The 62,500-nt window shown below is 44.3% G+C and overlaps 1 protein-coding gene across 2 annotated transcripts; it reads right to left on the bottom strand.

Moving 5' to 3' along the window:
• Positions 1-10,376: 10,376 nt before the first annotated feature.
• LOC147612290 (sodium/hydrogen exchanger 1-like) lies at positions 10,377-57,810 on the bottom strand. 2 transcript variants are annotated; one of them, XM_086782901.1, is made up of 15 exons: positions 57,639-57,810; positions 57,341-57,514; positions 57,070-57,188; positions 29,349-29,446; positions 29,107-29,166; positions 28,924-28,970; positions 28,638-28,832; positions 28,480-28,526; positions 19,938-20,004; positions 19,729-19,829; positions 19,502-19,603; positions 11,849-11,987; positions 11,602-11,664; positions 11,418-11,489; positions 10,377-11,262 (listed from the first exon to the last, which is right to left on the bottom strand). In XM_086782901.1, exons 2-15 carry the CDS (start codon positions 57,512-57,514, stop codon positions 10,909-10,911), a joined length of 1,638 nt encoding a protein of 545 aa, XP_086639027.1. In that variant the 5' UTR covers positions 57,639-57,810; the 3' UTR covers positions 10,377-10,908. The 2 variants fall into 2 exon arrangements, with proteins under 2 accessions (XP_086639027.1, XP_086639026.1); XM_086782900.1 differs by having other exon boundaries at positions 57,341-57,810.
• Between the last annotated feature and the right edge of the window lie 4,690 nt (positions 57,811-62,500).

The raw sequence follows: 62,500 nt of genomic DNA on the forward strand, positions 1-62,500 counted from the left end.
AAAAGTAGCAAACAATCAAATGAAGAGAAAAGAAGCATCTGAAAAGATAGAGGGCTCAAAAACTGAGAAAAACCTTGCAGGAAAAAGCCTCGAAAGAAATCAAATGGACCCAGAATCTGGAGCAAGAAGAAGAGATCTAAGAAATCTGAGACTGGGTGCAAGAGCAAAAGAAGAACCAAGAAAACAATGCTGCTAAAGTAAGACCAGACAAACTACATGAGGTAAATCTTGGGGATGGAAAAGAAGAAAAGCATGTGAAGATCAGCCTTGAGCTAAAACAAGACTTCAAACAGAAGTTGGTGTCCCTGCTAAAGGAATACCAAGATGTCTTTGCGTGGTCATATGAAGACATGGAGAGCATTGACCCTAAATTTTTCCAGCATAGCATCAACTTAAAAGAGCGAGTCATACTACCTGTCAAACAATATAGGTACAGAATGAACCCAAATTATGCAAAGCAAATCAAGGAAGAAATTGACAGGCTACTGAGAGTGGTTACTGAGAAATTGACAGGCTACTGAGAGTGGTTTCATCGTGCCAGTAGAAAAATCTGCCTAGATATCCCTGATCATAGTAGTCCCCAAAAAGAATATGAAAATCAAAATCTGTGTGGACTACCACAAGCTGAATGCCGCAAACCAACTCAAATCCCTTTCCACTCCCATTCACGAACTCCTTACTGGGATGAGATAGCCGGAAAGGAGATTAGTCTTTTTTAGATGGTTTCAGTGGGTACAACCAGGTGAAGATGGCTCTGGAAGATAGGGGGAGAAGACCGCATTCATCATTGAATGGGGTATCTTTGTGGCAACCGTTATGATGTTCGGCTTTAAAAATGCACCTGCTACCTTCCAGAGAATGGTGCAAGAAATTTTCTATGACGACTTGACAGGCTTCATGATAGCTTTTGTGGATGATTTCAGCATGTCCGGAGATAAGGCAAAGCACATTTTATCATTTGAGGCTATGTTTGCAGAGACGCAGAGAATACTGAAGTTAAATCCGGCCAAATGTGCTTTTGCAGGAAAATCCAAAACATTGTTAGGACACATTGTGTCAGCCCAAGGATTGGCTATAGATCCGGCTAAGGCGGAGGAAAATCCAAAACATTGTTAGGACACATTGTGTCAGCCCAAGGATTGGCTATAGATCCGGCTAAGGCGGAGGCCATATCCAAAATGTTTTCTCCCCAGAACATTAAGCAACTTGAAAGATTCCTTGGCAAGGTGAAGTAGCAGGTGAGATTTTTGAAATATCTAGCACATGTAGCTTTCCCATTATATACACTCACTAAGAAGGATGCAAAGTATGAATGTAGTCCGGAGTGTCAAAAGGCATTCCATTGGCTGAAGTGCATGGTGTCATCATCTGCACCAATGATGATCAACGCGAAATGGAATTTAATGTTCCATGTTTATATAGATGCTTATGACAAAGCAGTGAGCAGTGCAGTGACGCTAGAAAAGCAAAAAGGTTATATGCAGCCCATCCATTATGCCAGCAAAGCCCTCGCAAGGGCAAAAAGGAACTATAGCACAACAGAATGTGAAGCCCTTTCAATGATCTACGCTATGAACAAGTTCCAACATTATCTCTTGGGAAACAAATTTGTTTTCCATGTGGATCATTAAGCCCTCATTTACCTAGTGAACAAGGCTTTTCTGGTGGGAAAAATGGCAAGATGCTTCTACTTCAAGAATTTGAATTCAGATTCAACACACACCTAGAAAAGAAAATGCAATAGTGGGCTTTTTGTCCCGACTAGATTTCGAAGAACCTGCCTTGGAGGGTTTAGAAGATCAACTCTCAGATACCAACTTATTCACAGTAGCACAGCAACCGAAGAGAAAAAAACTAGTATTATGACATGATGCAGTTTTTGGAAGATGGGACTTTACACCGCTGAGACAGGGAAAAGAGAATTGCCCTAAGAAGCAAAAATTTCACCATGATTATTGGGCAGCTCTACAAAAGAGGCATAGACCAGATCCTACGCAGATGTGTCTTGGATATAATAATGAGCAGCAAGCGGTGTTAAGAGAAGCACACTATGGTATCATCGGAGGACACATGGGTGGAGAAATAACAGCTCAAAAAATTTTGCAAGCAGGCCTATGGTGGCCAACTGTCTCATGAGGGATACCAATAGTGAAGCAAAGAACTGCGATGTCTGTCAACGAATCGGTCAACCCCAAGATTCCGATAGATTTCCCATCTCACCCATACTGCAGCTATCTCCATTCATAAAGTGGGGATTAGATTTTGTGGGACCAATCAAGCCACCCACAAAGGCAGCAATGTGAGTACATTGTCGCGAGACTGACTATTTTACCAAGTGACCAAAGGCTAAAGCTGTAAAGAGCAACCCCACAGAAGAGGTGGTGAAGTTCCTCTTCAAGGACATCTTTGCTAGGCATGGGTTGCCACGAAATAGTCAGTGACCAGTGCACACGTTTCATAAACAAAGTAATGAAAGGATTGATGTAGAGATACCTGATTAATCACAAGAAGTCCTCACCCTACTACCCATAGTGTAACGGCCAGGCGAAATTGACCAACAAGGTTGCGACCCAAATTTTAAAGAAAATTGTAAATGCCAGCAAAAATGATTATGACCAGAAGTGAGATGCTGCCCTATGGGCATTTCGCACATCCTACAAAGTCTCAACTGGGAAAACACCATTTAAGCTGATTTATGGGTTGGAAGTAGTTATGCCTATGGAATTTGTGGTACCCAGTCTGAGAGTGACCATTCAAGAGAAGCTGCCAATGGAAGAATCCCGAGAGCATAGAATACAAGAACTCCTAGCCTTAGAGGAAGGAAGGCAAATCAAGTCTCTACTAAAGGTGGAAATAGTGCAGCAGAGAAGAAAGGCCTAGACTGATAGGCATCTCAAGCATATAATTTTAAAGAAAGGAGATCTCGCAGTGGTCTACAATTCCAAGCTGGGACCTCACCCCAGTGGATAGGACCATTCATAGTAAAAGACCTGGTCAGCCAGAATGCTTTTACCTTAGAAAACTTGGATGGTACACCTTTTCCAAAGACACTAAATGGCTTTAGAATGAGAAAATACAAGGGCCAACTAGTGGCTGGAAGAAGCAAAAGCAGAAGACCAGGAGCCAGTCTAGAGCATATAATGTGGTATGATCTCACCAGTGGAGGTACATGCGAAAAATTTTAAAAATCACAAAGCCACGGAAGGGTGGCCAATCCACGAGGGTAGCAAGACCGCAAAAGTTAAAATCTCAACAACCAATCAAAGCCAAGACAGTAAAAAAATAAGTGACCAAGTGTGTGCCAGCCCGATCCACGTCAACAACTCAAAAGGCCACGATGTCGACATGAGCACTGCAAGGAGGATAGATGCCACAACATCATTAAAACCCCACTCAAACACTAAGATAAGAAGACATCAAGAATGCTTTAATACCATTAAGCTGAGGCGGGGGCAAGATATGAATCAAGGGTCACATCACCTCAAAAATCGAAAAGCTGAAAACGATAACACCCCAAAAAAAGGAAGAGAAAAGGAGAAAACATCAAAAAAAAGAACACAAGGAGACTAAAAACGCACATTCGCAATTTGCCCTCTTACAACTCTCTCTCTCACCCATCTGCAACACTTTGTTTGAAGACAGTGCCATGCCAAAGATCAATAAGTCTTAGAGGCCTTAGAAAAGCCTCTGCATGCCTATGGTCATCCCCGATATAAGGAAGAAGGAACATCAGGAGTGGGCAAAGAAGTGTGGGTTTGAAAAACTGTTGGAACACCAGTGGGAGGAGCTATAGGACCTTGAGGATGGGGGAAAACTGATAAATCAATTTCTGGAGACCAACATAGTGTACGTAAAGGGAAAGAAGCCTATAAAAGTTTTAGAGCTCGTTGTGCATCATACACTAGGATTACCAATGGATGGTGCAATGGACACAAATTTGAAGCCAAGGATAGAAGAAGAAATTCCTAAGACTGGAAACATGCATCAGGTGTGAAGGACATGGCGGATGAAACCGGGCAGGAACGATTCACATTTTCTTGCAGAATGTCATGTTTATGGACAAGATGGAGGATTTGTCCAATAAAAACTATGGACTGCTCAAAGTAGCAGAAGCAGGAGAAAAAATAAACTAGGCCGCCATTTACAAAGAAAATCTAGCAAAGAGGGCAACCACATGGGGTAAGGAGAAACGACCCATAGTAGTACATGTGCACCTACAAGCAATTGCTTAGGCTGCCAGGTCGGCGGATCGCTAGGGACAGGAGATGTCCATTTCAAACACCAACATAAGGAAGCCGGAGGATCTTCGAAAGCTACAAAGGTAACTTTCAGTTCATTTGAGGATGACATAGATGATGAGGAGGAATGGCAGAAGATTTTCCAGAAAGCTATCAAGAAGAGAAAGCAAAGAATAGATGAAGAGATGCTGCCTAACCCAAAAGAGGTCAAGAAATAGAAGGCAGAAGAAGAAAGAAAAAGGGAGCTAGAGGAGAAACAGAAGCAGGAAGGTGCTGTGGAAGCTAAAAGGGAAGAAGAAACTTGAAGAAGAAGAAAAGAGAAGGAAGGAGGAAGAAGAGAAGAAGAGGAAAGAAGGAGAACAACAGAAAAAGAGAGAACAAGCTCAAAAGGGGAAATTACCCCAAGAGAAAAAGTGGTCATACCAACAGAATTGTGGCCTTGGGTGGCGGCCCTGGCACAGAAAGTGCAGGAAGGGCCAAGCCACAGCTTCAAGCTACCCGGAGAGTTGGAGGTGGAACTTATCATCCAACAACTGCATACAAACAGAGAGCTGATGTCTGTGGCCCAAAAAATCCTCTCACAAGCTCTCACTTCTATGGAGGAGAAGTATGAGAAGAAGGCCCGGAGTACAATTAATAACATGTGCACCTTGAATCATAAACATCATGGAATGCTAGTAAACGCCATGGGTAAAGCCAAAGACTTAGAAAGCAAAACACAGATGATGGCACAGCAAAACGAGGAGATGCAAAAGAAGATAGCAATGGTTGAAAGGGCCCTAGTACAACAAAAGGAGCTGAGCGAGAGAAAGATCAGAGCCCTTGTCAGTGAGAGGCACGTGCTTGAAGCTCAAGTGGAAGGGCTGTGTGCAAAATTAGCTGAAACAAGGAAGTGAGCAAAGGTCTGGGCCGACACCATCCAAAGACTGAAGGATGAAGTGATGGACAGCACAATACCGTTGGCAGTCACCCAATCAAAAGCCCAAGCCCTAGAAAACAAAGAAGAAGAAGAAGTTATGTGCCTACCATTAGATGCTAAAGCAACAGTGATAAAAACAAGGCTAGACTTAGCAAGGTGTGGGATCAGGGCTTGAAGGTGCTGCAAGCCCTAATAGAGATTTATGAGAACAAATGTCTTGCAAGCCAACAGGTCATCCATGACCTAGATAAAGATGAAGATGCAGATAGGGAGCCACAACAACAACCACATCAGCAACAACAACAGCAGCCAGTAGGCTAGGAGTCCCCCAAAATAAGTACTTCCGAAAAGGGAAATCGAGTGGAAAGTGAAGACCATAATCTGGCACAAGCATTGAAGGCCATTACTTGGAAAGAAGAACACTTGGAAAAGGAGGCAAAGAAGTTAGCTAAAAGAAATACGGTGTTGCAGGACGCCACACGCTCCAGTGAATATGCAGAAGGAGTTGCAGGATGCCACACCCTCCAGTGAATATGCATATATATTGAGAGAAGCTCTCCAAGATAGAGACAAGGGCACAGAGCAGGCAGAGGACTACAAACAAAGGCTGGAAAGGAGCACCAAATTTGAAATAGACACCATCAAACAATTGAACGCACTGGAGCTGGAAACGCAGCACTGCATGGAAAATGAGAATTAGCTCCGAAATGAAGGGCTCGAAGATTGGGAAAGTTACAAAACTATCCTCTAGATGCAAATAGAGGAAGCAAAGCAAGTGGCAAAAAGGGTACATCAGACCCTGAAGGCAAGGCTACAATGAAAGTTAGAGCTAAGGGAAGCAAAGGAAGAAGTGGCTAGACTCCAAGCATAGCTTGCAAAAGTTAAGGCTGATGTAGAGCTAGCCACAGAAAGCACGACAATGCTGTCACTCGGAGTACCTAGAAAGGAGCGCGAAGAGCTATTGGTTGAGGTCCGGAAGTAACATGACGCCAACCAAGCCCTGCACAAAGAAAATGAGCACCTAAAACATCAATTGGTCACAACAACTCACCAGCTCTGTGGGCCAGCCTAGACAATGCATTCTTTAACACTTCACATGTGTGTTCTCTGAGCTTGAGAGCTAACAAAGAGCTACCACCATATTTTCAAAATGCAGACAAAGTAAGGTCCATTCTTACGAGGAAACCTCTTCCTCCAGAACACCCATGCTCACCTAGAATGCAACCACCTACAAGTATCAATGTCTGGAAGTGGGGCACCGGAGACCTGAAAACGAAAAAGGTACAAGGCTCACCTTTATATGATCCAACAAAATATGAAGAAGTTATACAGGTTGAATAGAGGCCCATACCAATGGCAGAAAAGAAAATTCTAAGGTAGACTCCACTACGACCGATGGTAAAAGTTTTTTATCAGAAGACACCACAGACTGACAATAAGGGTCTGGGGTGCTCAGAAGAACAGGTAGAAAAATGAAAGAGGATGCAGAAGCATGCCACTTATGCAGATGATGTGTACATCTCGGACCATACTCCCCCAGAAATGTTTATAAGATTCAAAGAGAAATTTGTCAGGGAAACTGGTTCAGGAGCAGCAGCTCAAGCACCAGGCATGCCAAGTGTTGCGCCCAGCAGCTCAATGGTGGCAAAAAGCGTAGGCAACCCACTCCCCCCCACGTTGTGAGCACCACCTCGGTATTGCACGTGTGGAGGTGGCGAACTGTAACTACCAGAGAGCCATTGTCAAGAACAAGAAGTCTCAATGTAAAAGGGCAACTGGTCACTGTAGATAGTGAGACGAAGGGATGATATGGTGTTAGACAGGAATAGAGATAGATACTCAGATAGAAGGAATACATGAAGGGTGCAGTCATTGTATGCTCTCAAGTGATAGTTGACAGTTGTGTCGTGAAGCTTGTTATAGTAATAGTAATCAAGAAATGATAGTCTATGTTGGGCAATTGCTCTGTATTAGTCTGCAATACTACTGGAATATAACTAAGAGCAATCTTGCCATTTCATTATTGTTCTGTATTGCTCTCTACACTATGTGGTTTAAGTCTGTAGTGTCTCTGTTTTACTGAACATGCTTTCTATGTGTGAGAAAGTGAGTAAGATAGTTAGTGGAGAAATGCGGAGTGTGAACTGAGAGAGTGAGAGTGAAGGTTTGCTCAGTAGAGAGTGGTGTCCTGTGTGTCCCCGTGGCCATTTGAGAGTTGGTGTTTGTACCCGGAAACTCTGGTGGGTGATTGCATTTCTCCCACGGCATTGCCTGACTGGTTTGTCACCACAGACTACTGTCTTGGCATTCCGCTAAAAGAAAAATCAACGAGAAACAATTAGCTAATAAGTAATGTTGAAATTTCTTCACAGCATAAATCATTGCTAACCCTTCACGCTTAGTGGTGGTGGTATAATTTATTTGAGCCTCATCCAATTCTTCTAGCATGTTGTCATCTAAACGTATTGCTTCTTTACAACATTGATCGAATGTCTCCGGATTGGATACAATGATCAAGTTGTGTAAGTTGTTATTCTTTAAGCCCATCATGAAACATCTCTTCAATTGAACATCGTTTAATTTTTTCCATGACTCACAACGTGACTCCAAGAGTTTTATCCTAAGGATAAAATCTCTAATGGATTCATTTAGTTGACATTCAATTGAATAGAGTTCTGTTGTTGCACTCCACCGATCACCTTGTCTAGAAAAGCCATGTATAAAGGCTGATTTCAAGGCTTTTTCGAATTCGAATTTTTTTTTTTGTGTGAAAGTGCAAAAAATGACGTGAACCGAACTTCATGGAATATCAAGTTTGACTTGTTTTTAAATGCGTGAAACCTTAGGCTTTCACGCCATGAAACACTGAGTGTTTCACATAGCAAAACTCTATAAACGTAAACTCCAAGTTTTGTAACAAAAGTAGTTTTAGCTTGATTCTCCAGAGCAATGAAAAATTAGTTATCCCCGTTAATAACCATCTAAGAAGTTGTATACTTCCTTGCTAGCTACTCATTCGAGTACATGTTCTGAATATGGCAAGAGATAATGTTCTCGTCTTGTTACTGCATTGACCTTCTTGAGATCGACACATACTTACAACTTCCCATTATTTTTAACCACAACCACAATGGGTGACACCCAATCCAAATGTTCAATCGCATAGATGAATCCACATTTGATGAGCTTGTTTATCTCTTCTTTAACAATCTGAGCATACTTTGGGTTCATTGGATAAGATCGCTAATGGACAGGTTTAGTATTTGGTACCATGGGAATTGTGTGCTACATAACCTCAACAGGTACTCCCTTTATATCATGGTAAGTCCATGCAAAGCAATCCTGATATTCCTTGAGGAGGTCAATGAGTTCAGCTTCTCGACTCGAAGTGAGGTCTTTTAATATAAAGATTGGCTTAGGGTCTTCCCCAATTTTAGCCAAATCTACTTCCTTTACTTCATTTGGACCATCATAGACTCCTTTTGCCTCACTTGTAAGTTTTTGTGTAGCATTATCAAGCACTAACTTACGGTTCCTAATTGTAAAAGACTTATAGTGCTCTGGGAGAACAAGACATAAGCTAGGTGTTGGCTCCTGATATGTACCAAATGATGGTCATTAAGCAAGAGGGTTTCAATCCAAATGCAAAAGAAGAAGCGAAAAAGATGCAAGTATTGCTTCTTCAACAATGTAAGAGTAATATCAAGAGATTACAAGAAAGGATGAAGCACTATGTAGATAAGCATAGAAGGCCATTGGAGTTCAAAAAAGAGAATTATGTGTTCTTAGGACTCCCTAAATCAAGATATAGTTCTCTCAAGGGCAACACTAACACCAAGTTAGCTCATTGCTATTATGGTCCATACAAAGTTTTGAGGCATTGGAGAGGTTATATACCAACTATTGCTTCCACCAACTACCAAGATACATGATATATTCCATGTGTCACATTTGAAGGCTTATGTTGGAGCAAAGGTACAATTTTTTTATGGCTTACCACCAATGGATAAAGAAAGGGTTGAATATGTGTCGAAGAGAATAGTGGACAAGCAAGAAAGAGTGCTTCGCAATCGTACTATGGTTTAATATTTGATCAAATAGCATGGATTACCTTTTGAACAAGCTTCTTAGCAGCCCAATTCTATGTTAGAATGATTTGAAGAGCTTTTGAGTGAATATCATGAGTGATATTGATGCCAAACGGAAGCTATTTGTTTGCTTGAAATTACTGTTATGACAACTTTGGAGGCCCCATAAGTGGAAGATTTCAATTCTCATGCAAGAAATCTTTCACAAGACTCACATATGGATATGGAAAATCATTTGAAACTTGATTTGAGAGCCCATCATGCAATTTTTAATAAGTGGAAGACATTCTACTCTCATGAACAAATTTGGAGCCATGCACATTGAAGCCCCTACATGTTATATATGGTTTATTTGGCTATTGGAGTTGCATTCCATCTCGTGGACTGGATATTAATGGTTTCGAGAACAAAACCAATGGAAGGGGATGGTTTGTAACGTGGTTACTTTCGATTTGTATATACTTATATGGGCGAAAGACCATGGTACATGAATGATGGGTGTGGATATAGGGCCAAGGATCAAGGCAACAAGGATGGGCTTCAACATAGTGTGCAAGTATAAAAGACAACTATAAGCCATCATCAAGATTACTCATTTCTTGCTTCATGCAAGCTTCACTCGTGTCCTACAAGATTGCACATGTGTGTACTCCATGCTAATGATTGCAGTTTTCTTTTATTTGAAGATTCCCTTCTTGCACATTAACAATGCTAGGTGAACAACATGAATAAGATACAATGATCATGCTCTGGTCAGTCTAGAGTGCGTTTGTACAATGACTCACCTAAACTTTGAGTACTGCTGCTATCTATGGAGCGGTGTATAATGCTATGCCATAAGTGGTAGGTGACCATGGCTTTATGACCAAATGCACATGTGGCCAACCGCACCCGCTATCAAGTACATGCCCTTTTGGCCAAACGCACACACAAGCAACCGAGATGGCTACAAAGTCATGCCAGAACTTAGAAATAGCTAAAGCTTACATCCAAGGTTATTCAGATGGTTTGGCTCATAACTCTCCTTGGCAAAAAGGACCTTTGGAGAACTTTGGTTTAAGATGTAAACTCGAGAATCAGACTCAGTATGCTCCTCAAAAAAAAACATATTTGGGATCTGGAAATTACTCATAAACAAGATTGTGCCAAACTGTATGACAAATTTCCGGTTTAAAGATTCTATGCTTTTAGGCATCTTTACAGGATCCCTTTCCCCAGATCCTAATGGTGTGTACCAAACTAGCACTTCTAAAGGACTCCATCGTCATGGTATCAGAATGCTACAAAGTCTGCAAGGTGGTCACAAGTAGTGCATACATGATACAAGAGATTGATAATTTTAGTGGTGGGTCTCCTCCCCTTTCTCAAAGCAAAAACCAGAGTCAATCGGCACAGACCATAAACTGGGGAGAAAAGAATCAAAGAATAAGGAACCAGATATGATGATTACAAAAACCTGTTCATTTTACCAACCATTCAGGATGGTGTTGTGTACTGTGGCTGTTCAGAGGGCCTCTTTCAATGAGCATATGCATATTGTAGCTTCTTTCATCGCTGCTTTGCATCGTAAGATTTCAAACATCCCCCATTTTGAAAGGGGAACAATAGCCGGAGCTGTTGTGCACAAAAGGATGGTTTGCTTTGACAGTCGTGCGTTCACCTTTCATGGTCGTATCAACACATGAGATTCTTGTAAAACCTCTCCACTTGACACCCGTGGAAGGTGTGGCACAAAGCCCCTGCCCCCGAACACAGGGCGCATGTATGAATCATCGAATCTCCGCCAAACATGGTGCACTGTAGAAGAAGATGGAGTTCTCAACAGCATTTGAAGACTGCTCCTAGTCCCCACATTATTAGGCTGATCTAATTCACCATCCTCAAGAAGAGGGACTTGGAACTCTGAGCTAAAACTGGCATCTTTGGGAGTAGTTGGTTCGGAATTGTCACCACTTGACCTGAGATGCGGCGGGGAACGCAACCACTGCAACAGTGGCTTTGTCAGCAGTCCAAAAACCTGCACAGCCATAACAATACAGCAAGAACAAAAAGGGTTGTGAACAGTTTCTCTAATATACTTTTTTTCTTTCAATCGATGGGAAGAGGAATATGATATAAGATGGGAAGAGGAAAACCTTAGTATATGCTAGAAGAAGCACCTATTTAACTTACCACTGTACTAAAGAGGACAACGATTATGGTACTGGTGATCATTGTTGCATTGATTGAGCTTATGGCTGAGAACTGCAAGAAAGAAAAGACAAACGCATTCTTACTAAACAATATACTGATTTAACTAATTGTAGAGTGTCTACTCTGAGAGCTGTTCAATATTGAAAATTTTGAAGGGGCTTACTTTATTGTAGGCCAAGGCCATGGAAACAGCCCCCCTCATAAGGCCAGCCCACCAGATAATCACCTGTGCAAATGGGTATATTTTTATCTTATTTGGAGTTGACTTTCCCCAAAAACTGCTATACACTAACACAAGCTCCAACAGGACTCTTAAGTGCCCCAAATTTTAGCACCATTAGTAAAAGTTCAGAGCGATTTGGTTCAGTGATTATCAGTGAGGCTGAAATACCTACACAAGATGAAGTTACCTGCTTGCGAGCACTAATCTTGGTACCAGGAGCTCGCCGAACCAAGTTTGACAAGGCAGATAATGGGAATACAAACGCTGCTCTGCCAATAAGAACTACCAAAATCAAAGTTGCAGAGAGTCCAGCTGAAGTTGCAGCACTGTATGGACCACATTAATTGAAGTTAGTATAATAGTCAGAAATTGTGTCACTCGTGTTTTTCTCACATGTTGCTCTTATAAGGTAGACCGAGTTCACTTTTTTTTCCCAAAAAAGAGATCCTATTAGTAGTGTAACCCCCCCCCCCGCCCCCACCCCCAAGGCAACACTGACGGCCTCAAATACCGGAATATGCCACTGTCGCCACAAGCAAGAATGGGACCCAGACTTCAAATTCCTAGGAAGGCTGCGCACCACTGCTCTCTCTGAGTCATCCTGCAGGTGTTTCCCAACCTCCCTGTAGGATGTGAATGATGTCTATCTCTGCCGGAGGGGTGGCCATCCCTCCATGGTCTGACTGCAGCACACCTGCCAACAAATGTACCACAGTGCTATGCTGCTGGCAATCCCACCTCAGGCCCGTGGTGTCCAAGGGACTATTAGACCTCAGCAGAGGCAATGGCGTATGCACTCTTATGAGTGTGTGTAAGTGACCTTATCATGTCACTTCACTTGTACTTCACTAATTCTCATCAATCTACATTGAGTGTTGTGCTTCCATCTATTTCTCCTTGCTGCTGCATCAATGACAAATGTGTGTGTTGCTACTTTGATCTCCACTCCAACAACGTCCTCCCCCCGAGGTCTGGCTATGGTTGTTGGATCCCAAAAGGTGAAGATGTTTTCCAAGATGTTGCGGTCTCAGATGAAGCCACTGTGAGTAGCATGGATCAAATTAGGGAGGGAGGGCTGAAGATGCAAGCTGATCGCCTTGGCCAGGATCTTGTATGCCGTCCCTAAGAGGGTGATGGGTCTCCAATGTCGGACGATCCCCACCCTCCTTTGGGATTAGGCATATCAAACCCTCGGTCGGGTGCTTGGAAAGTAAGCATGTGTGCATAACCTCATTGAAAGCAGCCCGAAAGCCTCCTCCCATGGAGTCCCAAAGGTGAAGGAAGAGGGAAATCCGCCTCTTTGAGGGGAATCCAAGTCAGCAGGGAGCAAAGCATTGCAAAAGGTCTAGGCTACCGCCCGAACCTCATGAGGCTCTAATGCAATAGATTTGTCTGGCCGGCAAAGAGCTCGTATCCCCTCTGGCCTAAAGTGGGGTCCCAAGGAGGCAAAAAACTCACGGGAGACCCTGTCCCCTGCCTGGGTCCAGAAGGATGTCCATGTGTGGTATCAGTACTCAATCCATTGTTCCTCCAGGCTCTCTAGCAAAGTATATGCTGCCTACATTTGGGCGTGAACCCAGGGGATCTATGGGTTCTAATCCTGAAGACGTTGAAGAGAGGCTAAGCTGCATAAAAGGCTTCTCTCCTGCTCTCTGAATGCCCTGAGTCTCTCTTGGGCGGAGGTCTGAAGGAAGGAGCTAATCTCTAGTAGTGCAGTATCCAGATCGATCGCTGCCTGTCCAAGAGCGAAGGTCTGAGAGGTCCAAATCTCCTCAATCCGGGTGGAGCCTGGAGCAAACGGTCCAAAATCCTCACTGAGTGTTGGTTGTCATGCCATCATCTCATTGGCTCTGCGGAGTTTCTTGGATTCCACATTCACTAGGGAAGAGATTGAGCAGACACTCCACACCCTTCTGTTGTCCAGGGCTATGGCAAATGCAGGTGGAGGACAGCCATAGTGATAATGAGAAAGAAAGAAAGAAAGATATATTAACGTCTGCAAAAGGCCAAAATTGGCCTATGAGACAAACAAGTAGTACAATGATGTTCCTCCAGTCATCAAGAGGAAAATGTGGAGTGAGAATAAAATGTACAAGTATGACAACACGACCATAGGGGACTCAATGGTGGTGTACAAACGAGAGGGTGTGGATGGAGTACTAGGGCTACTAATGCATCTCTATATGCTGAAGGGGTGATACAAATATGATATGTTATCTACTCCTAACTCCATCCAGTCCCATAGTCTGGGTACAATATGTCATACATCCGATCTGAGGATGCCGTAAATGTCTGGAACATGCGTCTTGGATCAGAGCGAAAATGTGCCAGCTGCTCCTAGACCTCCTGCTGGTGTCGAGACCGGATGGCCGTGATCTCTCTGTGGTGTAGCCGTGGTGTCTAGTAGCCGGCTAGTCTGGGTCGTCGCCTAGCTCGAATCTCCTCCGCTCGCTGAGATGTCACTCCCAATGTGTGTGGCTAGGCTACTGGTGCCAATCTCTGGAAGAAGTCAATCAACTGGGACTGTCTTCCTCCGCTATGATGTGCGGGTGTCTGAAGTAAGATCTCCCTGTGTCTCTGTAGTGCTAGTAGTAGTCTGCCTAGCTGTCTCTGGTCCGATCTCTCCCAGATCTGTCTAAGTGATGTGGTCCCTCTAAAAACCTTAAGATAGCATGCCCTGATTTCCTGCAAAGCACCACACTGGCAAACAAAATGCTCCTCTGTCTCTACCCCCGTCTGGCATAATCTGCAAATGCGCTTTGCTCGAGGGATGCGTGCTTCTCTCCCAGTCTCGATCTCTAGTTGGTGTGATGAGACCCTCAGTCGCCCAATGGCTACTCTGGCTCCATGTGATAAGTGGACCTCAAAGTATCATGGTCGTTGGATGAAGCCGTCTGTGGAGGTGCTCAAGAAGTGGTCTTTGTAGAGCATCTTCGTCGGGAGTGGCTGACTGGGAGATAGCCAAAGTATCAAAGTATCATGGTCGTTGGATGAAGCCGTCTGTGGAGGTGCTCAAGAAGTGGTCTTTGTAGTAGAGCATCTTCGTCGGGAGTGGCTGACTGGGAGATAGCCAAGTCTCCTGTATGTGGCCCTGCCAAATGTCATGTCTCATGACTCTGTTCCTCTCTGTTTGAGAGAGGCGTCTGTGTGGTGCAGCTAGGTCATACTGTAAGGGTGGTAATCTGTCAATATCAATCCTGTGTGATGATATCCACTGTACCACCTGGGAGTACCATGACCAGGTATGTCCCTCCTCAGCAAGCTGTCTCGATGCCTCAAAAGCAGCCCGAGATACCCGATTTAGTGGGAGCTCCCGCATCCTGTGTATAAAAGATATAGTCTGGAACATGGCCTCTACTAACATAGGTGGTACAGCAAACTTCGCTCGAAGGATATCATGTGGTACTGAAGGTTTGCTGCGGATCATCCATGAGAGCATCAAAATCTGAGGGTGCTCTATCTGTGTCCATGAGGATGTAGCCAAACCTGGTGCCCATACTGCTGCTGCATACGTCAATGCTGGAGTAACTAGTGTATCAAATAGCCACCCCTTAGTACGGGGCTTCTGAAGTGTGCCTGGTGACACTGGCGTTCCAAAATTGCTAGTGCTGCGTACCCTCGTGTCACTCTGTCTCTGGCTGCCTGTGCCATAGAGAATCTCCCTGATGAGCTGGTAAATGTGACCCCAAGGTATACATATGAGCCCACCACCTCTACCTGTCCCCGGGCTAGTGTAAGGATAGTCTGGCATCTGACTGCTGCTGATGTATGAAAGACCATAACCTTGGTTTTCCCAAGGTTCACTGTGAGTCCTCGCTCCGCACAGAAAGTATCCAGGGCCTGTAGATGCCTTTGTAGCCCTGTCCGAGTATCCGACACAAGAATGATATCATCAGCATATAATAGAATGTGTACAGTCGTACCTGAGATGTCAATTCCAAAGCCTCCTCCGTGTATGATGTAGTCTGCTACCTCGTCGATGTATAAGCCAAAGAGTGTCGGGGAGAGAGGGCAGCCCTGCTTCACACCAATGGTGCTGGCAATCATATCTGATAGTCCCCCTTGAAGGGAGAGAGAGAGGGTTTCATGTGGGAGACACACACAGAGAAGAAGGGAGAGAGTGAGAGAGACATGTGGGGATAAGTCAACTCAAAGTATGAGTGTGTGACTCCCCTATCACACATGTATATTTGCTCTAGTACACATAGTGCACTTAGTACATTAAAAGTACTAAGTGTACTATGTACTATAAAACTTATGGGCTTGTACACACTATAAGGGTGGGCATAATGCCTTTACCCCAACAACCTCCCACTTAAAGGTAAAGTGCCCTTAAATGAAGGAAAAGAAAAAACAGCATTTACATGATAATGTACAAGGCCATATCAAGGCTGAAACTGGCCTCATCCAATGCCCATCAAGTGTCTGCAATGAGCAAACCGCTCTGGAGGCAAACTCTTTGTCAACAGATCAGCCGGGTTGTCATCCGTATGAATCTTGACAAGCTGAATCAGCTTGTTCTCTATCACCTCTCTGATGAAGTGATACTTCACATCCACATGCTTCGTCTTTGCATGAAAGACAGGGTTCTTTGCAAACTGGATGGCACTCTGACTGTCACAATGCAACAATGGAATATCCCCTGTATAACCCAAATCAACCACTAACCGAGATAGCCATAATGCCTCCTTGCAAGCCTCTGTGGCTGCAATATACTCGGCCTCTGTAGTAGATAAGGCAGTGCACTTCTGCATCCTGGATATCCATGACACAGCACCTCCTGTGAATGTAAACACATAACCGGTAGTAGACTTCCAGTTATCTGGATGACCGGCATAATCCGAATCCGTGTAACCATGCACTAATGCATCCTGTTTGCCAAAGCAGATGCACATATCCTGTGTGCCCTTCAGGTATCTCATGACACCTTTCACTGCTTCCCAATGCTTCTTGCCAGGTTTGGCCATGTATCTAGTAACCACTCCCACTGCAAATGCAATGTCCGGCCTGGTAGCAACCATGGCATACATGAGACTACCACAAGCTGAAGCATACGGAATCTTGGCCATATCAGCCGTGTCACTATCCGACTGTGGGCTGTCCATAGCACTGAGTTTCACATATGGAGGCAAAGGAGTACTAGTCTTCTTCCCCCCTTCCATATTGAATCTCTGTAAAACTTTGCCAATGTATTCCTTCTGAGACAAATACAACACATGCTGATTTCTGTCCCGAAGTATCCGCATACCCAAAATGTGATTTGCATCACCCAAATCCTTCATATCAAAGGTCTGATGCAGCCTCTTCTTCAAGGCATCCATCTCTTTACGAGATTTCCCGGCAATCAACATATCATCAACATACAAGATGAGGATCAATAGACTGCCATCCAAAGCTTTCTTGGTGTATAAGCAGTGATCTATGTCACTCCTCCTGAAATCTTGGGATTTCATGAATGTATCAAATTTATGATACCATTCCCTTGGTGCCTGTTTGAGCCCATAAAGACTCTTTTTCAGCTTGCATACAAGCTTCTCCTTTCCATTCACTGCATAACCCTCTGGCTGTTGCATATATATCTCCTCATGGAGATCACCGTGAAGAAAAGCAGTCTTCACATCCATCTGAATCAAATCCAGATCATCATGAGCAACCAAAGCTAATACAGCTCTAAGTGTGGTCATTTTGACCACTGGAGAGAAGATCTCATCAAAGTCCACACCATATTCCTGAAGCCCTTAGCCACTAACCTGGCTTTGCATCAGGTGCAACTTTGTATCTTGGCTTTGCATCAGGTGCAACCCACTTGCATGGCAAAACCTTCTTGCCTATAGGCAAATGCACCAACTTCCATGTTCCATTTTTGTGCAGAGAATCCATCTCTGACTTCATAGCACGCTCCCAAAGAGCCTTGTCTGCCCTCTGTAAAGCCTCCTTATAACAAGAGGGCTCCCCACAATCAGTGAGCATCAAGTAGTCAACCCTTGGAACAAACCTGTCAAGGGGTCTGGAGGGTCTTGTGGACCTCCGTACCCAATGATCATCATTTGCAGGTTGCTGTCCAGCTTGCATATCACCTTTTGGTGGCTCCTGTTCCATGCCAAAAGGTTGAAAGATCATGCCCGGTATCTCCTCTAACTGTGGGATATCCATAGGGATATCTTCTGCCATCTCTGGCTGTCCATTTGGACCATTTTCAGCACCATTTAAGGGCTGGTTTTGTTGCTGTAATGGCTGATTTACAGCCCTTGGTTGTTGTTCATGATGTCCATCATCATCAAAGATGATTCTGCCAGGCTCCTGTTGCCTTGCAGGCTCCTTATACATGCATGTTTCATCAAAAATGACATCATTGCTGCGTATAATCTTTCTATTCACTGGATCCCAAAGTCTATACCCCATTTCACCTCTGTCACCATATCCTGGGAATATGCATTTGTGAGACTTAGGATCAAGTTTGGTGCGTATTTCCCTGCATATGTGCACGTACGCAACGCAACCAAACACTCTCAAGTGCTTGTAGGACGGAGGCTTCCCTGTCCATACTTCCTCTGGCACTTTCCCACCAAGCCTCGTGTTAGGTGACCTGTTTATAAGATGAACGGCTGTCATAACAGCTTCAGCCCAAAAACCATGAGGTAATGCAACATGTGACAACATAGAACGGACCTTCTCCTAAATGGTCCTGTTCATCCTCTCTGTTGTCCCGTTTTGTGGAGGATCATAAGGAGTAGAGAGCTCCCTCTTGATGCCTTTAGCATCACAAAAGTCCTGAAACTGTTTGGACATATACTCTCCACCATTGTCGGAACGCAAAGTCTTCAGAGTTTTGCCAGTTTGATTCTCAACATGAGCAACAAACTTCTCAAACACTGAGAATGTATCACTCTTCAAACGAAGAGGATAAACCCACACCTTGCGTGTGGCATCATCAATAAAAGACACAAAATATTTTGCCCCTCCCAAAGAAAGCTGAGGCATCTCACATACATCTGTATGCACAAGCTCTAACTGAGCATCTTTCTGTCCAAGAGCTTTCTTGTGGGGACACTGGAAAAGGGATCGGCTTACACGGGATGAAGGGACAGTGGATTCCTACATGGGCAAACTTTGGTTATACTACTTCAGCTTACTCCTTTGCAAATCTGGGAGAAGGCAGATGGGGGTGCTCTCATGTGAGGCCTCCACTCTAGGCGGTCTCTCTAGTGCAAAGTCGTCTAGCCATGCCTACTACGACCTCCCACCACTAGAGCTGTTTTTGGGGGCATGACCACATGAAGTGCCCCATCTCTAGCAGCACACAAAGCCCTGGCAGGTAGCCCAGAGAACACCAACCATTGGAGAAAATGGAACCCATCCAAACAAGGAATCGAGAAGTCTAGAGAGAGGTTCTCCCGTGAGTGGATGACCAGTTAGAGGGACGAGAGTCCTACCACACGTGCCATGGCAACTACCGTCATCTAGGGGGTCTTTATCACCTATCCAAGAGGTCGCCCCAATCACTGGAGAAAGCCTTTGAAGGGCCAGGGAAGCAATATTGGGGGCCTCCCGCAAATGTCAAATGAAGAAAGTGCTGCTAGCAATCGTCAAGCACCAAGAATAACAAGGGAGAAAGAAAGGGCAGAGAGGGAGGCCAGGCATAAGAAGAGGACTGAGGGCTTGGGAGGAGGTGCCCACCCACTGCAAAAGCAGAGAAAACAGGGCTAACAGGTGGGCAAAAAACAGGCGGACACCTCTTTAGTGTTGCTACTAAAGGAAAACGATCTCATACGGTAGCCTTGGACCTCGAGAAAAACTTCAAGGATTTGCCACAGATTTTTCAATCAACCACAACGCTTACCTTACATCTGTCCTCCTCCATTTGTCTTTGTCCAGAGCATCCATACCAACATAGAGAAATATAAAGGTCTCAGCAATGAAAGACAGTGTTGCAAATGTATGCCTGCAATCAGACAAAGCACTCGGCTTGAAAATACTCTAAACAAAGTTGGCTACTCAACAACCACACATACTTTGCTGAACAAATACTCTAATCATGAATCATTGCCAATTTTGTGTCTCCCTCACCTGGTAGTTATTTTTGAGTTCTCAGTCACATTGTGCCAAGTATAGTGAGACATGACAATGCCACAGAAAAAGACAGTAAGGATCCCACTTAGGTAAAGCAGCTGCATACAAAAAACCAATATAAGGTTAGCAACGAACACTTTGCAGACAAAACAATCACTTCCACATAGATGGAATTTCAAGTATCAGCGCCATGCTCGACAGTTCACCTCTGCAAGCATGTAAGAAAAGTAAGCCAATAGGATCATAATGGCAATTTCTCGATCAGTTGAATGCCTGCAACCACATGGATGGAAAATGCCTAGTCAAAAATAAGCCAATAAAAAAACAGTACCACATGGCATACGAATACTTTATTTTTCCAAGAAAAGACGCTTCATCAAACAAAAGAAATCATCCATGTAGTGCAGACTACAACCCTCTAGAGAGTCTAAACAAGTACAAGAACCCTCATGTGACATCTAAAAACCATAAGATGAGAGGGAGCTCCCTCGGTTGGCCCCTCCTGGAGAGAGGCTACAACTGTGTAGGGAGCCAACCCCCCACCACCCTACCCCCCCCACCCCCCCTTCCCCTGGGGCCCCGTGCCAGAGTGAAGAAGGGGATTGGTCTCCACATGCGCAAGAAGGCTACACAATGCTGCTGCATCAGATCCAAGTTGCATGTGAAGCGCTCCCATCGCCAAATGTGCTAAGCATCAATGCTGTTGAGCTCCCACCTTTGACTAACGCCGACCTTTGGAATCCACAGGAAACCGGTACCAAGGAAGCAGAGACGGATGAGATCCGGAGGTGTGTGAGCTGAAGGGACATATGCCATCCTCCTCATAAAGTAGAGTTGTTCCACCTTCATGGCCCATGCAGTAGCTCCCCATGTGACAAAGCAAAGAGTACTGGGTTCAGATGTGAACAGCCAGAGAATCCGTCACCAAACCTGTTGTGCCTTTGAGCAGTCCCAAAGGTGATGTCATTGTGTCTCTATTGGGGCAACGTGGTGATGGCATAAAGCTGGCTGGCCCACAACGTCCAGCCACACTCCCACAGCAAGATTGTTGTGTGCAAGCAGCCAAAGAAAGAGGGTAATCTTCCAAGGCCAAAAGCTGTCCAGAGCTAGTGCCAATAGTCCATCAGTAAATCGAGGGACCGCCGACCCTAGGTCAGCTAGCTGGCAGCGTGCTCTGGGATACCATCCCTCTCCTATAATAGAATGTGGCGTTCCAATTTGGCCGAATACTAGATGAAGAGGATGGTAGGAGCCACCAGATGCATGGTAGAGTCACGCCAGCACCACCCATTGGATGTCATATGCATCAAATCTAAGAGTGCCACATAGACATGGATCTCAGTATCAGCCAAATAGAGTGAAATTTGGGTAGTTTTGACAGCCCAATAGGACCCACAGCTGCCCAGGACATGGCCCAATGGTTGGGACACAAGTTGGGCACAATACAAACATGTTTTATGAAGTTTTTAATAGTGTTTTTGGACCTGTTAAGTGCTAGCCGACCTGAAAAACGACCAGCATTTAGCCAACTAAGAACCCTATATAAAGGGGTTTCAACCCTCATTTGGGCATCCCTGAAGTGTTGGCAAGAACCCCCCGCATAAAGGCAGCTCTAGGCAAGAACGCAAGCATCTGGACAGCACAACTTAGACTTCTACCGTCTGTCTCGATAGACTGCCCCAACCCAGAATAGAGTCGTTACGCTGCAAAGGACAAGTAACAAGCTCAAGACCAAGCAAGATATCTTTTGTATGCACAGTACGTTGACATGCATGAATTGGACCTAAGTCTAGATCATAGTAACATGAAACGTTTCGTCCGTTTCGTTGTTTCATCGTTTCGAAGGTTTCGTTTCGTCTGTTTTGGACAAAACGCAAAGGTTTCGAAATGACACTTCTTATATACACATATCAAATTTATAACATAGCCAACAGAAAGATGAAGATGCATGTTTTGGAACTGGTGGGTATGAAATTCATGATTTTGGGAGTAGGGTTTTGGTATTTTCAAAATTTGGGCAAGAAAAGGAGAGAAAGAGAGGAGGAAAGAAACAAGTTGGAAGGGAAGAGGAAGGTGAGAAGAAAAGGAGAGAAAGTTGGAAGACATGAAAAGGAGAGAAAGAGGAGGGGTGGACCGTGGAGGAGAAGAAAGAAAGAGGAAAAGGGAAGAGGAAGAGGAGGCATGGAGGAGAAGGAGTGAAGGAGCGAAAAGGAGGAGTGGACAAGGAGAAGAGGCAGAGCAACAAGTTGCGGCCGAGAAGAAGTGTTGGATGCGTCAAGTGGCAAATGGGCAACAAACAAGGACAGAAATGACGATACAAATCGCATTTGCAAAAAAAACCTCCCGCCTGTTTTTTTGACCTCACTTTACATTTGGGCAAAACACCGTTTCGATGGGCAGGTTTCGTTTTGTTTCGAAACATTTTGTGCCGTTTCGAGAGGGCAAAACGGGTTTTTATGTTACTATGGTCTAGATCCAAGAACCATTGTAATATGAGCATGTTTTGGCAGTAAACAGTAGATTAGGGTTTAATCTCTTGTCTTATGTGTGTTTGCTAGAACTGTAAGATTAGCATTAATCAAGAATACACTTCCGAAACACATGTAACAGTGCTGTCAGAGCATAGGTCAGCCTAGGGAAATCCTTGAATTTTTGCATGCTGAATTAGGGTTTGCATGTCAAAAATTAGGGTTTCCTTGTTTTGCATTAGTTCAGCCCTTGCAACGGTGTCTTCAGTCCCAATTTCAATGTGCAAAGTTCAAAACCGACTTAGGGTTCACATTTTTGCACTTTCAACCCATTTATGCATGTACCATAGGTTGCATGTAGTCTAGGACTTGCAAAATTCTTAGCCCAAGTCTAACCTTTTTTTTTTTCTAGGAAAAAGATCCTTCTAGCAATTACTGAGAAAACAACAAAAATGGCTAAGTACAAATCCGTCCCCGAAGGGAAATGTGAGTCAAGTTGAACAAAGGGGAGGGTGCACTTCTCCTCCGGCTGGCCGCTCTAGGAGGAAAAAGCTATCTCATACAAGGGGGGAGGGGGAAATAACCACACAAGGAGTATGTAATGCCAAGTGGGCTCACCACCTCCCGACACTTCCTCATGCGGTCTAAGCCGCCCTGGAGCTGCCCCCACTGACCTCAAAGGGTATGAATGATATCGACCCAGATGCTCCGGATAGACTCCGCTGGTGGGGTGAGAATGCCTTCAATGGCTTCATTGCATCGAGCTCTCCATATATGCCACTCCGGAGGGATGGAAGACTTGATGTCGAGGCTAAGTCGGTCTCTGGCCTGGATCCCCATAAGGCCTCTCTCTTGAGCCTCTAGGGTGTTGAAATTTGAGCATAATGATGAGCTATGGTGGATCAAACACTAGAATCAACATCATTAACAAAGTGATTAGCAAATAATTAAGACGTAATTAGTGGGTAATTAATAAATAGATTAATGTAGACATGGATACTCAAAAACCCGCAAATTCTCATTAGGGCAATACCTCAATTTATAGAGTTTACATCAAGCATCAAATCCCATTGATTTCTCCATGATTCACTCCCAGAATATCTCCACCTCTTGCTTGATTCTCTCCACCTCTTCTCTTTTCCCTGAATATCTCCCAGAATAACTCCACACTTCCCAGAATATCTCCACACTTCCTAAATTCTCTCATGCTACCCTTTATTCTCTCCCAGTAGATTCTTCTCACCTTTTCGCAGGTTCTTTCACATTTACTCATCTTCTTTTACAGCCTCTAACCAAGGACTTGTTCCCGCACACACCCTATTCACTTGTATTTTCAACACCTCCCCTCAAGTGAATACTCCTAGTACACCTAGACCCTATACCAAGTTTGCCTCCCCTTACTTGATAGTCCGCGACCAGTGTCTACTCCTCCCCTCAAGTTATCTCAGCACACCTAGACCCTGTATCAAGTTTCCCTCTTACTTGACAGTCCGCGACCAGTGCCTCAAGTCCCTAAACTCCATAGTCCTTGACACTCTCTCTCTCTCTGTGTCCAAGGCTACTAGAGGTGGTTTTACTTTGTTGGGGCAGGTTACATTGGATTGTGGGATCCCTCTCTCTCTCTCTCAGAAAAGATGATCCGACTCCACTTCCTTTGGAGCCTCCATGAAGTTTGCCGATGTCGTTCCTTCTCCACTGGGTTTGCTGTAGCAGTCTCTCGCCATGTGTCCTGGCTTTCCACATTTGTGGCAAGTGAAGGTCCTTCCTCCTTCTCTGCCTCTTCCTCGTCCTCGTCCTCGTCCTCGAGAGAATCCTCCTCGGGTGAAGAATGCTTTTTCCTCTCTTGCTGTTGAGTCGAGCCCTTTCTTCTCTTTGCCCCTGCTCTCTTGCTCTAGTAGAGCTGCTTCTATCTCTTGTAGCTTCAATTCAGGTACATTCTTTAGTGTTGCTACAATGTTTTCATAATCACCTTTGTCCACACTCTTCAGAAGTACAGCTAATGCTTCATCATCTTCTACCTTTTTGCCAATAGCTGCCAGCTGTTGCTTAATGCTTTTATATTTGTTCAAGTGTGTGATTAAAGGTTCACTTTCCTTCATGTCCAATTTGTAGAATTGCATTAACAGATTTATCTTTGAATTTTTTGCTTGTGTGCCAAACAATTTATTGAGTTCATCCCATGCATCTTTTGCCCATTGTATCCCTGTGATGTGATGAATGATTTCATCATTTAAACTGAGTGCAATAAGTCCCAATGCTTTTTCATTCCTGCTCTTCCACTCATTTTCCCCTCTCTCTGGGCATTCATCTCTCCCTTCAACTAATCCCCACAGATTTTTCCTCATCAGCAAATACATGGTTTTTGTCTGCCATGTATAAAACTGTTCCCCATTAAATTTGGCTATTTCCTGTGCTGAACTCATGGTGATGTGAAGGGGGTCTTACCTCTTGATCCAATTTCAAGATTCAAGGGCAGTGTCTACCCTTTTACAACTCAATCTGGTGTTTAATAGATGATTACAACAATTTTATCAATATAAAATCACCAGAAATTACACTAAATCAAGGGTAACCAATTTGTACGGGATGGTTGGAGTATCAAACCAACTCCGATTTGCAATCTGAAGTTATAGGGATCTGTATCAGATACCTAATGGTTAATTTGAACCCTCAATTGCACCAAAATACAGTGATTAGCACTAATTAATCACTAATTAGCAAATTAATGCTCTGTTTTGTGTGCAAAAAACAGAGTATGCGGGGAGTCCAGATCTGGTGCCTTACACTTCAAATGAGCTCAAATGCTTTCAAAGGCATCAATAGCAATGAGTCTAGTAGAGGATTAAGCCAAGAAACACAAGATTTGACCAAATATTGAAAGCTTAATCTCTGTTTTACCAAAGTCACCTGCAGATTTTATGAAGAGCTTGGATCTCACTGTAGACTTGATGAAATTGAATTCTGTCTTCACCAGCTTGTAGAGCATGCTTGAATACACCTTGGGCTAGGAGGAATTAGAAGCATTTGATTCGATGAAGGAGAAATCTGCAAATTACTCAGGAAAAAACGCGCCGGCCAAATCGTCGATTTCTCCTTCCTTCGCTGGCGGTTTGCTGCGCCGTTTTGATGGGCTTGAAGCCAAGGGAGTTGGCTAGCTTGTGTTAGAAGGGCTTGCCCTAATTGTGAGTGTGCAAGGTGAATGGAGTCCTCCCCTGGCTGGGGGTGAAGGGGTGAAGTGAAAAATAACTAAAATTTGGATTATTTTCTAATTATCTACTAATCTTGATTAATTAACTAATGGGCTCATAAACCTGATGGATTCTAGGCATGGCTCTGATACCATGTTGAAATTTGAGCATAATGATGAGCTATGGTGGATCAAACACTAGAATCAACATCATTAACAAAGTGATTAGTAAATAATTAAGACATAATTAGTGGGTAATTAATAAATAGATTAATGTAGGCATGGATACTCAAAAACCAGCAAATTCTCATTAGGGCAATGCCTCAATTTATAGAGTTTACATCAAGCATCAAATCCCATTGATTTCTCCATGATTCACTCCCAGAATATCTCCACCTCTTGCTTGATTCTCTCCACCTCTTCTCTTTTCCCTGAATATCTCCCATAATAACTCCACACTTCCCAGAATATCTCCACACTTCCTAAATTCTCTCATGCTACCCTTTATTCTCTCCCAGTAGATTCTTCTCACCTTTTCACAGGTTCTTTCACATTTACTCATCTTCTTTTATAGCCTCTAACCAAGGGCTTGTTCCTGTGGTGGGGAAAATGAGTGGAAGAGCAAGAATGAAAAAGCATTGGGACTTATTGCACTCAGTTTAAATGATGAAATCATTCATCACATCACAGGGATACAATGGGCAAAAGATGCATGGGATGAACTCAATAAATTGTTCGGCACACAAGCAAAAAATTCAAAGATAAATCTCTTAATGCAATTCTACAAATTGGACATGAAGGAAAGTGATCCTTTAATCACACACTTGAACAAATAGAAAAGCATTAAGCAACAGCTGGCAGCTATTGGCAAAAAGGTACAAGATGATGAAGCATTAGCTGTACTTCTGAAGAGTGTGGACAAAGGTGATTATGAAAACATTGTAGCAACACTAAAGAATGTACCTGAATTGAAGCTACAAGAGATAGAAGCAGCTCTACTAGAGCAAGAGAGCAGGGGCAAAGAGAAGAAAGGGCTCGACTCAACAGCAGGAGAGGAAAAAGCATTCTTCACCCGAGGAGGATTCTTCTCACCTTTTCACAGGTTCTTTCACATTTACTCATCTTCTTTTACAGCCTCTAACCAAGGGCTTGTTCCCGCACACACTCTATTCACTTGTATTTTCAACATAGGGGTAGCTATCTGAATGCAAGCCAATTGACCTTGCGGGGTCCGTACTCATGGCTCCCCATGATACATGCAGGCGAGCCCTCAGCATCTGACCACTAGGCAAAATGACCATAGAATTCCAGATCAGAGGCTGCCGGAGCCGCTCCTCGGAGGCTACTGGAGCTAACTGTTGTGTAGGGCTGGCTTGAGATTATCCAAAGCACGCAAGAGACTGGCTGCAAATCTGTCCTCAAATGTTGGGCTAAAGCCACATGCCCGCATCTCTCTGAAGATCCATCTCATGCTCTGAGGCCAAGGGCCCCCCAAGATCGACGTGCGTGCGGAGATCCTAGCCAAGAGGAAGTCATTCCAAGGCTCACCACGTGAAAGAAGACCTCGAACAATCAACTTGCCCAATAGGGCATGGCTCTGAATGGAGGGGTCAATGATGCCCCCGCCCCCTCTACGTTGTGGCTGAACCCCTGGCCGGTCTCCCATCACTGGTATTCCACAAAAAGTTTCGGATCAAATGCTGAACCTAACCACTACATGACCGGGAGAAAGACCAACAGGTAATGTACCACATGGTGGCAAGAAGAACCTGGTTCGCCACCACTACCCAGCCAACTAGGGAAAGCCTGGCCGAACTCCAGTATACCAACTTCTTCCGAATGCTCAAAAGAAGGGGGGGCGAGCTGCTGCTAAGGGGAGATATCAATGCCAACCTAGCATCCAAGATAACGAACTGGAGTTCCCCTTGGGACCCACTGAAAAGCCTCAACTGGATGCCAAGTTGGGGCAAGCAATGAGCCAACCCAAAATCCACACAACTTGTGCCAGTTGATCTGTGCTCTCGATGCACGACTCCTCGGTGAATCTCTATAGGTTCCCCTCGGCCCTGGACAGGTATGTTGCTATGTCATCAACGAGCTCAAAATCAAGAAGCTCCTCCTGCACTCGGATGGGGAGACACAGTCCTTGAAGTCCGGTCTCCTAGGCAGAGAGAAAATTGCTCATGGCCTTAGGCCCTTAGCGAACGAACAGGAAGAGATAAGGTGCTAGAGGGCACCCTCACTGGACTGAGCGTGAAAGCGAAAATCTGTCACCTCTAGCACCCTGAATAAGAACCTGGCTATGAAAAGCCAAGTAGAGTACCACCATACACCTCGGACCCACTCCTCCGGGAAACCCATCCTGCACATCTCCCCCCCCCCAGAAAGCCCCAATCTACTCTGTCATAGGAGTTCTCGAAATTGAGGAGGAGCACCATCAGATCCTGCCACCGCATCCTAGCCGACGTGGTTGCCTCCCAAAAGGTGAAGATGTTGTCCAGAGATTACTTTGATCCTAAACGATACCTGTCTGTGTACCATGAATCAAGTCGGGGAGAAAGGGCTGCAATCTCCGGCTGATGGCCTTGGCCAGAATTTTGTAGGCAGCCCCTAGGAGGGTGATGGGTCTCCACTGCCGGATCTCCAATCTGTCACCACCCTCCTTGGGAATCAAGTGGATCAAACCCTCCAACAACCTCTCCGGCATGGCTCCTATAACCATTATCTCGTTGAAGGCAGCCTTGAGGCCACCTTCCATGAGATCCCAATGCCACAGAAATAAAAAGGCTAGACGATTGTCCTCTCCCGGGCATTTTCCACTAGGTAATGCCGTCATAGTCTCTGCCAACTCCTCAGATGTGAAGGGGGTCAGGAGAAGAGTCCTGAGAGTGTTCTCGTGTGCCACCACACCCGCTCACGCGCATGAAGATAGAGCTTTCTATGCCCATTGCAGACCCTGATTCTAAAAAAGGCACAACTCTTGACATTAGAAAAGCATTTGAATTTTTACCTGACTTACATCAATGACAAACAAAAAGTTCACATGCCAAAACCCTTTCTCAGTTTTCAAAGATAAATACTGAAAGCCAATACCTTCCAAAATACAGCTTCTTGATTACATAGGCACTTGCAAGGCCAACCTGCAAAAAGAAGTAGCCTGACTTGAAAAACATCCCTCATCATTATACGATTTTGGCTACACCATGATAGCAGCAGAAATTTAAAATCTAAAAAACAAAATGTGCACTTACCGCAATACCCAGAAGTGTACTGGAAAGGTAGAGATAAAGGAACTCTCCCAACATCTCTAGGATGGTAAATACATCAACCTTACTCAAGTCAATGTTTTGGACAGCTCTAAAGAGTACAACAGATGTAGCATCATTCACCACACCTTCACCAAACACTAGACTGTAAAGCAGAGGTGTATCATCTTGACTAAGAACCTGAACATGCAAAGAAACGTTAGAGCAAAAACTGACTTAAATGAGCTTGTTGAGGATTTTGATAACTGTCTGACTTCACAATACAACTTGCCTGTAAAGTACAGACTGAATCTGTAGCAGAGAATATAACCCCAAGAGCTGTCATGGAGAAGACCATTTACAAAAAAGGGAGAGGAAAAAGTCAGCAATAGTAATGCCAGATAGTATAATTAAATCAGCAGCTAAACAGCCAGAGTAGTGCAAAAACAAGAAATGTTGCTAGTTTTGCTCATACCCATATAGTCTCGGATTTCTAAGCCTTCCACCTTGAGAAGCGGAAATATCAGCCTGCACCCTGTGACAAGTTTTCAAGAAGCTTCCTCTCAAGGTGTGGTTTTTTTAAAAACTCCGATATGTAAAGATAGATCAACTAAACTGCTGCAAATTATCCAAACTGCACAGTTGAAAGGCTGTACACTACCCTGTTTCAAGTGTATCAAAAAACTGCCAAAGAAACTTCCAATCACAAACCCATACCTCCAGCAATGATTGCAAAAGAAATGAAGACACCAATCACTCCAAAAAGCACTATTGCCACAAAATTGCGAAAAAATTGTTTTTTCTTCACTTGGAACCTGTAGTAAAAAACAACATATGTATTAAATTGCAAATATTGTTACAAAAAGGTACAAGCAAATGCAAAAATCATCATGTCTTGGTTCCATGAATTAGTTCAATCAATCGTAAAGTTTAGTTAAACATTAGAAAAGAAGAATTGTATCCATGCCCGCCAGTGGCACATCGACCCTTCCCCTATGAAGGTAGCAGATGACCCAACCTGCTCTAGTGGGATCCAGGAGAGTGGCATTGGCAGGACAACCCGACCTACCTTCTGGAGGCCCAAGGCATTCCCTTCTTCCAGTACTCAATAGGCCAGTGCATCCTCTTAGAGACATTAGATGACACCCCGGCAACTCCAGCACACCCTCACAGGCTCAGGGCATACTTCATGACTTCCTTGCATACTACGAACAGAGGCTCTGGGACAGCTTTCGCCTTCGGCAGAAGATTACTCTCTTCCTTTGGCTTTTGGCACACCATAGCCTCATGGTTGGTACTTGGCTTGCCATCGTAGGCCGACATTCCTAGTGCAGCCACTTGAGCACCCCCGTGGAGACTCAGCAACATTTCCTTTGGGATTGCTGAGAGGCCCATCAAGTTTGGATCCTCACGCTTTTCATATCTGAGCCGAGCACCCTCTGATTCATCACATGGGGCATGGTTGCTTGGGCTACAGAGGACTGCACAGTCCCACTTTACAAGGAAGACAGCAGCCTTGCCCTTCGATTAACCCACTTTTGGATTTCGGCCGTCCCAGCCTCAGATGCAGAGAGGCCATTTGTGAGACTCCCCATCACTTAAGGAATTGGATATTGCAAATGATAGCACAAACAGAAACAAATGAAACTGAGAATAAGCACACATGCATAAAACATTCAGTACAATATTGGAACCTCAAATTTCCGCATCAACATAATACAATATCCACGTCAGAATTACCTTTCATATAACCCCAAGACGTGACACATACGTTACCACACATTCAAAATCCCACTTTCCCACACATGACATCATCCTGAAGTCAACACCACACCACCACATGTTCTTTTCAACATACATTTAGTCATGACTATTCAGCGGAGGGTGACTAAGGATCCACAGACCCATGTACTGCATTACCAGTGGGCTAATGCGACACCCACATCTCCCAATCTAGTGGTAACCTGTCAAGCACTTCTACACTGTAGAAGTATGGGGATCTCCCTGCAGCAGATTGTCCCAGGGAGTCTACCATAGTAGAGAACCCATTATTCCACTACAATGACATTGACATAAACTCCACAAATATGCAAACTACATAAAGACAATGCTATATCCATGTATGTATATACAAAATGCTAAACTTCGAACCATCTCAGACTTTTCCCCATAGCATATTCCATTGTTCCCTCCAAAGGGTTCTTCTCCAAATTCCACACTGCTTGAACTTACGCCAATCTAGGATCTTGTTTGGGATCATCTTTTAAACTTCATTATCTCATCATCGACATGGACACTCTCTTTTAAATAGAATGTGGGAGAGAGGGAGAGTTCCTTGCAAGCAAACACACACACACACAAGAAAGGGCAAAACACAAGAGAGAGAGATGGCTGAATTTTCTTCTATCTTCTTCTCTTCTCTACAACCATAAAATAAAAAGATAAAAGTACATACTATAAGGGAAAGTACTCTCCTACTATAACATACAATAGTCGGTCCATAGTGTGAACCCGAATACATGAGCTGGTGCTATAACTATACTATAACTCTAGTACTCCAAAGTAGCTGTCACACAACCTGTCATCCACTAGCGGCATATCAACCATAACCTCACCAACCATGCCAATGTCATAAGTGTGGAAGCTATCACCCAAGCAGGTCATCAATGTCCGTAGCACTAGTTGAGCTTGATATCTCAACACTCCCTCTCGAGCCCAACTCCACACACTACACTCCAAGCTCGCTCCTAAACCTATGGAGCTTCTTTGTGTCCAATGCCTTCGTGAAGATATCAGCCACCTCATCCTCTGTGTTGACATATTCCAAATCTACATCAACTGCCAGAACCTTCTCTCTCACAAAGTGATAATGCACTTCAATGTGCTTCGTTCTAGCATGGTATACTAGGTTACTCGCCAACTGTTATACTACTCATGTTGTCACAATAAATGACAACAGCTCTATCCACGGGCTCACTCATATCACCAAGTAGCTTCTAAAACCAAGCCGCCATAGCAACGCCTCTGTACTCTACCTTTGTACTCAACTGTTTCTTGCTGCTCCAACTCGTAGCAGCACTCCCAAAAGAAAACATAAGACCGTTGATAGATCTCTTGTATGCAACACTATCAGGCCAATCAACTTATGTACCACCATGTAGCTGTATCTCTATGCCAACCTCATCGAAAAATCCATAATCAACTGTGGACTTTATGTACCTAAGAATCCGTCTAACCACATCCACATGTGGCTTTCTGAGTACTTGCATAAATTGACTCGCAAGTCCAACAGCATAGCTCAAGCCTGGCCTAATAATGGTCATGTAGATCAAGCTACCAACTATGCGCCTATATATAGTGAGGTCCTCCAAAAGCTCATCTATATCTACAAAAAGATGGCATTGATATAGGCTTACAGCCTGTCATGCCATACTTGGACAACATGTCCAAGCCATACTACCTCTGTAACAACAAAATGCCATGAGGTGATCTCACTACCTCAATGCCCAATAAATATCGTAGCTCACCCAAATCCTTCATCTCAAACTTCTGCTTCAAAAGTCTTCTGATATTATGTATGTCAACATCACTATCACCAATGATAATCAAGTCATCCACATAAATGACTAATAGCATGATCCCTCTGTCTGTCTTTTTCACATAAAAAGAAAAATTTGCATTAGCCATCTGAAATCCAGTTGTCACCATTTGGTCCATCTCCATTTCTGGAGCCACTTCTATGGGACTGTCACTCCATAGAGCGGCCAGATTTGTGCCATGTTTACATGGGGCCAGGCCAGTGTCCCATGTGAAAGGGCCAGTTTTATGGTGTCACATGGATGGAAGCCAGATCAGTGCCACCCGTGTGCGACCAGTGTTGCGTCACATGGACGGGAACCAGTTTCGTGTCACCCGTGTGTGATTTGCTTTGTGTTGTATGGACGGAAGCCTGTTGGTGTCACCCGTGTATGGCCAGGATGGTGTCTTACCTATGGGACTGTCATTCCATAGGAAGACCAGGACATACTTATTTATATTTATCGCGCTAGTTTTGTGCCCGACAGGAACCTCTTGTACAAGTTTCGTGAAAGGGAGATTTCGTCCACTATTTGTGCACATGCATTTATGCCTGCATGCATAAATTTGTTTTTGCATAACTTGTTTGCGTGTGTCTGCCTGCTATGCCATGCCAATACACTGGACGAGGATGCCCCCAGTGTACCGTGGAATGTTCTTTGTTGACTTGGTGGTGTGGCGTGTGAACAGGTGGTACGTATTTTCATTTTCCCCTTTTTAAAAGGTAAAATCCATAAACTAGAGTAAACCTTAATTTTTTATGGCTAATGTGTTCACACACATTTAAATTTGGGCTATACATTTACTTTCTAGCGTGGGTGACCATAAGTGTTAATTATGTATTAAGGTTTTATAACCTTTGATAAAGGCTTTTTCATGGAACATTATTCAAAACTGCCCACGTGTGAGGTTGGTGGCTTCTTTCTCTCCATCGCCTACAGCCTCTTCTATCCATCGCCTGGTTGCTGTACTCGCCTGCTGCCCATGCCAGTACCTACTGTACCCACCTGTAGTACCAGCCTGCTGTACCCGCCATACAGCCCTGCTGTCCACGCCTGTACTAGCCCTGCAGTACCCGCCACACAACCCTGCTGCCCACACTTGCACCTGGCTGCCCACGCTTGTACCTGCTGTACCTGCTGGCTGCTCGTGTACCTGCTGTACCTGCTGGCTGCCCATGTGAACCTATTGGCTGCCCACATGTATCTGCTGTGGCTGGTTGTATGTGCACACGTGTGAAGTACCTAATGTGCTTGATTGTACTTGCTACAAATTGTACCGGTTGTATCTGGATTGCACTCACCGTACCAGGTGCTCTCGTATTATTTTTCTCATTTGTATAAATCTGAAATTTGCTAATTTAAATTCAGAAAATGCTATAAGTTGTGTAGTGCAGGAGCATGGCATGTATATGCTGACCATGTTCAGGAAATTCTTCCTGGTGTGGCTAGTATATTTCCCTGTGTGGTGTTGTTAACCGCGCTCTCAGAGCTTCTGAGAACCAGTGAAGGTTAGACTCACCAAGGAATTTGGAAGCAAAGCTCATTGGGGAGAACCAGGCCACGTTCCCTCCGCGGTGTACCCTTGGCCTGCGTTAGTACGGGCGTGCCTGTTGGTGCACAGTCCCGGAAGACCAGTGAAAGGCAGATGTCCACCCAGTGAAGGTGGGAATGAGCCTGTGATTTGGGGCTACTCCGACCAACACCTCTTCATCGACTTGAACCAGTTCTATTTGGTTGTTTTCACTCCATTGTGGAGAAATCTGGCCTGTCAAGCCCGTGACACTTGTACAAATATAAATACTCCAAGAAATACAAAAAGTATTGAGGGGGGGGGGGGGGGGGGGGGGGGCGGCCCTTTCCAGCCCCAGTGCTGGTGTCATTTGTATTTTCAATAATTTCCAGTATTTGTGTTGCTGATGTTGTTTCCATTGTTTAATAATAGTTAAATTAAGTGTTCTAAATATGTGTATATTGTCTTCCGATTTGTAGGCCTCCTGTAGGGAGCGGTCACATTGGTATCAGAGCCCGGTCGTCTCTCTTTCTCAAGAGGAGACACGGAGTTTTGAGATCAGAAGCAAGCACGAACACTTAATTCAATGGACAACCAGGGCAACCCATTGAAGTGCCGAATTCGAGTGGCCAATCAAGTGCTTCAGGGGATTTCGATGCATTGCATGGAAGGCATAAGCCTCTTGAGAGAGTCTATGACAGTGCATATATGGGACAACCATCACGTGGTAAAGAACCCATGCACAAGGAAGAGCCCAATGCATTGAGGGCTGAGTTGGAGCACATGAAGAGGCTCTTGCAGTCAAAAGAGCAAGAGCTGAAATTCTTGCATGAGGACCCCCATGTACAAAGTGTCATAGAAGCCAAGAAAGCTGATGCTATGGTGGACATGACTTTTGAGTCTATGGCTCGAGAAGTGGGTAAGAAGCCAAGGGAGTTGGCACTCTCTTATCTTATCCGCAAGGGTGACTTTAAAGAGGGAGAGGATGGACAGCTTATGTTCAAGAATCCACCCCGTTTGCAGCATGGAGACCCAGCCTCTCAAAGGTTGAGATCATACTTGCATAAAGAAGAAGTATCGGTCACCTCTCGCCATGCATCCACTTCTCATCGCACAGGAGGAAACAGATTTATGCATACTCAAGGCCATTTGGATTCTAGGTATGTACATCATGGAGACAGTGGTCGGCATGCAAGCCAAAAGACCTTGCCTATTGAGTTGTCTCGTGGCGAGACAAGGCATTTCTCAGCGAGGTCACATGCAGTGGGGCCACAAGAATCAAAGACCCATGTCACTTTGGCTAGTGGAACACCTATCATTGCCCATGAAGCTCATGTAGAGAGAGCTGCCCCGTTGGATAAGGGGAAGAGAAAAAGAGAAGAACATGTACCACATCCCAAGAAGCTCAAGGAGTTCAAAGCAGGGGACAAGTCCGTGAAATTTGATGCCTTTCATGGAGAGTATGATGCCTCTAAGGTGCTAGTTTTTGTGGCACAGTTTGATATTGCTTTTAGTGATAAGGACTTCACTGAGAAGTCCAAAATTCGTCATGCAAGCATGTTCTTGAAGGGGACAGCTGCCCATTGGTGGATCACTGAAAAGACCACCAAAGACCCCATTTGCACTTGGAAAGAGTTTAAGGACAGATTTTATGCCCAATTCTTGCCTCCTAATGCGGAGCAAACTCTCACCCACAAGTGGGATAGACTTGAGCAAAAAGATAATGAAAGTGTGCAGCACTATGTCAATAAGTTTTGGAAAGTGTTACTTGAGGTAACTCCCTTTATGCAAATCTCCGAGGATGAAAGAAAGAGGAAGTTTCGCTCCGGATTGCAACCAGCTTATCGTTCGGACATTGAATTGCAACCAGCTTATCGTTCGGACATTAAATTGCACCCGAAACACACTCTGCAATAGCTTATAGCCTCTGCTCTCTTGCTACGGAACAATTGGTGCTCAAAATTAAGCAAGATCAAGGGGGTTCTAAGGGGAGAGAGAAGGCTGTCCCAAACCTGCAAAAAGGTGGACAACCACCTAAAAAGAGCTTCCGGGAGGTCTAGAAGGGAGGTAAAGCTGAAAATACCTCATCCAAGGATCATGGGCCAAAGAAGAACAAATTTAGCTTGACCCCCGAGCAAAGGGAGCAATATGCAAAGGAGGGGAAATGCTTTTCTTGTGGCAGCAAAGAGCATATGTTTAGACAATGCCCTAACCGCAAACCAAAGCATGAGGACAAGCAAACCAAGGCAAATGTGCATGCAGTTCCCGATGTGCAGGGAAACACAAAGCATGATGAAAAAGAGAGGATGGTATGCAAAGCATGGGATCAAATCAAGGATCAACCCGCTCTATTTATGTTTGATGATTGTGCAACAGATAACTTCATCTCTATTCAGATGGCAGCCGCCTTGGGTATTGAGGTTGAGGACATGGGGCCTCAAATTGAAGCAGAAGCCGCCTTTGTTGGTAAAGAGATGCAGGTTACTCCACTTATTGGGAAGTTGCAAGATCATGAAGCAGGTTAATGAGCTTTTGGAGAAAGGTTTGGTTCAGCCAAGTTCCTCACCTTATTGCTCTCCCGTGCTTCTTGTTCAAAAGAAAGATGGGTCATTCCGCATGTGTGTGGATTATAGAGCTCTAAATAAGCTCACCATCAAGAATAGATTTCCAATCCCGCGTATTGATGACATTTTGGATAAGCTTGATGACTCGACTTGTTTCAGCCGTATTGATTTGAAGAGTGGTTATCACCAGATACGAGTGGTGCCACAGGATGTCCACAAAACTGCATTCAGGACAGCTTTTGGATTGTATGAATTTTTGGTGATGCCTTTTGGTCTCACCAATGTCCAACCACATTCAATCGTATGATGGATAGGATATTCCGACCCCATCGAAAATTCATAGGTGTATTCTTTGATGACATCTTGGTTTAATCCAAGAATAAGCAGGAGCATAGGACTCATTTGGCCACAGTGTTTGAAGAGTTGCGAAGCATAAACTCTTCATCATTAATGCCAAGAAAAGTGAGTTCTTCCTTTCAGAGATACATTATTTGGGTCACATTGTATCCAAGGATGGTGTAAGAATGGATCCTGCCAAGATTGAAACCATTTGGAATTGGCCAGACTTGCAAAATGTACATCAAGTACGTAGTTTTCTGGGGTTATGTTCATATTACAGGCGCTTCATAAGGCATTTTGCTATGATAGCCACCCCTCTACATGATCTCACGAAGAAGAAAGTCACTTTTAAATGGACTCCAAAGAAGCAGGATGCCTTCTCGCAACTCAAGAATGCTATCATATGTGGACCCGTATTGATTGTTCCCGACTTGCAAAGGTCATTCATAGTGGAATGTGATGCTTGTGGCGATTGTATAGGGGCTGTCCTAAATCAAGAAGGTCATGCAGTTGCATATGAGAGCCGTCGATTGCATGATGCCGAGCTTCATATGGATATCTATGAGAAAGAGCTCTTGGCTGTAATTCATGCCTTAAAGATATAGAAACATTATCTTCTTGGGGCTGAATTTGTAGTCAAGACAGATCATCAAAGCTTGAGATACTTTCTATCTCAAACAAAGCTTTCGGAGAAGCAGATGAGAATGGCAAACTTTCTTTCCATGTTTCATTTTCAGATTGTATTATGTTTCAGTGGCCTCTAATGGGAACTTATCTGCCATGCGAGATTTGTATCATTTGGATGCTGATTTTGCCATATATGGACTGATTTGATGGCTGGTCACTCACATGCCTCTTATGTGATCAAAGAGGGTTATCTTATGAAGGATAACTGCTTATGTGTGGTGAAGGAAATGCGTCCAAAGGTTATGGAGGAATGTCACGCTCCACCTTATGCTGGTCATAGAGGTATCATGCCTACTACACGCATGATTGAGAGATATTTCTTTTGGCCAAGCATGCGTAAAGACATTGAGGCATATGTACGTGCATGTCTTACTTGCCAAAAGGTGAAATTTGACAGGTAAAAGCCTCGAGGTTTGCTTCAGCCATTGTCTATTCCCTCGCAGCCATGGGAAAGTATTACTGTGGACTTTATTATGGACTTGCCTAGATTCCAGCATGGGAATGATGCTATTTGGACCATTGTGGACAGGTTTAGCAAGCAAGCTCACTTCTTGCCCGTCAAGAAAACCATTAAAGTTGATCATATGGTGAAGCTTTTTCTTGCTAACATCTTCAAGCATCATGGTATGCCTAAGTCCATTGTTGGGGATAGAGATCCCAGGACTACGAGTCTCTTCTGGAGGGCTTTATTTGATAGCATGGGCACTAAACTTGAGTTTTCATTAGCTTATTCATCCCCAAACGGATGGCCAAAGTGAAGCTGCAAATTCAGCCGTGTTGGATTTGTTGAAGTGTTATGTGGCAGATCAAAAGACTGCATGGGAGAAGTATCTTCCACTTGTAGAGTTTGCCCACAACAACACAATTCATGCCTCCACGAGAAAGGCCCCGTTTGAGATTATTTATGGCAGAGTGGTCTTGCCACCCATCCTTTGTACAAAGGATGAGATTTTTGCAACTGATGAGTATGTGCGTGACTTGGATGTAGCCTTTGCTCAGGTGTGGACAACCATTGCAAGGTCACAAGATAAGCATAAAAGGGCTGCTGACAAGCATAGGAGAGACATGCAAGTCAAGGAAGGTGATTGGATATTGCTGAAATTTGAGAAAGCTAGGCTTTGGAAGAGGCCAGGACGAGAGGGATCAAATCCAAAGCTTTCTACTCGATATTATGGACCCTTCCAAGTGATTGACAAGATCAATGAAGTGTCCTTCAAGCTTCCTTTACCCAGCCATTGGAAGATTCACAATGCTTTTCATGTGAGTCTTTTGCGGAAGTATGTGGGGCCAGATCCAGAGGAGACTGTCACAGAAGATCCGCCAGAAGTTGATGAGCTTGAGGAGATCCTTCAGCCAGAGCAAATTGTATTTCACAAGGAGAGAAAGTTACCACATGGGAAGCTTTCCAGGAGATACCTTGTGAAATTTAAAAATTATTTACCAATTGATGCAAAGTGGGTAGATGAGGATTATTTTGTTGACTACCCTCAGCTTCTACAAGCATATCTTGAGGCTTTTCAATTGAGGTCAACTGTTTAGAAGCCTGGGGGAATGTCACATTTGGTCCATCTCCATTTCTAGAGCCACTTCTATGGGACTTTCACTCCATAGAGAGGCTAGATTTGTGCCATGTTCACATGGGGCCAGGCCAATGTCCCATGTGAAAGGGCCAATTTTATGGTGTCACATGGACGGAAGCCAGATCAGTGCCACCCGTGTGCGACCAGTGCTGCGTCACATGGACGGGAACCGGTTTCATGTCACCCGTGTGTGATTTGCTTCGTGCTGTATGGATGGGAGCCTGTTGGTGCCACCCGTGTATAGCCAAGGTGGGTGCCCATAAGTGTTAATTATGTATTAAGGTTTTATAACCTTTGATAAAGGCTTTTGCATGGAACATTATTCAAAGCTACCCACGTGTGAGGTTGGTGGCTTCTTTCTCTCCATCACCTGCAGCCTCTTCTATCCATCGCCTGGCTGCTGTACTCGCCTGCTGCCCACGCCAGTACCTGCTGTACCCGCCTGTACCAGCCTGCTGTACCCGCCATACAGCCCTGCTGTCCACGCCTGTACCAGCCCTGCAGTACCCGCCACACAGCCCTGCTGCCCACGCTTGTACCTGCTGGCTGCCCTTGTGTACCTGCTGTACCTGCTGGCTGCCCATGTGAACCTGTTGGCTGCCCACGTGTACCTGCACACGTGTAAAGTACCTAATGTGCTTGATTGTACCTGCTACAAATTGTACCGGTTGTATCTAGATTGTACTCACCGTACCAACTGCTCTCGTATTCTTTTTCTCATTTGTATAAATCTGAAATTTGCTAATTTAAATTCAGAAAAATGCTTTGAGTTGCGTAGTGCAGGAGCATGGCATGTATATGCTGACCATGTTCAGGAAATTCTTCTTGGTGTGGCTAGTATATTTCCCTGTGGTGTTGTTAACCGCGCTCTCAGAGCTTCTGAGAGCCAGTGAAGGTTAGACTCACCAGGGAATTTGGGAGCAAAGCTCATTGGGGAGAACCAGGCCATGTTCCCTCCGTGGTGTACCCTTGGCCTGCGTTAGTACGGACGTGCCTGTTGGTGCACAGTCCCAGAAGACCAGTGAAAGGCAAGTGTCCACCCAGTGAAGGTGGGAATGAGCCTGTGATTTGGGGCTACTCCGACCAACACCTCTTCATCGACTTGAACCAATTCTATTTGGTTGTTTTCACTCCCTTGTGGAGAAATCTAGCCTGTCAAGCCCGTGACACTTGTACAAATATAAATACTCCAAGAAATACAAAAAGTATTGAGGAGAGGCCGGCCCTTTCCGGCCCCAGTGCTGGTGTCATTTGTATTTTCAATATCTCCAGTATTTGTGTTGCTGATGTTGTTTCCATTGTTTAATAATGGTTAAATTAAGTGTTCTAAATATGTATATATTGTCTTCCGATCTGTAGGCCTCCTGTAGGGAGCGGTCACACCAATGTTGACAAGATACTCTCCGATCTTATTTGACCATGCTCTGGATGCCTGCTTCAAGCCATACAAGGCTTTACGTAACCTACACACAAAATCTAGGTGTGCATCACTCTCGTAACTTGGTGGTTGCATCATGTATACTTCTTGCAAATCACCATGCAAGAATGCATTCTTTACATCCATTTGATGTAAAGACCAACCCTTTGTTGTAGCCATATCAATCAAAACTCTCACAGTTGCCATTCTCACAACCCGGCTAAATGTCTCCTCATAGTCAATGCCATAGATCTGTGCATAACCATTGGCAATCAATCTTGCCTTATACGTTGATTCATCTAAGTTATGCTTGACCTTATACACCCACTTACACCCAATTGCCTTCTTTTTCTTAGGCAAAGGCACTAACTCCCATGTTGCATTTGCATCCAATGCTGCTACCTCCTCATTCATGGCATCTTTCCATTTTTTTATTTCCAAGTGCCTACTCAAAACAAGTGGACTCTAAGTCTTGTATTGCTTTAACCATGTAAGCATAATGATGGTCTATATATCCATCATATCTTAACCTATCAACAGGGTATCTAACCATTTTAGACCTGCATATACCTGGATCATTGCCAGGTGTTCTCAAAACAATCCTGGTTCTCCTTATACCAGGAGAACTACTAACAAAATGCCAAGCTCCTCATCAAGGCTTTGCTCACAGCCACTAGAGTCACCATCCACATACAAGTTACATGTTGACAAATTGGAACATGAAGTACATCTACCAAGTACTTTATTTTCAGATCCTGCATAGACAATGGCATTTTACCAACATGCACAATGAGATGTGCAATTTCATCACCTGTTTCTACATAACTTGGTTTTTCCATTTTCTGCATATCTCTAAACCACTCACCATGACTTGTCATGTGGTTAGAGACGCCAAAATCCACATACCAAACATCTCTAGATCCTAACACATCTCCTGTTATGGAACTGAGCATCTGCTGCATCACAAACAACTGCTCACTTCTCTTATCACCACCCTATTTACTTGATGATGGATAGTTGCCTTGTTGCAACTTTCCACTTTTAATATCATTCTGCTTTTTATAACAATCCTTTGCCATGTGCGTAGGCTTTCTCGCTTGAATTTTCAAAGGATGAATCTCTCCCAATATTCATCTGCTCATGGATGAGAAGAGCAATCAATTCTTGAAAATCAAGAAAATTCTCACGAACTCCAACGAAGGTCTGAAAATGATTGTATTCTTTGCCAAGGCCATTCAAGGTCATGGACACCATATCATCATCATCTACTCGTAATCCAATAGAAGCAAGGACATCTGCAAGCCCTTTAACCTTCACTGAGTAATCATTTATACTTAGCTTTCCTCTGGTCACATTATGCAGCTCCTACTTAGCTGCATCTTCCGAGCTTGGGTGTTTATGTTGTACATCTTCACCAAGGTGTACCAAGCCTTCTTAAGCCTTTGTGCATCCTATATATGCACAATCATAGAATCTGTCACACTCACAGACAACCAATATAACACCTTTCTGACTTTTTCATGCCATGCTTTGTATGCCTGCACTTGTTGAGGGATCGAATTTTCTTCAGCAATCTCCGACTCCTTTTCATCACCTATGATGAACTCCCGATATCCGTTTCCCATAAGAAAACTAGTCATCCTAAACTTCCATGCCTAGAAGTTATTCTTGTCTAACTTCTCACTCATAATCTGTAATAGATTGTCAGACATCTTTATTTGCAACAACTTACCAAATAGTGCTTGCAAAAAAACTTCTACACTTTCAACAAATCTGCAACCTTCAATAGCAGTACTGTAAACCTGTTGTAATGTCATTGTATGTGAGCTAGTCACATACACACACATCCACCAACACCTCCAACACTTAGATTCTCTACACAGACTGTCCTACAACCAAATTTCTGCTGCAATTTTACACCAAACCAGAAATTGAGCATATACAAAAAAAATTGACACTTCACAGAGTGCTTGTAGAAAACTTGAAAAGCCAAAACGGGACCCGAAACGTGCTTGAAACACACAAAATTGTAGTAAATCATGTTAACTATTATGTGTAGTTAACTATATTAACTACACACAATATGGTCTTTTTTCTTCATCCAAAAGGATGTCTCAATCTAAGACAATGACTTCCCTATCTCCCGAAAGCTCTCATAGAGCTACCGAAGATGTTGCTCCAAATCAAAGAGAAAAAGAGATGAAAATACCCTGACCCGTGTACTGCTGCTTTGCTTACCTTGTTCTTGCCTCTTGCTTGCCTCCTTAGCTCTCACACGAACCAGAGCTCTGATACGATAAAGAAAATGCGGGGAAGAGAGAGAGCTTGAGTTCCTTGTAAGCAAACACACACACACAAGAGAGAGATGGATGGCTAAATTTTCTTCTATCTTCTTCTTCTCTATAACCATAAACTAATAAAAGTATATACTATAAGGAAAAGTACTCTCATACTATAACATACAATGGTCGGTCCATAGTGTGAATTCAACTATATGAGCTGGTGCTATAACTATGCTATAACCATAGTAACATGGGACAAGGAACAGGGACGAGAAACGTAACGGGGAATGGGGACGAGGACGGGGATTCCTGGGAACCGGGATCGGGAACGGGGATTGGCATGGGACGGCATACAAAATATGCAATTTTAAGTAAGCACTCATTTAAGAAACTTAACAATACTAAAACAAAGTCACTTTACACTTCCAAAGCATCAATATTAAGTCATACTAGCAAAAAAAATGGGTGTTACAAAAAAGGAGATCGGGCACCCAGGACCCAGTCGCCAAAGGCTAAAGTAAAAGACAAGGGCAAAGGCCTAGGCCCTAACCACGTAAGTGGCATACAAAAAAGAGACTATCACTAGAGTAGTACATATGTCAAAAAGCCTCAAGGGGCATGTTAAGTGCTGGCCTCACGATCATGGGTCCCTGCAATGCGTGCAAGCCCCATAGAGATGTCCTCCACTTGCTCCTCCAACTCCTCGTCATCTTGAGACATCTCCCACTCGGTAAATGCATCAGCTTTTGCAGTTGCACTCTTGCAAAGCATTCGCAAGTTTGCACTCACAAAGACTAGATCATTTGCAAGACGGTTCCTCTTCTTCGATGCAATGTGACTGTATGAGCTCCAAAGTTGCTCTAGGCAAGAGGAACTCACTGCCTGGCTGAGAATGCGAATGGCTAGATGCTGAAGCTCAGGTCCATCCGAACCAAAATCTTCCCACAACAAAGCAGCCCCAACTTTGAAGTGATCATCCTGTGCATCCATGTCTCCATAAGAGCCCTGAAAGCTCCTATACCTGGACAACTGGTCACGGATCTTCCGCCTAACATTTAGGTCAGAGACAAGTCTCCATAGCTTGCTCACCTCTGCGTCACTTTCTTGCCCTTTACCCTGAAACTCAAGGTCCACCACATAGGCTGCTGCATGCAAAGGAGAGGAGTAGGAGTTCCACCTACGCACACATAGGGCACGGATCTCCTCGTACCTGTCCTCATCTGGCTCCAAATCCCTCAGCTTCTCTATCATGCTATCCATAGCCTCATATACCTTGCCGATGCATGGCTTCATACCATCCACAAGCCTCATCAAGTGGACAAAAGGTTGAACCATAGCATCAATGCACTTCACTTTTTCCCAAAAATCAAAGAAAGTGGCAAGATACGAACTCTGCCTCCCATGACTCGACGTCGCCAGATCCGAAATGCGAAGATCCAATGGTCTCCATCTGGATCCGTCGTGCCTCCACATGCTGCCTACTCTTCACGCCACCCTTTGCTCGTTTCTTTGCCTCCTTCCACTCGCGTTTGTGTGCAGTGGGGCAGGTTTCTCGGCAGGATAGCCACCTGCTGCTACATTTAGCCCATCATCGTATGCAAGTTTCTTAAGGTGAGATCTTTTATTACTTAAGATCTCCCTTATTCGCGTCCTTCCCCATACATCCGAGAATGTCGCATGTGGGGGATTCGGGTACCGACTATGTACAGCTTCTAATCGGTGGAGCATCAAGAAGTTGTAGGCAAACCTCGTATCTAAGTATTTGAGGAGCTGACGGCTAGATTTTTTGGAGAATTCATGGCGTAGGAACTGATGGTTTGTGACAAATGTCACTATTTGGCTGCCCACTTGGATGATATGCCGGATCCATGGCAAGTCCCCAATATCCTTCAAGATATTATTTAAGCAATGTGCCATGCAAAATGACACGGTGATGTTGGGGTACATGCTCTCAATGATCGCTCCGGCTGCCCTGTTTGAAGCCTCCCCATCAGCAACAAAGCCCACAACTAGGTCTGGGCCAATGATCTCTATGCCACTAGCCCACTCTGCTGCTAGCACATCAGCACTCTTCCCGGTCCCAGAAGCGTCATGTGAGGCGATGAAGTACATCTCACCGCATGAATATGCGATAGGGCCATGGATGGATCTCTTCCGCGTATCACTCCGTCCATTGGCTATCAGGGACACTCCATTCCTTGCCCATTGTCGCTTCGTGTTTTCTGTTGCTTGCTCCACAAGCCTCTTCTCCTTCTCTAGCAATGTGGTGCGCAAGGACTCTGATGATGGGGGCGTATAGTTTGGACCATACTCCCCTATCTTCTTCACCATGACCTTGAAGTAGTCTGATCTATCCACAAAAAATGAATAATTTAATAACCGATCAACTTCAAAGTTCAAAGTTCAAGTAACTTGTAAGAGGAACATTGTAAAATGATAGATCTTAAGCTAGACATCTTAATTCTTGATTACCTGGCAGCATAGAAAGCAATGTGGTCATGAAAGAAGAAGCGGGCTATGGCCGTATACACCTCTTCCTTCTTCTTGGGGTCCCAACTACCCTCAAGAGTACTTTGCCGGCATGAGTGTGGATGCGGTCGGCATGGAGAAGGATGGTGTTGGGGCCCGTTCTTGTGGGGCGGGTGATGCGCCCGCGGGTGCCGATGAAGTGGATGCACATGGGGATGCCGATGTGGATGCCGAACCTTGGGATGGCCTCACTAGTGTTGCAGGATCCACGGCCACATGCGGCACTCTCCTCCTTGAAAGCAAGGCCTCATGTGCGGCAACACGTTCAAGAAGCCTCCTCCTCGTCTCCGGTGTGACTTGATCACAAAATCGGACCTCATGACCGGGCTCATGCAAGAGGTGAGCTCTCACTTTATCCACCCCACCCGTTCACCTATATGGACATAGCTTGTAGGACCATGGGCGAGAGCCTCCTCCACTTCCGGGATGATCGGAGTTGACCTCTTCCCACCAAGACCAACCTTCGGTCCTCCTTCCTCTATTCGTATTGGAGCCGCCGGAACGAGGTGCGGGGGATGGTCGCGATGAAGATGCCATGGAGGCAAGTGCCAAGGAGGCTTGAGCAATGGAGGTGAGTGTAGGAGAGAGATGTAGGAGAGGCTAAAGCAAGAGGAGGTGAGACCACGAGTGTAGGAGAGAGATGTAGGAGAGGCTTGAGCAATGGAGGTGAGAGTAGGACAGAGATGTAGGAGAGGCTTGCCAATGGAGAGGCTAGAGCAAGAGGTGAGTGTAGGAGAGCAACAAGACTACAAGTGACAACTTGAAATTACAACTTACCCAAGGTCCCAATGCCACTTGAGCCTTGAGGCTTGAGGAGAGCTAGAGCCTTGCTGGGTTGCCCAATGCCCACTTGAGTCTTGAGCCTTGAAAGTTGAGGAGTGTTGAGCCAATGAGCTTTCCACTTGAGCCTTGAAAGTTGAGGAGCGTTGAGGCTTGAGCTTGAGCCTTGCTTGAGCCTTGAGGAGTGTTGCAAGTGCCAAGAGGCAAGAGCTAAGAGGCTAGAGCAAGTGCCAAGGAGACCCGAGGTGAGTCTTGAAGACTTGAAGACTTGAAAGTTTCCTATAGCATGTGCCAATGGGGGCTCTTCTTATAGCCATGGGCCAAGTGGGGAGGGTTGCTCAACGGCTAGGCGCCCAACGGTTACAGGGCGCAACGGCAGACTGGTCAACGCTGCGCATCGGTCAGCTGATCGTCCCGTCCCATTCCATCCCACACGAATCGTCGTCCCGGAATCGCCGTCCCCTTGTTACAGCGTGGGCTCACACGTCCCCTGTCCGTTTCCGTTCCCGCACGTTATGGGACGACGTTCCCCCGTCCCCCACGTCCCTTGTGACTATGGCTATAACTCTAGTACTCCAAAGTGGTTGTCACACAACCTATCATCCACTGGCAACATATCAACCATAATCTCACCAATCATGCCAATGGCATAAGTGCAAAAGCTATCACTCAGGCGTGTCATCAATGTCCGCAGCTAGTTAAGCTCGATATCTCATGAGGATCTTTTCTGTGGAATCAGGTGTTCACTCCATCCACACCAACAACTCGATATGTTTGTGGTTAAGCCTTGAAAAACATCAAAAGCTTTTGTAACTTTCTTAATAGTATTTGTGAGGAAAAAAAGGATGAAAGGATCAAATGTGCGAGAGATCAACTTGCGTATGGGTTTTACCCAACATAGGGATCTCTCGGCACTATGCCCACCGGTTTTGTGTCACCCCCTAGCATTCCGGGGTATCAGGTAGTTTACCAACCCATCACAGGTACTACACCAGTACCAGCTTATGTGCCTACTCAAGGATTTGTGCCTCAAATAGGCATTCCACCTGCGCTAAGTGCCCAGCCTTATATCCCATCTTATGGAGTACCCTCGCTAGGTCCTTCACATGTGCCAGGTATTATTGGTTATTCTGGAGTGACACCTAATCCTCTACCCTTCGGATATGGGTACCAGCCATCTTGGGCCCCACCATCTCCTTCCCTCCATGTATCTATGTCTAGAAATGCTTTCATAAAAAAGACTCGTTTCAATGGGTCTAATTACACCACCTGGGCTAAGCTTATGGAACAGGTTTTCACTTTCCAAGGTTCTTGGAACCTAGTGTGAAGAGACTTGAACCGAAACCCCATCATTGGCACCTCTTGAAGTCATCCGCTATTGGGAAGCTAGGAATGCCACTGCCATAGTGGAGCTCATGCAAGGCCTTTTGCCGGAGTTTCATTCGCAGCTCTAGCAGTCCCCTGTCTCTGACAGATGGGCACACCTTGCAGAGAGATATGTAGCATGTGATCGGACGCGTTGCATTGATCTTGAGAATCAAATCCAAAAATTCACTATTAAAGAGGGGGATGACCTGAAAGTCAAGGTTTTTAAGTGTCGGCGCCTTAACGCAGAGCACTCCACAACTGGCTCTGCCAAGTCTCAGAAAGACCAGGTCATCACACTGGCTCTGCCCCAAATTGGGGGTCGAGAGGGGGTAATGCTCTAACACCTACTCTACAGGGTCCCCCACTAGGGAACCAACAACAAGGCACTAGTACAAATTGGTCTAGGCCTTCTCAGAACCATTGGTCAGGTCGCTCAAGGTCCACTCCCTAGTCAGTATCCTTTGCCACCTCGGAAGGGATGTCTGATTGGTCATCTGTTACACCTCATCTCAGCCCCTCGGCCAATGTTTCTCTGGCCACATCTGATTTAGATTCTAGCCACTATTCCAAAAGGAAGAAGAAACATCGGGCTAGACGAGGCAGTGAGCGTATGGAAGCTTCTAGAATCGATCAACACTGCGGTGTACCTTTTGAACCGGTGCCCTACAGTCGCTGTCCCTCTCACAGGACTCCAGTTGAGGCATTTTATGGCGAGAAACTAACTATTTTCCATCTTCATGTCTTTGGGTGTCGTGCTTACACACACACTCCTAATGACACGAGAGGAAAGCTTGAGCCAAGGAGTGAGTTGCTCATTTTCGTGGGCCACTCTTCTGAATCAAAGGCCTACAAAGTCTTTGATCCAAGATCGAACAAGGTCTTCGTTTGTCCAAACATTGTCTTTGATGAGCAGGAATTACTTCGCCTTCTGCTGCCCATACCACCCGAACAAGAATCTCCAGTTGTGCCACATGAACCCAATGAGTCGACTCTTACTCCACCGCTTGAGGAGCCTTCCTCCTCCGGACAGCCACCTAGGGACCCTTTACCGCGTTGGTACCAATAGACCATGCGGGATTCAGCCATGCTTCCCAGTGATCCCCCCTTGGATGGTCCTTGTCGGTCCACCCGGCTCCATTCTCGTGCCTCATTTGCCTCTGTGTTTTCAGCAAACAATGTGGCACATGATGAACTAACATCGTGGAAAGAGGCAATCAAACAGCCCGCCTAGAAATAGGCTATGGAACAAGAACTCGAAAGCATTGACCGTAATGGCACGTGGTCCCTTGTGGATTGCCATTGTCATAAGAAGGTCATATGGCTCACTAACTCTAGACCTGACATTTCCTATTGCACATCCATCATTGTTGTAAAGGGCACATGAGTAAGTGAAAACTCCACGAGGGCATTGCTCATGTGAAAACCCATTGAATAGCATTTATCATCTTGCATACCCTTTGCATCGCATTCTATTTTTTGTGTTTGGGGTGCATGTGTGAATGAAAACCCAAATGAGCGTTCATGCATGTGAAAACCCCTTGCATTGTGGCATTGATCCAGTACAAGCCGGGAGCCCAAACTCAAAAGATTCTACAAAAGATGAAGAGACGAACGAATGATTTGCATCCGCAACATACAACAGCCGGCTTGCTCCCACACCATACCTTGCTTCACGATCATCAGCAGAAGACCTGTGTTTTCTCAGTCCTGCAAGGTGCGGCCGGTAATGGATGCATGCCAACACCAGCAGGAAGAAAAATGGGTAGGGTGGGAGGGTTTTGTGCTTGAGGTAGTGTAGTATTCCAAAACACATTAGGAGCAAAAATAGAAGGTGAACCAAAAAAGAAAATAGTGTTACCTCCTTGTACACCAATAGTCTCAGAGCGTATTATGCTCCTAGACTCTCCTATGTTCAGGATTACATTACTCCGAGGATCGAGGGTAGTAGTTGGTAGCATATGTTGAATCTGTGCTGTAGAAGTGGACACCCAGTTAGTGTTAGGCACATACGCACTCAATGGTACATACGAACCTGACACGGTCTCCTGTTTAGTTCATGACAATGGATCTCCGAATGACCACGTTGGTACCTGTCCTCCCTAAGAGAATGACCCAAACCAAAGTCCACGTTGTCGGCTAGACTGCGCAACAGGGCTCTCTAGATAAGGCTGGATACCAGGATCCAATACTGGCACGCTGGCTGTAGGAATCTAGATTCTATCTCCCTCTAGACGCGAAGTCTAATAAGCTTGAAGAGGAATGTCGTGATGCAAAAGGTATAGAAGGTGAGTAGGTGTCGACAGGTTGGTCGACTCCCAATGTAAGACCTCGAACAGGGTTTTCCAATGAGTAAGAAGTCACATCCTCCGTGTGGTCTCGATCTGAGTAAGAAGAATCAACTTCTAGTGACAAAGGCTGGTCCTCTAGAATCGCGAGTAGTCGATCCATGCTGTGAGCTCTCAAGGTCTTCAATCCCTTTGCTCACAATAGCTCTGATACCATGTGAGGGCAAAAGGACAAAAGGACCAAATGTGCAAGAGATCAGAGCAAATCAACACAGCATGAAATAGATGTATGAGTATATGAATAATGGTGAATGTAATCCAGTACAAGAGGGCCTCTGATGTGAGGTGACCTTGAGGAAGTAGACTAACGAAGAAGCAAAGACGAAGTCGAAGCAAGAGGCTCGATCGATGACGAAGACTCGCGTTGAAGACAACGGTGGCACTCCGAGTGATGTAGAGGTCGAAAGTTGCAAACGCACGACTGAGAAAACGTAGGTCTTCTGCTGAGATGGTGAAGCAAGGTATGATGTGGGAGCAAGCTGACTGCTGTATGGTGTGGACAAGGTTGTTAGAGGCGTCAAAGGCGTTTGGTACAAGGCGGGTATGGTACGTGCCTCGAAAGACTCGTATTTTTTAGAGACGTTAGAGGCATGTTAGAGGCGTCTATTTTATATATATATGTATATATATATATATATATCACTATATATATATATATATATATATATATATATATATATATATATATATATATATATATATATAGTGATAGATAGATATAATATATATAGTGAAAGTTGATAGAGAGAGAGAGAGAGAGAGAGAGAGACTAGAGTGTGTATGTATGAGCCTTGAGGGAGGGAGAGAGAGAGTGTGTGTGTGAAAGAAAGAAAGCTGTATTAAACGTCTGCAAAAGGCCAAAATGACCTATGAGACCAAAATAGTCCATCCTCATCATCTGGATACATCATCAAGATTCAAGGGTACAAAGTAAAATGAAATGAAAATGAAATGAACCGGTAGAGTATAGAGAGAGCTCCAAAAGTGGGTATAAAAAACATCATCATCCTAGTGTGTTTTTGAACTTTGAACTTCGGGTCTTGAGAAAGGCTTAAGGGAGGGAGGGATAGAGAGTGTGTGTGAGAGGGGCTGCCTTGGGCCCTTAAAGCCCCCGTCTGAAGACTCACACCAGCCCCAAAAAAAAAAAAAAAAAAAGTGGACGCCTCGATCAGGCAGTCGTACGCCTCGTACGCCTCGAAGTGTTAGAGGCGCGCCTCGTAAAAACTATGGGTGTGGATGATGAAGGAGCACCGCGCAGAGTTGGTACAACAGGGGCAACGCCGATGATAGATGATGAACTGCAAGAGCAGGCAATGAACTGTAGTATGGTGTCGATCCTATGAAGTGGAGCACCTCATGCTGAATGGTGTGAAGCAGGGCGCTGCCGGATTGGTGATGATGCGTTGGTAGCCGAGCTGCTACTGTGCGTAGAGGGTAGAGCCGACAGCTACTTGATGATGATAATCGATGTGATGATTATGTGTTTATGGTCAGGCTGCTACAGTGATGATATTTGTTGGTGAAGTTGATGGGAAGGAGGGGCAGCTATATATAGTGTTGGCCCCCCAGCCAACCACGTCGGCCAACCTGGCCGACTTGATAAAGAGCCTTTTTAGGACTTTGTAAGGCCATGAATTGAGGGCCTTTTGGGCGCCCTTTTGGGTTGTTATAGAGGGCCATTTTGGGCCTGGCTGTCGCACAGTATTTTTGTTATGCTTGAGTGAAATGATGGTGTCTAGGATATCTACAGGCCAAGTCATTTTATAAACCCCTAGCAAACTAGGTGGTAGTGCAACAAATTGATCATATGTAATGCTTAAAGCTTAGCAACACTTCACCTTGAGGAGGGATTGCAAGATATTACGAAGATTGAGTGCAAAGCTTGAGGTGTGGATGAAGGCTAGTGTCAAGAGCCTAGACTTTTCCGGTGTGAAAAGGGGTCTATTGGATTTCAAGACGCCCAAATATACATTAATGTACAAGATTTGAGAATGGGGAATTATCCAACACAAAAGATCAAACACCCAAAGCTTGGTCTAGGCACCCAAGATGGTTTCTTGGACACAAATGGGCATTGCAGCTCAAGTGTGCAGGATTTGGGAGAGATCTAGCATTGAAACATGTTTCTACATGGTGCTCACATACATTTCTAATAAGGTGGAATACAAAGAAAGACTCCTAAAATCTAGGAGGGTTACTATTTTTGGACAATCCCCGATGGAAATTCCATTTGCGTCATAATGTCCGTAAGCTAAGGAAATGGGGGGACTTGCTAAAGCACCTTTCACAAAATGTCTACAAGTTTTTTAAAGATGAAGTTTATGGGGGGGAACCATCTCTTAAATTGGGACATAAGGCACAACAGTGGATCGAAGTGAGACATGTGGCCTTTTTCATTATAGCTTTTTCTTGTCATTCTAGCTCATGAGAGCCCCAAATCGACAAATTGGAGTTCTCTCTCTTCATTTGAGTAGGCTCTATTGCTACAAACTACTTTCTGCCATGTTGGTTGCTCGCATTCTTGTCTACAACAATCTATGGAGAGTCTCTACACTACTTCACTTTCTTCTACAAAGGATACTCAACCTCTCTAGCTTTTCTACAGCAGTATTTTTGCTATATCAAGTGTACTTGCCATTGTACTTGCTTTACTTGCCATTGCACTTGCCGTACCAACCATTGTACTTGTTTTACTAGCCATTGTACTTGTTGTACCACCATTGTACCTACTGTACCAGCCATTATACCTGCTTACCAACCATTGTAATTGATGTACCAACCTCTGCACCTGTTGTGCTACCCTGTTCTTGTTATAGCAACATATGTACTTGTTGTACCAGCCCATGTACCTACTATTCCAAATTCTGTACCTACTATACCAGCTCTATTGGTGCTGCGCCGACCTCTTTTGGTTGCCAGTGGTGTTGCTGTCCAACTTGTTCATGGTGGTTGGGATGGTGTCTAAAGCTGTCTGGACAATTCTACACCAGTTTTATACAGCTGCACGAGTTTGTATGTCACTGGTGTTTTGGATTTATGGTATATGTGGAAGTATTTATTTGCTTCAATTAAGTTTTTCTCACACATATGGCATCTTGAAGACCCGTGGTGATAGGGAAGATTAGTATCCTCACAAGAAGAGGTGGTTTACACGCATTCATGGTATTTTGGGGCTTTTTTTAATGATAGCCTGTGTGAAGGGTGAAATGATGATAACAATCCGGCATTGCCCGTGGGGAGAGTAAGGCCCTCAAAACTTGTACATGATATTTTTCTCCTTGGGCAATAAAATACTCCAAGGCTGGGGTCCGCCCATTCCGGCCTCTATGTGGTGTCCGCGATGTGCATATCTCCCTTTTACAATTTTGTGGAATTAAGTGGCATATGTTTAAGGTTGTGGCAAATTTAAGTGTTTAATTGCACGATCAAGTGTTTCTGTGAAAACCCTGCCCCACACGGAGTTACATATTGATATTAGAGCTTTGGCTCTTTCACACTCTTGGGTGAAGACAATCCTATTGGGATATAAACACTGACTGTTAGTGTAGTTAAACATTGCAAGCCTATCCCCCCATGGAAGCTTAAACATACATCATAAGCATGAGCAAAAAAATGTCTAGCTTATGGATATACAAGTTCGTGTAATCTATTTTGGAAGCACGGACTTCATTTTTATGGTTGGACCAATTTGTTGGTATTTGGGTTATTCTATCGAAGCCCATAGCAATCTTTTCTTGACTCATGACGAACTTAACAAGCAAGAGATAAGTACTTTTCCATTGTTTTGTGTTTAGCAAATATGTATTTTGGATAAGTCCTTACCCTTGTATACACATACAAGGAGAAGGGTGAATCGTTTGCCTTGAGTTATTTCAAGGAAACATTCTCAATGGTTGAAAAGCCTGGTATCTATGATATACATGATTATCATATGGATTTATGGCTCCCTTTACTAGGATGTATTGGATTCATGGAGGGCATGACGACCCATGGATTGAGGACTTTGCTATGGATTTGTGGTGGCGACCGAAATGCCTGCAAACTATTGGTGACCAAAATGCCTGTAAACTATGCGTTAAAAAATGTTTATGGAGCACCAAGATATCTATGCTTGTGAGAGATTCTTATCTTCCCACCTCTCCTCCAAGGTGTGTGGTCCGAGTACCAACACTGAGTGCAAGCGGTAGAATGGAATTGGGCCCACCTCTCCTCCAAGGTGTGTGGTCAAAGTACCAACACGGAGTGCAATAGTAGAGTGGACATGGCGCCTGGTTGGCAAGGGACTTATGTATACGCCAAGGGTCACGTGGACTTACACCTTGTTGCCAGGGGATTTTATGTCTATGCCAAGTGTCAGTAGACTAGAATCTAATATGCTGGGGACTTGATGTTTACGCTTAAATCCAGTGGACATTCTATATTTGCGTACACGGTCAATCAGTCTTCTATTTCTAGGCCTCGTATTCGCATGTATAAGCATGAAAGCCAGTGGAGAGTAGCATGCGTTTGACATGACACTAGAGATGGGGGAACGAGGGACTGCTGTGGATTCAACTTGGCGTATGGACAGAGAAATATGATTTGGATATTTGTATTATGGAGACTCATTAGTCTCGCTCATTTATTTCGGCCATGGTTATGATATCTGGACTTATGAGACCGATCTATCTCGCCCATTTATTGGGACATGATTATGATATCTCGACTTATGGGACTGATTTGTCTCACCCATCGATTTGGGCCATGGTTATGATACCTGGACTTATGGAACTGATTTGTTTCGCCCATTTATTTGGAAAATGATTTCGATATTGGTATTATGGGGACTTACTTAGTCTTGCCCATTATTTCGAACATGGATTCTTTCAGTTATATTTGATTTATGAGACTGTCTTGTCTAGCCCACTTGATGGGAAATGATTCTATCTTGGATATATGGCTTAAAGTCTAAGGTTGCCAATAACTTTTAAGAAGCTGGGAGGGATGTCACCAGCTTGAACATTTCCACTGTGAAAGGAGTCTAGTGGATTCCGAGACGCCCAAATATGCATTAATGTACAAGCTTTGAGAATGGGGGATTATCCATCACAAAAGATCACGCGTACGATCTTGGTCCAAGCACTCAAGATGGTTTCTTGGACAAAAATGGACATTGGAGCTAAGTGTCAAGTGAAAAGCATGTATGGCAAGCTCTCCAAGGTTTGGGAGAGACATTTCCAATAAGGTGGAATACAAAGGAACATTCTCCTAAAATCTAGGAGGGCTACTATTTTTGGACAACCCCCGGGGGAAATTCCGTTCGCGTCATTGCATCCGTAAACTAAGTTTATGGGGGGACTTGCTGAAGCCCTTTTAACATAATGTCTACAAGTTGAGATATTTTTAGAGATGAAGTCTATGGAGGGGAACCATCTCTTAAATTGGAACATGTGGCATGATAGTGGATCAAAGTGAGACAAGTGGCCTCACACTTGTCACCTCCGCACCTCTGCTCTCCACTTGTCATTATAGCTTTTTCTTGCCATTCTAGCTCATGAGAGCCCCAAATCTATAAATTGGAGTCCTCTCTCTTTATTTGAGAAGGCTCTATTGTTGCAAACTATCCTCTACTATGTCGGTGTTGTCTACAACACTCTATGAAGTCTCTACACTACTTCACTTTCCTCTACAAAAGGATACTCTACCTCTCTAGCTTTTCTATGACAGTATTCTCACTATATCAAGTGTACTTGCTGTATCGGCCATTGTACTTGTTGTACTAGTCATTGTACCTATTGTACCAACCATTGTACTTGCTATACTAGTCTCTAATACTTGTAGTTGCTAAACCAGTTCATGTACATTGTACCAGCTCTATTGGTGCTGCCTCGACCTGTTTTGGTTGCCCATGGTGTTGCTTCCCGACTTCTTCATGGTGCCTGGGATGGTGTCTAAAGTTGTCTGGGGCTATTCTACACGAGTTTTATAGCTGTCAAATTTGTATTTCACTGGTGTTTTGAATTTATGGTATATGTATTATGTGGAAGTATTTATATGCTTAGCTGAATTTTTCTCACATATGGCATCCTAAAGACCCGTGGTGATGGGGAAGATCAATATCCTTACAGGAAGAGGTAGTTTACACTTTACACACATTCATGGCTTTTGATGATAGCCTATATGAAGGGTCAAATGATGGTTGCATATGGATAATCCGGCATCTCCCGTGGAGAGTAAAGCCCTCAAAACTTGCACATGATATTTCCTTGGGTAATAAAATACTCCAGTCATCCGAGTTGCAGTCAACCACTGCAAACAATGTAAGACTACTAGTGTTGTGATTCTATTAGTAGGGAAGGTGCAACAGAAGACAAGCAAACACAAATGTAGACTAATAATCCTAGCACTAATCTTTGTATTATGAACAATGAATGAAAGTAGAACTGAATGTTTCAAAGTACAAATGATGATCAATCCCCTTCTAATCTCAGCCCAAGTTGCTACTGATTCCAGCTCTTGAAGAAAACACTGGCTGCCAGATCTCTCCCTTGCTCTCCAAATGCTTGTGCTTGAGAAGCCTTGGGTGCATAATGATTTGATGATCTCCATGGCCATGTATGCTCAAGACCAACATCCAGGACTCCAATGCTTGGCCCTCTCGACACACACCATCCTTTGGAACATACTCCATGAGATATATCCTAGGATACACCAAAGCAAAAATTCCGGCCATAATCCATAGAGCTAGGAAAAACCTGCCTTTTGTTAAGACACACCAACCAGCACATCCTCTTGCGTTGAAGACATATCCACTAACATGTCATCCACAAATGAAGGCCCATCCACTAGGATGCCCTCTTAACATGAAGACACGTCCACCAATATGCCCTCCTGAGATGAAGACACATCCAGAAACATGTCCTCTTATGACGCAAATGGATCTAAAGAGTCCTCCTGAACTGGCACAGAAACTGAAGCATCCACCACTGAAGCCAAAGATTCTGTTATGGGCCCAGTTGGCCATAATGGCTTGAGTGTATTTTGAGGCTAGGGTTATACCTAGGGAAGCCCAGGCAGGGACACACAAGGAATAAGTGACGTATGGACGCTTATTGGTGTACCAAACCTCTTCTTGTTCATGTCTGAAACCATGAGCACCTTTTTGTCAGCTCAAGCCACAGGCTGGACTGTGCTTTCCCAAACACACTCTTGATGACTCAAAGTTGAAAAAACCCCCCACCCTGGTGTGCCCCTCGTGAATATGATAAGCCATGCATAGATGTGAAAACAAATAGGCATTTCCAAGATACGCCCCCCCCCCCCCCGCCGGCAAAAAAAAAAAAAAAACGTTTATCAAGATATGTCTCACAAAACAAAAAAAGTAACTTGTATCCCTAGCCATGTCCATACATTTGCTAAAAGACGAGTAGGCATGTGCATACATATGTTGTGATGAAGGGAGAATCGAAGATTCAAATACCCTGCATTGAAGATGATGGGCGGCAAGAGGTAGATGAAGAAGAGCTCCTCGTCGAACTGTAGAATGAGAGAGTTGGTCCCCTGGGTGGCGGCCAAGACAATAACTCCTGTGCACAACCCCTGGTGACAAAAGAGGGCGCCAACAAAAAGATTGCATTTTAGATGGGATAGTAATGAGCAAAATGGTGGGCACAGCGAGGTAATTGTCTTTAAGATGGCATGAAATTAATGAAGATTGCCTTAATAATTATTACCAAAACGAGAGCCATTACCAGAATGAGGGCCGTAATTGATTCGTTCATCCATTTGCTCTCTTCGAGGAGGTGGCCGATGATCATGCAAGAACAGAGGAGGGTGACCATGACCGTGATGGCGATCACCAAAGTGTGGTCACTGGTATCGCCTAGCTTCATGCTCATCGCTGCCATGGCTTGAGAAACGCCCATCTGACCAGCAAATGCTGTGAAATTCAAAACCATTTTGGGCGCCAATGCGCTAGGCACCTCTTCTTCTTAAGCTCCCACACAACACACACACACACACAACAAACATATGCCAAATCGATTCAACCTCTGTTAGCTTAATCACCAACGCGAGAGATTTTTGCAGCACGTGTGTCGTAGATCTGAGGCGATTATAAACTCATGGAAAGGTTGTAAAAACGTTATGCTCACACAGACGCCACACGTGTAAAGAGATGGATGGGTGCTGCTGCTTTTTTTTGCGCAGTGCTTTCAAAAGGAATTTGATTTTACTTCACCTTTACAAATTTATATGCCTGTTGATTGGGTGGTACGATCAAATAAATTTTATTCGTTTATTCCATTTTAAAACCAATAAAAGTGTCACTAAAAATGAATTTACTAATTCTCTCCACCACCGAGAGGTGAGCAATGATGCTCTGTGAGTCGTGAGACAAGAAACTACTACTAGGTGTTGCTATCGATGCCCATTTTCCACGAAGAAAATTCGAAAGTTTTCTCAAAATCTAAATCTTCACGTGTGCGTTATGCCATTAATACTAATAAAAATATTCCTTTCTCAACTTGTGCTCCTACGCTTTCTTGAAGCTTGAGTCTTTTGATTGAAAATCAAACTAGTGGGCTGACCCGCAAGTTTTTTCAAACCTCCAAATTCAAGTTTTTTCAAACCTCCAAGTTCTACCCTAACCTCCTCTTTTCTTCCCGAACCTCCAAATTGTTGCCACGTGGCAGCTTTGTGAAACTCTTCTTTTATATAATACTAGTATTGTACCCGCGCGTTGCTGTGGCCGACCAAGGTTCCAGAAAAGAACTATTCCCTCTCTACAACCATCTCTCTCTCTCTCTCTCTCTCTCTCTCTCTCTCTCACACACACACACACACACACACATGCCCTCTCCCTCTCTCTGTCACGTACACACACTCTCAAATGTTGAAACTCTCTCTCTCTCTCTGTCACATGCACACACATATACACACCTGCTCTCTCTCTCTCTCTCTCTCTCTCTCTCTCACACACACACACACACACACACATGCACACACTCCCTCTCTCTTCTTACACTCTCCCACACATAGAAGCTCTCTCTCTCTCTCACTTACACACACACACTCTCTCTCTCTCTCCCTTACACACACTCTCTCTCTCTTTCAATCTCTCTCTCTCTCTCGCTTACACTCTCTCTCTCTCTCTCTAGACAGTTGGCTGAGGCAGGAGACAGAGGATCATGGTATGCAGAGGTCACACATTGGTTCTCACAGCATGGCCTAGACATGGATCATCTACCACCATTCCAGTATGACAGGGATGCACCACATATCCGTCTCTCTCATAGTGAGAGGAACAGAGTATTGAGACAGGATCTATGGCAACTCTATACACGAGAGACATGGATATCGCCTACACAGCCTCTTCCACCACCGAAGATGCTATACTACAGAGATCACTTCATGAGTATCACTGATGATGGATTTATAGAGAGGCCTAGATACATGGAGGGCTTTTTACCACACGGCTCCCGAGTGGCTATTGGTCAGCTCAGAGTTTCATCACACCGATTGGAGATTGAGACTAGCAGAGCAGCATGGATCCCCCGAGAGGAGAGGGTATGCAGATTGTGCAGAGAGGAGGTGGAGAGTGAGGAGCATTATGTATGCAGATGCAGAGCATATACAGCAATCAGAGAGAGATATCCCATTTTATTCAGAGAGCCACATTCCCTACGCCAGATCTTTGAGACAGCAGATCAGCGCATACTGGGGAGATACATTCTAGACATACAGCGCCACAGAGAGACATTATTACAGGCAGGGGGGGCGACAGACACAGATTACTACATTTTTTCAGAGATCCATACCCCTCCCAGACCCTACACGGCAGGGAATTACTCTCCAGAGAGCAAAGACACTTAGAGCCCGCAAGAGACAGAGGACACCTGGCTTTCGGACACCACGCCTATACCAGAGAGAGATGACAGAGATCAGAGCTCAGTTTCACAGAGAGGGTGCGGAGCGACTGGCTCGCTTCAGAGCACACCCAGGCATGTTCTTCAGGGAGCTGTGGACACCCCCTTCACTGATGTATACCATTTTATACCCCCAGTATGGTATAGGATGGAGCTAGCTAGGTTGCATATCCTGATTGTATACTCCATGCATATAGCTTTGGATTCTCCTAGTAATAGAGCTCCATCCCCTGCACACCCAGATTCAGCTTTTTAGTTTCAGTACTTTTTCATTTTGTTGGGATGACAGAGGATACCCCATACAGGTACTCCGATTTGTCTCATAGGCCGAGTTCGGTCTTTTGGAAGACGTTAATAAAATCTTTCTCTCTCTCTCTCTCTCTCTCTCTCTCTCTCTCTCTCTCTCTCTCTCTCTCTCTCTCTCTCTCTCTCTCTTTTGAGGAAACACAGAGCTATAATACTGAGTATGAAAAAATTCCCCAAAGTGCCAGTGGTGGCCTACTGAGGGGGCATACAAACTGTGCAGTGAGAGGCGTGAAGCCTGTGAGCGGTCAGTGCTACATCACGGTGGATGATGTGATGTGTGCAATATGAACCACTGTGGGGGAGTGTACTCCCATCTAGCATGTCCTCCAACAATCCTGAGAGAAGAGACCCGTGCGCCCCCAACGACGAATGAAGGCCTGGAGTCTGTCCTGAGCTGTCTCTCTCTCTCTCTCTCTCTCTCTCGCACACATACACATATGTAAATATATAGTATATACAATATTATGTTTTAGATACATAAACCTATACATAGACACATATACTTATACATATATACATGTATTTAAAAATATAAATACAAACATCGACATAATTTAATTAATTTTGATTAAATTTTAATGTGCGGAGATGGGTGATAAGTTGTGGTCACTTTTAAATATATAGATAGATATATCATACACACATCTAAACACACACACACACACAAACATATATATATATATATACATACATACATACATATATATATATATATACATATATATATATATATATACATACATACATACATATATATATATATATACATATATATATATATACATATATATATATATATACATACATACATACATATATATATATATACATATATATATATATATATACATACATACATACATATATACATACATATATATATACATACATATATACATACATATATATATATATAAACATACATATATATATACATACATATATACATACATATATATATATATACATACATATATACATATATATATATATACATACATACATACATACATATATATATATATACATACATATGTATGTATGTATATATAAATGTAAATAAAAACACACACACACACACACATGTATACACACATATACATATATGTTTTCTATTTAATTTATATTTTATTAAAAGATACTTTTTATCCTCTATCTCTCACTCTCTTTCTCTCTCTTTTCACCCTCCCTCATTACATCTCTCTCTCTCTCTCTCTCTCTCTCTCTCTCTCTCTCTCTCTCTCTCTCTCTCTCTCTCTCTCTCTCTCGCACATTCTACACATAGATGCAGATGTACGCACATGCATGCATATACATATTATGCTCTATGCTGATGATATTGTATTAGTGTCTGAGTCTCCACGTGGTCTACAGCAGCATCTACATGCACTCGATGATTTCTGCACACAGAGGGGTCTTACTGTGAACCTTGGGAAAACCAAGGTTATGGTCTTTCATACATCGAGACAGGGCAGAAGTCAACTGACATTCACTCTCGCAGGATGCCAGGTGGAGGTGGTGACATCATATGTGTACCTAGGGGTTACCTTCTCTGCAGAGCAGCCACACGCTTCACCATGGGTTCAGTAGCCAGAGCTAGATTGACACGGGGATATGCAGCATTGGCTATGCTAGAGAGACAGTGCCACCAGGCGCATTTTCAGGAGCCCCGGATGAAGGGGTGGCTATTTGAGACATTAGTCACACCGGCATTGATGTATAGAGCAGCGGTATGGGCGCCAGGCCTTGCTACCCATTGGTGGACACAGATAGAGAGACCACATGCCCTCATGATGGCACGCATGATACGCAGCAAACCGTCAGTACCTCATGACATTATCCGAGCAGAGTTTGCTGCGCCTCCTATGATGGTAGAGGCCATATTTCAGACTATATGCCTGCTAGACAGATTCAGAGAGATGCCACAGGACAGATTGTCATACAGAGCTTTTGAGGCATCTAGACAGCTGGCTGAGGCAGGAGACAGAGGATCATGGTATGCACAGGTCACACACTGGTTCTCACAGCATGGCCTAGACATGGATCATCTACCACCATTCCAATATGACAGGGATGCACCACATATCCGTCTCCCTCATAGTGAGAGGAACAGAGTATTGAGACAGGATCTATGGCAGCTCTATACACGAGAGACATGGATATCGCCTACACAGCCTCTTCCACCAAAGCTGCTATACTACAGAGATCACTTCATGAGTATCACTGATGATGGATTTATAGAGAGGCCTAGATACATGGAGGGCTTTTTACCACACGGCTCCCGAGTGGCTATCGGTCAGCTCAGAGTTTCATCACACCGATTGGAGATTGAGACTGGCAGAGCAGCACGGATCCCCCGAGAGGAGAGGGTATGCAGATTGTGCAGAGAGGAGGTGGAGAATGAGGAGCATTATGTATGCAGATGCAGAGCATATACAGCCATCTGAGAGAGATATCCCATTTTATTCAGAGAGCCACATTCCCTATACGCTAGATCTTTGAGGCAGCAGACCAGCGCATACTGGGGAGATACATTCTAGACATACAGCGCCACAGAGAGACATTATTACAGGCTCAGACAGCTCCAGAGGGGGGGTGACAGACACAGATTACTACATTTTTTCAGAGATCCATCCCCCTCCCAGCCCCTACACGGCAGGGAATTACTTTCCAGAGAGC

The sequence above is a fragment of the Cibotium barometz genome, chromosome 45 (assembly GCF_041138505.1).
Source record: "Cibotium barometz isolate CiBa-2024 chromosome 45, ASM4113850v1, whole genome shotgun sequence".
Lineage (NCBI taxonomy): Eukaryota > Viridiplantae > Streptophyta > Polypodiopsida > Cyatheales > Cibotiaceae > Cibotium > Cibotium barometz.

Bases quoted from the DNA above. Each gene is read 5' to 3' on its own strand.
- LOC147612290 (XM_086782900.1), bottom strand. From the start codon at position 57,547: ATGGTTTTGAATTTCACAGCATTTGCTGGTCAGATGGGCGTTTCTCAA. The intron at 20,005-28,479 runs GTATTGGCTTTC...ATGTGGTTGCAG, and splicing joins AAGAAGCTGTATTTTGGAAG to GCATTCAACTGATCGAGAAA. The intron at 19,604-19,728 runs GTGAGGGAGACA...GTCTGATTGCAG, and splicing joins AACTCAAAAATAACTACCAG to GCATACATTTGCAACACTGT.